This window comes from Lotus japonicus, chromosome 6 (assembly GCF_012489685.1).
Source record: "Lotus japonicus ecotype B-129 chromosome 6, LjGifu_v1.2".
In the NCBI taxonomy this organism is placed as follows: Eukaryota; Viridiplantae; Streptophyta; class Magnoliopsida; order Fabales; family Fabaceae; genus Lotus; species Lotus japonicus.
In genome coordinates this window covers 23,729,332-23,800,318 of record NC_080046.1, presented here as the reverse complement: position 1 = coordinate 23,800,318, position 70,987 = coordinate 23,729,332, and the positions used below count along the sequence as shown (strand labels likewise).

Sequence of the window (70,987 nt, the reverse complement as noted above, 5' to 3'; positions counted from 1 at the left end):
TAGTTACGGCTAATGATAGCATAGGAACCAAGTTTGATCGAAGAAAAATTGAGCCACCTAATTACCTAAAGTGGCCGAGCACCCTAGGGGGGGAGGGGGAAAATTAATTTTTCGAAAACTTGTCCTTTCGCGCTAGATTATCGTACCTCGGAGTATATACTACTTCGTGTAACCTTAGTGAGTACTGATAGCTTAGTTTCCGATAGATTTTGATGGAAATTCTGTGGTTTTACTCTAAAGGTGCTTTTGAGGATTTTCCTGAAGAGCAAGGCTTTGCTTGTGAAGGAGAGTTAGAGGACAATTCTTGAGAACCTACAGGTGAGGGCTTCTCACTGAATCCTTAGTTAATGCTTAGGTGTCGATACTTCGACTTCATTTACTGTTTCCGCACTTGTTTGTGTTTGATTGGAAAAATGTTTTCTGAGGCTTCGGCTGACAATGTAGATGATTCATCTACTGAATGTTTTTTAGATTGAATTACATGGTACGTGTTAAGTGGGTAATCTAGGATGTGTGATGCATGCTTTATATGCTAAGTGCTACGTGATTATTCTAGAATGTGTTGATATATGATATGTCTGTTGATTGTGCTGACTTACTTATGTCCTTGCCCTGATATCTGTGATTCTGAGTAGTGAGAATAGCGGGCAGGTCATGCAGATTTTATTTTGAGAGTTTTGGGGAAAGTTTGATAGGACGAATGAGATTCGGGCCTTGCTATTGTTTTAGTGGATCGAGACATTCTCTGAAAGTCATTTGGGATTAGGAGATCCCGAGAACTTATAAGATTTGCGATAAGAGTAAAAGGATATTATTTTGTAAAGAAAACTCATAAGACATTAAACAACCTCTAAATCTTCAAAATAATGATAATAAACTCGAAAGGAAGCTTAGGATGCAAATCTTAGTTGTGGAAAGCGAGAAGTTTCGTCGGATCCAAGTGTTGAGAATATTAAGAAGTTCTGAGTATGTTGATACTCCTTCGCTCTTTGAGCAGTTTGTATAGCCATCCAAGGGATGAGTCGAGAAGCTTCACTAAGGCGTGGGACCTTGTGAATGCGTGATACTTCACTGAGGCGTGAGACCTCGTGAAAAGCATGGATCTTCACTGAGGCGTGAGACCTCGTGAATAGCATGAAACTTCACTGAAGCGTGAGACTTCGTGCAAGTGTGTAAATTCACTGGGGCGTGAGACCCCGTGAAAGCATAAAACTTCACTGAAGCGTGAGACTTTGTGAATGTGTGAGACTCCACTGAAGCGTGAGACTTCGTGAGAGCTTTGATGACTCGAAGAGTTATCGTGAGTGGTTGCACTCATTTTATGATTAATTGTATTTTGTCGCAGAATCGACTTTTACCTTAGGGTATGCTTTTTAGAGACAATAAGTTAGCTAGAACACGTGGCGACGTGTCGAGTGAGGTCGGAGACGTTGTTTGGCTAATCACATTGCATTCATGCACACATAGGAGGTTAATACACGGCGTGATACCGGACCTCGGTGGATTCCAAAATGGTCATAAGACCCGGATTTCCGCGTAAGAGCGCTGCTAGGTGACTCTTAGTAGCAGACCGAAATGGCAGACCTTCGGGTTTACTGCTGATCTGGCTACCTTTGTGTGGTGTAAGAGGCACGCGGGCAGAAATGGTCCCACCGTTGCTGGTGCTAGGATTGATCCGTTGATGTCCATCTGTTTCCGGAATGCATTTGGTTAACTGGGTTAACCGCCATCTGCATTTTATGCAACATGCATACTGACTTAGTTGCTGAGTGAGATTGATAATTGTTAATTCTATTTGATGCATGCTATTCGTTATTATTGTCGTTACATTCATTGTGGAATATGCAACCCTAGGATGTTATCCCTAGTTATAAGCCTAAGTGGCTATTCTATTATTTGTATCTATCGATGCTATTATTTACGTAATTCTTTGGAGTTGACCCTCGCGTCTTCTGTGTGTGCTTTGGCGGACTACACCCTTTGTCAGATGTCCATGGCGGACTAGATCATGATGGTTCACCCTTCGGGGGGAACTAGGGTTGAGATGCTGAACCAGGAGCGCATCGCGGTTGCGAGAGGAGGACGGATGGTGTACATAGACTTGGTCGTTCTGGATTCAGATTCGGACGACGATCATGCTAGCATGTAGTTTTGAGTGCTGGTGTGAGCTCCTCGAGATAGGATTAGTGTAGGAGTAGAGTCTTAGCTCTGAACATCATTTGTTTCCTTGGGGACAGGGTAGTTTCCCGCCCATAGCGTTTTGTGTGGTTTCTTTACGGGAATCACAGAGAGTTGGTTGGACTTAGGATGTCTTCTTTTAGGCCGTTTGGGCTAACTCATTCTCATTTTTGAGGTTTGTGTTGCGGACACTTAACCTTTACTTTTGGTCTGTACATTTTGCCTACGGGCGTTACTCTCTTTTACTTTCCGTCACTGGAGGTTACTCGTGACGAGGTTGGGTACTTACGGCGGGGGCTGTAATTATTATTGTATATTAGTTCTATTATCTTTTGTCGTCTAGTTTTATTTCTTTCAGTTTTGGTTCTATTATCGACGGAAAAAAAAAATATTCACGTTTTTCCGCTTAAACTTTCTTTTTGGTTACTAAAGTGACGCCACCGAAATCGGGGTGTTACAACTACCAGTAATAACTAGAGGGAGCAGACATTGAGGTGTGGAAGATACTATAAACTCTTCATCATTGTGGAAGCATTGCAAAGTTATGAAATTGTCTAAGAACATTGGGCTAACTGCAGCTAAGACGGTGGATGAAGCAAAAGAAATCAAAGAGTTTGCAGATTGGATTCTTAAAATTGGAAATGGCGATCATCCTGATTTCAGAGAAGGACAGTAACATGTTCAAATCCCGCCAGATCTGCTCATCCCAATTAGTCCTGACTCATTAATGGATCTGATTAAATATACGAATCATGACCTTCCACTCAAAATGAAAGACCCACAATTCTTTCAAGATAGAGCAATATTGGCCCCTACACTAGAGGTTGTTGAAATAATACACACTTACATGCTTGGCATGTTAGCTTCACCAGAACATGAATATCTGAGCTTTGATTCTGCCTTGCGATCCGATGAAGATTCTGAAATCCGAGGTGAGTGGTTTACCACAAAACTTTTGAACGACACTAAAAGTTCAGGAATGTCAAACCACAAACTATTATTGAAAGTCGGTACTCCAATCACGCTTTTGAGAAATATAAACCAAGCAGCATGTTTATCCAACGGAACCATGTTAATTGTGGGCGAACTCGATGAACATGTTATTGGTGCAAATGTTATCACGGGAATGAATGCTAATGAAAAAAAGCCACATTTCAAGAATGAACATGGTTGGTTCCTTCTGATTCTTAATCTCCAATTAAATTAAGAAGAAGACAGTTTCCAATTGCAGTATGCTTTGCGATGACCATAAACAAAAGTCAAGAAAAAACAATATTTCAGGTTGAGCTCTTTCTTCCGAGACCTCTCTTCACTCATGGTCAGTTATATGTAGCTCTCTCTAGAGTACGCTCAAGAAAGGGTCTTAAACATTTTATATTTGATGAGGCGGGCAAACGAAAGACCAATATTCTAAATGCATTGTTTAAGGAAGTTTTGGAAAATGTTTGATGTATACAACATAATTTCATTTATTTATTCCATTTTTCTCTTTATATATTTTTACACGGTTGACTTATACACAAATAACTTATTTATAATTAAGAAATTACAACACAAAATTCCGTGCAACGCACGGGTTATCACACTAGATAACCTAAATCCTAAATCACCTAAACCTTCCATCTTCTAATTGTTATCATCCATTACCCTTACCCTGCAACTACAAAGGAAAACACTTAATGCATAAATTAAAACAAAAATTAACATTTTCATATATTCACCAAAAAATTATAACAATAACCCAAAATAACTCTCATTCCCAACCCAAAGTCAGCTTCAACTTCCTCTCTTCTTACCTTCACACCCACAACTCCAAAAATCACTGCAAAGTGCCACAGTACCCTCCATTCCCCATTCACCAATCTCCGATTCCACCCCATATCCAAACCTTCCCCTCTGCGCTTCTTCCTTCCCCTAACCCCTCAAAACCCTACCATCATCGCCTCAGCGCCGTCATGACAAACACACCAACTGAGGCAAAAATCGAACCAGATCTGGGTCCCTCATCTCCTCACCCTTGAGTCTGTGAGCCACCACACCTCTGATCTCTCGAACTAGTTCTTGCTTCCTCTTTCTCGATCTCTTGTTTGGATTCCTCTTTCTGGATTCCGGGTTTGGTTTTTAGGTTTGGGTTTCTAAGGTTGAGGAACGGTTCAAGGTTCAGGTGGACGTGATGGAGGGGGAGAATGGAGATGAGGTTTTGCGATAAGGAGGGGGTTCTTCACAAAAGAAGAAGAAGGTTTTGAACGTGTTGGGATGATGATGGGGGGTTGGAAAATGGGTGAGGTTGGGAGAATAAAGAATATGAAAACAAATTCTTGATGGTGTGGTGTAAAATGGAAGAGTGGTGAATGTACAAGATGCAAGGTGAAATTGGGGAAGAAGAAATACAGAAGATGAACCCTAATGTGATTGGGAATTGAGTTTAATATCGAGCTACTACCGCTTAGTACGCTAATCGTGGGGCAATAATATAGTCTCAGGCTACTGATTATGGAATATCTTTGTTAAGAAAAAAAAAAGAACTTTAATCGAGAGACGCAGTTCAGTTAGTAATGACGAATTACTTCTCTCAAAAAATTGTTTGTTTGATTTTCACTACCGATGTAAGGACTGTATAGGTGACTACCCATGTAAGCAACTTATGATCTCAAAAGCATGTCAAGCTCCATGGTGGTAATTGAAGCCGAGTACCCCTAAAGTTTTCTTCATTAAAAAAGGCTTAAATGTGTTTGAAGTCCCTATTTTATAGAGATCATTTGGTTTTGGCCCCTTTAAGTTTTTTTTGTTTGATTTTAGCCCTCAAATGCAAAATAATAGTGTGACTTTGGTCCCTATCGTCAAGGTCCATTACAAAAACTTTAACGTGACTAACGAATGGACTAAACCAAAAGACCATTATTTTATAGGGACTGAAAACTTTCAAGTGCCATGTCATATTTATCAATAAATTATAATTAAATATAGTTGCATTAGATTAAATAAATTAGTTAATATAGAAAAGAAAAACTCCTCTCCTTTATCTTCTTCTTCCAATTACACACAGAAAAACCCTTCTCCTTCAACTTCTTCTTCTTTCAATCATCATCACACCAAACCACAACAAAACCCTCATCCATACAACCAACATCAATGCACTATCGTCTGAGTTCGATTCTTTATCTTTATTTTGATTCTTTATCTTTAATTGATACTTTTGAATTCTAGATTTGGTTACGATTTTTGTTGTTTATTTCTGAGTTTTTATCTTATTTTTATAATATTTTAATTATAGAAAAAATCATAAAAAAAGATGCGAAACGAAGAAAACTCGGATTTCTCACCTGAAGGATAGCGCTATCACGCTGTTTTCTAATAAAAGGAGGACACATTGTCCCAATGAAGCATAACAAATATGGAATTGAACAAGTGCAATAAAAGTAAAGAAGGAGAAAGAAAACTCCCTGATTCATGGCGGGCGGAGGGTGGAAACAACCAAGGAAACATCTTCCATGGTAACATCCACAAGAGAAGCCTCCTTGAAGGGCAAATGAAAGTGATCCTTTCTGGTTGCTTGATTGAGCCTCCTATACTCAATGCAGACTCTCCAACTATTTTGCACTCGAGTAGGGATAAGCTCGTTTCTCTCATTCTTCACTACAGTAAGTCCTGTCTTCTTAGGGACCACTTGAACTGGGCTCACCCAAGGGCTGTCAGAGATCGGATATATAATTCCAGCTTGTAGCAGCTTGGTGATCTCCTTCTTCACAACATCAAGTATCACTGGGTTGAGTCTCCTTTGTGGTTGTCTCACTGGCTTCGCTCCTTCTTCTAAGAGTATTCTATGCATGCACATGGATGGACTAATACCAGGAATGTCAGCTAAGGTCCAACCAATAGCTTTCTTGTGCTTCTTCAGTACTTGCAGCAACTTTTCCTCTTGATTTTCATGAGGGTTGAGGAAACAATGACAGGGAGCTTCTTATCATCCTCCAAGTAAGCATACTTGAGGTTATCTGGTAAGGGCTTAAGCTCCAATACGGGTGCCTGCAAAACAGATGGTACCAAACTAGCAGATACAGTTTCTACAGCTTGCACTTCAACAACTGGGTTAGTACAATCAGATTTCTTAACATCTGAGTCAACAACAACAGTGTCCAAAAATTGATCAATGCAAGAATCACACATTTCAGTAGCAGTACATGTATGACAAGTGTATGACTCAGTTAGGGAAGGATAATCAGAATCATGTAGGAAATCAGATTCATGTTCATCAAGCATATCATCAAGCAGTTCATCAAGCAAATCAATATGAAACACAGAATAATCTTCAGGTGGATGTTTCATAGCATCAAAAATGTTTATCCTAACCACAATATCACCGAATTCCATAGTCAGTGTACCAGCATAAACATCTATCTTGGTTCGGGCTGTCTTCAAAAATGGTCTCCCCAAAATGATAGGAACTGTATTACGGGAAGATCCTTTTTCCATTTCAAGCACATAAAAATCAGCAGGGAAAACAAGTTCACCAACCCTAACCAAAACATCCTCTACCCATCCAGCAGGGTGTGTCGTGCTCCTATTTGCTAATTGGATGACAACACCCGTAGGTTTCAAAGGTCCAAGTGAAAGTGATTTAAAAATAGACATAGGCATCACATTAATTGAAGCTCCTAGATCTAGCATGGCATTTTCAAATTTAGTATCACCTATGACACAAGGAACAGAAAACGTACCTGGATCCTCACACTTTTCAGGAACATCAGAAACAGGAGCAGGTTTACCAGCTTTACCTATGATTGCAGAAACGTTTCTCCCCATGCGAACTCTTTCATTTCCTTTCAGCTTCCTTTTCTGAGTGCATAATTCTTTCAGAAACTTTGCATATCTTGGAATTTGCTTGAGTGCATCAAGTAGAGGTATGTTCACCTCCACTTTCTTGAATATCTCCAAGATTCCCTTATCTACCTCTTCCTTCTTCTTGCTTGGCATAGCTTTCGAAGGGAATGGAAGAGGAATGGAAGGTGGTTGTACTTGGAAGGTTCTTGTGGCAGTGGTCTCTGTCTCCTTTTCAAGTTCAGGCTCTGGCTCTGGTCCATGATCTGCATCAATTTGCTTCCCCGACCGTAAGGTGATGGCGCTCACATTTCTTGGATTCACAACCGTCTGAAAGGGCAGCTTATCAGAATTCTGGGACTGTAGCTGGTTTATTGAAGTAGCCATCTGTCCTATCTGGGTGGTCAGATTCTGAATGGAGGATCTGGTGTCTTGTTGGAACTGTATGTTTTGGGCTGTCATCTGCTTCAACATATCCTCCAATGAAGATTCTTTAGATTGCGGTGGTGCAGCAGGGTTGTTAGCCTGTTGTTGCATTGGAGGAGGAACATATGGTCTAGGTTGTGACTGATCAGACCATCTAAGATTTGGATGATTTCTCCAGCCAGGATTATATCTGTTAGATGACAGATCATAATTTTCCTGAGGTCGATTATTGAAAATGTTGGCAGCATATGCTTCAGGATTCTCATCCGCAGGTTCCTGCACAGAAGGACAAACATCAGTATTATGGTCTTTAGTGCAAATGCCACAAACCTTTGCCTGTTGTGAAGGTTTATTCTGGTTCATGGCCAATTGAGTAACCAAGCTGGCAATGGTTTCCATCCTCTTTTCAAGCTTGTCCATCCGTGGATCTGTCCCAATCTCATTAACAGTTTTAACAGCATCATTACTCCTTGTTTGAAACTGCTGAGAATTAGCAGCCATCTTCTCAAACAACTGCCTGGCTTCAGTAGGAGTCATGTCATTCAATGCACCTCCACAAGCAGCATCAATGAGATGTCTCTCCATGTTGAGCAAACCCTCATAGAAATACTGAACTAGGAGCTGCTCGGAAATCTGGTGATGGGGGCAGCTCACACATAGTGTCTTGAATCTTTCCCAGTATTCATGTAGAGTCTCTCCATGTAGTTGCCTGATTCCTGAGATGTCTTTTCTGATTGAAGTTGTCCTAGAGGCAGGGAAGAACTTCTCAAGAAACTTTCTTTTCAGGTCGTCCCAGCTTGCAATGGATGAAGGAGGCAGGTTATACAGCCAAGTCTTTGCAGTTCCCTAAAGAGAATGAGGAAAAGCCTTCAAACAGATATGATCTTTGTCAACTTCAGGAGGCTTCATGGTGGATATGACAGTACGAAACTCCTTGATATGCATATGAGGATCTTCACCTGCAAGACCACCAAACTTAGGCAATAAATGGATTAGTCCAGTTTTGAGTACACATGGTACATCCTCAGGATACTGGATACACAAGCTTTCGTAGGTGAAATCAGGTGCAGCCAGCTCCCTTAATGTTCTTTCTCGCGGTCCTTCTTCAGCCATGTTATCAAAAAATGCAACAAAATCAGAATCAAAATCAAGGTCAGAATCAGAATCACTTGAATGAGGATCAATTACAAAAGCTCTACGTGCTCTAATTAACCTATGAAACTCTCTATCTATTTCAGAAATTAATGGATGCACAAACCCAGGATTTGCCCTAGTCATGCAACACTAAGTATCCCAAATAGAATAAGAATGAAAGTAAATTTTTTTTTTCTTTTTTTTTTCAAAACCCTAAAAAAACTTTTGGCGGAATGCCTATTTTTGCGTTTTTAAGAATCGATCTCACGGCGTAGCCGTCACAGATGGATTGGAATTTTTTTTCTACCCCAAAAGCATATAAATTATGTTGAATTCCGAGTTCTGGAGCAAAAGATATGGCCGTTTGAAGTTACAGCCTAATTATCCTTCAAAAATCACTAATCCTTACCTTCACAGTACCTGCGTCAGAGATCGAACTTGTTAATACTACTAATAATAATACTAATACTACTAATACTAACTCTATTAAACCTTTGGTAAAGACGATACTCCCCGGCAACGGCGCCAAATTTGATCGAGGTCGTACCCGATACAAATAATTAAATTAGAAAACTGTAGTAAACTAGGAAGTGACTCCTAGGTCGTTTCCCAAGGATTATCGTTTCAACAAAGACTCAATATTATTAATACTAACAAACGCACACACACTGGGGGAGGTTTTGTGATTCAGTTTAAAAATACTAACAGAAAGTAAAAGCAGATTAATATGATAAGTAAAGACGGACGAATCCCTTCGTTCAGTATATCGCTGCTCAATCACGGGTATCTAAAGATCAATTATTGTTATTAGTTTCCTAGTTCGTGAGAATTAATTAACTAAGCGATAACTAATTCACAGATTCCTAAACTAAGCGATTAAGAATCCTTTACGCCCTAATATGAACTAAGCGATCATACATCATCTTCTATTTCATGAACATAAGGAATTAAGCAAACCTAAGCCAGAATTAGAGATGAAGAAAACTAATCAGTTGAATTCTATTAAGCACTATACCTCAAGAGCGCGATATACTTTGCAAAGGAATTCGTTCGAAGGAAATTAGCCTTCCATGGATGGGGCGAATTCAACAATTATTTTGGAGAAGAGAATAGGGATTAAAAGCATAAACCCTAGCAGAACTCTAATAATTACTGAAATTCGAAATTGCATAAAATAATAATGTAGAAGGTAAAAGGTTCTTGTTTCTCTCAGCACAAACCCTTAAATAGGAGCTGAGATCACAAATCCTAATCAAAATCAAAATCAAATCCTAAAAGATATCAAAATCAAATCCTAACAAATCCTAAAGATAGAGTTTTAAAATAACAACCTAAATAAGTTTGAATCTGAAAGATATAAAACTTAATTTATTCCGAAATTAAATCCTAATATTTCCTAAAATACAATCTTCACTCCAGCACAATCAAATCTTCATTCCGCAAATCTCCAAAATGCCCTTGATGTCAAATAAAACCTGAAAACAAGAATAAACGTAATTAGACCAACTAATAGAAATCTCTGTCAAGCAAGGTCAATTAATTACGAATAATCATTAATAACGACAAATTAAGGCTATATAAAATGGGTAAAATATTGCTCATCAAGAATTCATGAACCCTAATTCATCTTCTAGTGAACCATCGGAAAAAAAAAAAATTCATCATATTGCTCTCTTCAGCGGCAGCCTCGCCGGTGGTGGCTCGACCGCCGCGATTCCTTCCTTTGCACCACCGTGTTCCAGCTTCATTTTGAGCACGAGCCTCCTCCCTCGTTCCAAATTCCTTCCTTTGAACCGCAAGTCCACCTCCGCCCCAAACACATCATCCGCTGCAAGCCCTCTCCCTCGTCGCCGCAAGCCTCATTTATTGCACCTTCGCCACAAGCTCCTTTTGATCTGACTAAAATCACCTCCTCCGCTGTCGCAAGCACCTCTGTTGCAAGCCGTAAGTGTGTATTTGGAGATGAAGAGACTGCAGGAGTTAGAAGAAGCAAACTTATTTTTTCTTGAAATACCCTATCAATGATTTTTCAGTCGTATGGGCAGACCTTCAATTGTGAGTGTCTTTCTCTTTCGTCTTCTGTATTCTCCTTGTAGAGTCCTAAATCTCAAGTATAGTAGTAGTAGATGTTAAATGGAGTAAGATCTAAAAGCAATTTTTTTATTTTTGCATAGATCAAGAATAACACCAATTGTTGGATGTTCAACTCATTATCATTTGAGACATTTATTTAAGCTGCTAAATATTTAAGAATTAGGACTTGGTTAGGGGAAAACTGGAAAACTGAGTGGGTATTGGGTTTTCAGTTTTGATTTTTACTTGTTCCTTTCCCTAATGTGATATTTTGAACCTTTTCTTGTACTGTTAAGTTAAGTGTGGAGAAAGATGCGACTCCTGTAACTTGAATTTTACTTAGCTATGTCTACAGAAGATGAAGTATGAGAATGTGGGATATATATGCATTATCAGAGAAAGTGAATATATTCTCATAGAAAATCACATGTCTAATTATAGTGTTCTGAACAACTCTAGTTGGTATTTTCATATTATCTTTTGCTTTTGTTTGTGATTCTGTTATTTTAGATTAAGCAAAGCTCATGTCTTGGTCTATGCAATCCAAGGAACTGTAGCTGAGGTAAACATAGAACTTGTCTCTATGGTGCTTAATGTTGTCGTCAAGTTGTTGCTCACTATTAGCCAAAGTACTGTTAGAACTCTATCTAATATATATGTTTGAGGCTTTTTTTGTAGTACGATCACCATGATCTAAATTACTTTCCCCCTTTATGGTATTGTAATTTTTCTTTTAGCTGTCTTGTTTGCATTTATTTTTTTCTGTAAAAGGAAGCTATCCAAGTGTTCAGCCTTTTATACTGTGGACTATAGGATTCTTGTGAAATTTTTGTTGATCTGCAGGACTATAAATATTTCAGTATACTGAGAATTTTCTTGAGCATTTGAGGTTTACATTATTTTTGTTTGTAACAACTAACAAATGAATTTTTTGATTGGAACTTGGAAGTTCTAAACTAATATGCATTAGAGGATTGTTTTACCAACCACCACTAATTTCATTTTAATGCATTTTTCTCCCTTGACAGAGAAAACAGGACGAAGCTATCAAATCAAATGTAAGATATTCATCTTTTGAGGTATATGTTACTCTTTACTATAGTAGTTGCATTTACTATTTAGTTTTGGGTCTTGATTAGTTTGCAATGCTGGATCAATGTGTTCTTCATTGACAGAACAGAAGCAAATAATATAACAATCTAATTGACATAAATATTAGATTATGACCTGAAGCCTTAAGGATGTTTGGTTCGCCTGATAGCCCTGCATTTACTTACATTGCATACATGCGGGCCTTGGGTTGATATCAATTCATAATTTTAATAATCTACAAGTTAGATCCTTTTTTCTTGTCATATTCTTGGTGGTGTGTACTGTTGCACATATGATTTTCAGGCAGGATTCAGAATTACATAATTGTGTATGTTTTGCAAAAAGAAAATGAACTTTCTTAAAGCTCATACTAGATGTTACTTTAATGCATTTATTGAATATTATGATCAGTGTTTATTGGTGTCAATTGTATGACTGTGAAGATTTATCTTGCTAATAGGAAACATGGGGTGCCGATAAAGAAATCAGACATCATCAAATGGCATAAATTGCAGGTATCAACAAATATACTTTATCTATGGAACATTTGTGCACATAACCAAAGTAGTAAATCCGCATTGAGTGTTTTGAATTTTCTGATCTATCAAGGTGTGTAGTTTGGTTGAAGGGAGTGTGGTATCTGCTCTATTATTTTGATGGGTCTTGTTGTACTTTTTTCTTCTCATTTCTTTTAGTTTTGCTCTTGCTGTTAATGGGATTCCATGTTGCAGCAATTGTCTTTTCTTTTATTGATGATTCTGAACTCTTTATTTGTATTCCATATTGCAGCAATTGTCCTTTCTGAAATCACAGTGTGAGTATCACTATATGTGATGCGGTAGGGGATGGGATCAACACAAAAGCATTTCAGAATGTCATCTTCTACCTCAACTCATGCAAAAGATATTCACTTTTACGAGTCATATAATGCCATCAGATTAAAGAGACTTCTCCTGGAAGGGGTGGTTATGTTATAAACATCTTGATTTAAGTTTTTCATCTTGATTGAAGTTTCAAGATTGAAAGTGCAAAGCTAATGCGTGAAGATTATTATGTAGAATAGGTTGAATATGAATTATCAATTATGTACTCTTACTGAATATGTACTATTGAACTTCAGTAGTTGAACGATGATGTAACAAGTTTTGATTGCAATAAAACGAGACTTGAAATCTAATTCTTTGTCAACTTTAGTACTCCAAACTATGAACTTTTAAAGAAGCTTCACTGTTGCATGAAAACAGTTTTTCAGTTATACCTTATGCCACAAGAATGATTGATTTGTATGACAGCTTTATTTTCTAAGAAGAAAACGTGTGGGCAACATCTCACGCCCAAGCAGCTTCATCAGTTGTTTTAAGAGTGTGATGTGATATAAGTTTTCTTTCTTTTTTAGTGATTGTAGGCATATTTAGTAGGGACTGTTGAAGCTATTTTTCAAGGTTAGATTGAGACGGAAAAACATTAAATACTTCTAACAATATAGAACTATCAAATAGCTCATCAACCACTCATTTTAATGGAGAACAACTCTGCTTTTCTATACAGTAGAAACTATCACAATTTCTACTTGCTCCTCTAAAATTTATTGGCATTTTATCCAAGGCTTAGTAGCATTTACAAATTAAAGAATCTGGTTTAACAGAAGTTCCTACTGTTATAAAAAATGCTTAGCCTGAATAAAAAAATGCTTAGCCACAAATAGAGGGCGGGGACTTTAAGGAATCGCCTTGTATTGTCTCATTACAACATTCTTTCGTTCATCTCTCCGGACTTCATCTTTCCTCACCACGAACCCATAAGATTTGGCATAGCTGGAGTAAAATTTGAGAGCATCCAACGAAGAACAAAACTTTAGGCCTCGTATTTGATCAGCTGTTAGGTCAGGAATCACCTTGTATTTTTCATTGGCAGAATCTGAGTCTGTTGTAAGATCAAGTTTTGATCTAGTAGTACAACTCTATGTTTTGATGATTACAAGTTAACCTTTTGATATGAACAATTGTGGTACTCTAACGTGTTTTTCTGAGTGTGCTATTTACAGGCTCTGACCTCAACTCAATCTCACACAAATCAGAAGCACTGTGTATAAAGAGTGACCCAAGCAACGCTTTCGCATTCACCATGTTCAGTATGAACAGTGGAAAAGCTTCAGAAGTTCTGAAGCTATACAAACTCTGATGTGGACTCAGTCGCTAGAAGCTCTGAAGATCCAGAAGTTCTGATAACCAAGAAACACTGAAGGTTCAGATGTTCTGATGGTGTAGAAGACTCTGAAGATCCAGAAGCTGAATAGTGGAAACTCTGAAGTCCAGAAGCAAGAAACTCTGAAGGCCATGTTCTTCCCTCTGAGTTCAGAATCAGAAGATACAATGGTCAGAGGATCTGTGCTTTCCCTCTGACTCTGATCAACCGGCTTCACAAGTTCCAATATGAAGTATTCCCCTGATCAGAAGTCTCCTAGGTTAAAAGGTCAAGTCGCTATCCAAGTACAAAAGCAAGTGTACCTTCCTGACGACCTACCTAACGTTCTCAGCCACAGCAGAAGCTGGATTTTCCAGAACTGCCCTCCAACGGTAGCATTTCCCATGCAACGCTCAACCCTAATCCTTGGAGTATATATAGAGGCTGAAGATTGAAAGAAGCTGCGAAGAAACTAACTAGAAGCAATACACATGCGCAAGATATTCAAAATATTCTAAGCTTTCTTTCATCTGAAATTCATTGTGTTTACTATTAGCTTTTTAGAAGCAAATCTCGTGTAAACAATTCTTTGATAAACAGTTTGTTTAGTTCCTTTAGGAGATCAAGGTTGATCGGATCCTAGAGAAGACTAAGAGAGTGAATCTTAGTGTGAGCTAAGTCAGTGTAATTGTTAGTCACTTGTAGGTTTCAAGTGCAGTTGTAACTCTTACCTGATTAGTGGATTGCCTTCATTCTAAGAAGGAAGAAATCACCTTAACGGGTGGACTGGAGTAGCTTGAGTGATTTATCAAGTGAACCAGGATAAAATCCTTGTGTGCTTTTCTATCTCTTATCTTTAGCACTTAAGTTCTCAAAAGATTTGTCAAAATCTTTAAGGTGGTAGTTTTGTACTGAAAACGTTATTCAAACCCCCCCTTTCTACCGTTTTTCATACCTTCAATTGGTATCAGAGCGCAAGTTCTGATTACCACACCTAACAGTGTTCAGTGATCCGGGCCGGTGTGAAAAACAATGGCTGCCACCACCAGTGAAACTCAAAGAGATGGTTACAACGCAAAGCCTCCTATGTTCGATGGTCAAAGGTTCGAATATTGGAAAGATAGACTGGAAAGTTTCTTTCTGGGTTTCGATGCAGATCTCTGGGATATTATTGTGGATGGCTATGAGCGTCCAGTTGATGCAGATGGCAAGAAGATCCCAAGGTCAGAGATGACTGCAGATCAAAAGAAGCTGTACTCACATCATCACAAAGCAAGAGCAATTCTTCTAAGTGCTATTTCCTATGAGGAGTACCAGAAGATTACAGATCGTGAGTTTGCTAAAGGCATTTTTGATTCTCTGAAGATGTCTCATGAAGGAAACAAGAAAGTCAAAGAATCAAAGGCATTGTCTTTGATCCAAAAGTATGAATCCTTCATCATGGAGCCAAATGAGTCCATTGAAGAAATGTTCTCCAGATTTCAATTGCTTGTAGCTGGCATACGACCTCTCAACAAGAGCTACACAACAAAAGATCATGTCATAAGGGTCATCAGGTGTCTTCCTGAAAGTTGGATGCCTTTGGTGACTTCAATAGAGCTCACGAGAGACGTTGAGAATATGAGTTTAGAAGAACTCATCAGCATTTTGAAATGCCATGAGCTGAAGCGCTCAGAGATGCAAGATCTGAGGAAAAAGTCCATAGCCTTGAAATCCAAATCTGAAAAGGCTAAGGTTGAGAAGTCAAAGGCTCTTCAAGCTGAAGAAGAAGAATCTGAAGAAGCATCAGAAGACTCTGATGAAGATGAGCTGACTCTGATCTCCAAGAGACTCAACCGCATCTGGAAGCACAGGCAGAGCAAGTTCAAAGGCTCTGGAAAGGCAAAAGGAAAGTATGAGTCCTCAGGCCAGAAGAAGTCTTCAATCAAGGAAGTCACATGTTTTGAGTGCAAAGAATCTGGGCACTACAAAAGTGATTGTCCAAAGTTGAAGAAAGACAAGAAGCCAAAGAAGCACTTCAAGACGAAGAAGAGTCTGATGGTGACATTTGATGAATCAGAGTCAGAGGATGTTGACTCTGATGGTGAAGTCCAAGGACTCATGGCCATTGTCAAAGACAAAGGATCAGAGTCAAAGGAAGTTGTTGACTCTGACTCAGAATCAGAAGGAGATCCTAACTCAGACGATGAAAATGAGGTATTTGCTTCTTTCTCTACCTCTGAACTGAAACATGCTTTGTCTGATATCATGGATAAGTATAACTCTTTATTGTCTAAGCATAAAAAGTTGAAAAAGAACTTATCTGCTGTCTCCAAGACTCCTTCTGAACATGAGAAAATTATTTCTGATTTGAAAAATGAAAATCATGCTTTGGTAAATTCTAACTCTGTGCTTAAGAACCAGATTGCTAAGTTAGAAGAAATTGTTGCCTGTGATGCCTCTGATTGTAGGAATGAATCTAAGTATGAAAAGTCTTTTCAAAGATTCCTAGCTAAAAGCGTGGATAGAAGCCTAATGGCTTCAATGATCTATGGCGTAAGCAGAAATGGAATGCATGGCATTGGCTATTCTAAACCAATTAGAAATGAGCCTTCTGTGTCTAAAGCTAAATCCTTGTATGAATGCTTTGTTCCCTCTGGTACCATATTGCCTGATTCTGTACCTGCTAAAGTTGCTATACATCCTCTTAAAAAGGGATCTTTCTCTATGACTAAATATCATGCAAGTATTCCTTTAAAATATTATGTTGAGACACCCAAGGTGATCAGAACCTCTGGGGTAACTAACAAAAGAGGACCCAGAAAGTGGGTACCTAAGGACAAGATTATCTATGTTGCAGATATCCTTGATAGCTCCACTGAAACACCAATCATGGTATCTGGACAGTGGATGCTCGCGTCACATGACGGGAGAAAAGCGTATGTTCCGAGAGCTGAAACTTAAGCCTGGAGGCGAAGTTGGCTTCGGAGGAAATGAAAAGGGTAAAATTATTGGTACTGGTACTATTTGTGTAGATAGTAGTCCATGCATTGATAATGTTTTATTGGTAGACGGCTTAACACATAACTTATTGTCTATAAGTCAATTAGCTGACAAGGGTTATGATGTTATATTCAATCAAAAGTCCTGCCGGGCTGTAAGTCAGATCGATGGCTCTGTTCTGTTTAACAGCAAGAGGAAGAACAACATTTATAAGATCAGATTATCTGAGTTGGAGGCTCAGAATGTGAAGTGCCTTCTGTCTGTTAATGAAGAGCAGTGGGTATGGCATAGACGGTTAGGGCATGCCAGTATGAGAAAGCTTTCTCAGCTGAGCAAGCTAAACCTTGTCAGGGGCTTACCCAATCTGAAGTTCGCTTCAGACGCTCTTTGTGAAGCATGTCAGAAAGGCAAATTCACAAAAGTCCCTTTCAAGGCAAAGAATGTTGTCTCAACCTCAAGGCCGTTGGAACTTCTGCATATCGACCTTTTTGGACCAGTGAAAACTGAGTCTATAGGTGGCAAGAGATATGGGATGGTTATCGTTGATGACTATAGCCGCTGGACATGGGTAAAGTTTCTAACCCGCAAGGATGAGTCTCATGCTGTGTTCTCTACCTTCATTGCTCAAGTGCAAAACGAGAAGGCTTGTAGGATTGTGCGTGTCAGAAGTGACCATGGTGGAGAGTTTGAGAATGACAAGTTTGAGAGTCTGTTTGATTCCTATGCAATTGCACACGATTTCTCTTGTCCCAGAACTCCTCAACAAAATGGTGTTGTTGAGAGGAAGAACAGAACTCTTCAGGAGATGGCTAGAACCATGCTCCAAGAAACTGGCATGGCTAAGCACTTTTGGGCAGAGGCAGTAAATACAGCATGTTACATTCAGAACAGAATCTCTGTGAGACCAATTCTGAATAAGACTCCTTATGAATTGTGGAAGAACATAAAACCCAACATTTCTTATTTTCATCCTTTTGGCTGTGTTTGTTATGTTCTCAATACTAAGGATAGATTGCATAAATTTGATGCTAAGTCTTCTAAGTGTCTATTACTTGGTTATTCTTATAGATCTAAAGGTTTTAGATTTTATAATACTGATGCTAAGACTATTGAAGAATCTATTCATGTTAGATTTGATGATAAGCTTGACTCTGACCAGTCAGAGCTAGTTGAAAAGTTTGCAGATTTAAGCATTAATGTTTCTGACAAAGGCAAAGCTCCAGAGGAAGCTGAGCCAGAGGAAGATGAACCAGAGGAAGAAGCTGGTCCCTCTAACTCACAAACTCTGAAGAAGAGCAGAATCACTGCAGCTCACCCTAAGGAATTGATTCTGGGCAACAAAGATGAACCAGTCAGAACCAGATCTGCCTTTAGACCCTCTGAAGAGACCTTGCTGAGTCTGAAAGGATTGGTGTCCTTAATTGAACCCAAGTCAATAGATGAAGCTCTTCAGGACAAGGATTGGATTCTGGCCATGGAAGAAGAATTGAATCAATTTTCCAAGAACGATGTTTGGAGCTTAGTGAAGAAGCCTGAGAGTGTCCATGTTATTGGAACGAAATGGGTATTCAGAAACAAGCTAAATGAGAAAGGAGATGTAGTCAGAAACAAGGCAAGGCTAGTTGCTCAAGGCTACAGCCAGCAGGAAGGAATAGACTACACTGAAACATTTGCTCCGGTAGCAAGACTGGAGGCAATCAGACTGTTGATCTCCTTCTCAGTAAATCACAACAGAGTTCTACATCAGATGGACGTAAAGAGTGCCTTCCTAAATGGTTATATCTCAGAGGAAGTCTATGTTCATCAACCCCCAGGTTTTGAAGATGAAAAGAAACCAGACCATGTGTTCAAATTGAAGAAATCACTCTACGGTCTGAAGCAAGCTCCCAGAGCATGGTATGAGAGACTTAGCTCATTCCTTCTGGAGAATGAGTTTGTAAGGGGTAAAGTAGATACAACTCTTTTTTGCAAGACTTATAAAAATGATATCTTAATTGTGCAAATTTATGTTGATGATATTATATTTGGTTCTGCTAATCAATCTCTATGCAAAGAATTTTCTGAATTGATGCAGGCTGAATTTGAGATGAGTATGATGGGAGAATTAAAGTACTTTCTGGGAATACAAGTTGATCAAACACCAGAAGGAACATATATCCATCAGAGCAAGTACACTAAAGAACTTCTGAAGAAGTTCAATATGCTGGAATCTACAGTGGCCAAGACTCCAATGCATCCAACATGCATTCTGGAGAAAGAAGATAAAAGTGGTAAAGTATGTCAGAAGCTCTATCGTGGAATGATAGGTTCACTTCTATACTTAACTGCATCTAGGCCAGACATATTATTTAGTGTTCACTTATGTGCTCGTTTCCAATCAGATCCAAGGGAAACCCACTTAACTGCTGTTAAGAGGATCCTAAGGTATCTGAAAGGCACCACTAACCTTGGCTTGATGTATAAGAAAACATCAGAGTATAAGCTTTCAGGTTATTGTGATGCTGATTATGCTGGAGATAGAACAGAGAGAAAAAGTACTTCCGGAAATTGTCAATTTCTGGGAGACAATCTAGTCTCATGGGCAAGCAAGAGGCAATCAACCATTGCACTATCAACTGCAGAGGCAGAATATATCTCAGCAGCAATATGCAGTGTTGGGTCCAGGTGGGCCAGCATCCTGCCTGCAGGTAGCATTCGAAACGGGGCGCTGTCTGCTACGCTATAAGAAATAACGTTGCGCCCTCACTAACACCAATTGGTTTTGGCGTAGTGGTAAGCGCGTGATCCAACAAGTGGTATCAGAGCCAGGTCCCGTGTTCGAATCCCACGGAAGGCATGCTGTGCAGCTAGTTTGGCTGGCAGGTGCTGGGGGGGGGATTGTTGGGTCCAGGTGGGCCAGCATCCTGCCTGCAGGTAGCATTCGAAACGGGGCGCTGTCTGCTACGCTATAAGAAATAACGTTGCGCCCTCACTAACACCAATTGGTTTTGGCGTAGTGGTAAGCGCGTGATCCTACATGCAGCACTCAGATGCTCTGGATGAAACATCAGCTAGAGGATTATCAGATCCTTGAGAGCAATATCCCAATTTATTGTGATAACACTGCTGCAATCTCGTTGAGCAAGAATCCTATCTTGCATTCAAGGGCAAAGCACATTGAGGTAAAGTATCACTTCATTAGAGATTATGTGCAGAAGGGCGTACTTCTTCTGAAGTTTGTTGATACTGACCATCAATGGGCAGATATCTTTACAAAGCCCTTAGCTGAAGATAGATTTAATTTTATTCTGAAAAATCTAAACATGGACTTTTGTCCAGAGTAAAGATGGATCAGAACCTCTGACTATGATACTTCTTGATCAGAAGATGTCTAGTCCAGAAGGTAACTCAATCAGAGTGTGTGTGCCCACTGGTACTGACTCTGAAGCTGAGACAACAACACGTGTGTCAGAATTTCTGGTGCATAATTCCTTGTGCCCGTGTGACAGTCTGTTATGATTGCGTGTAGATATGCTTATCTCCTGTGTGTGATTGTGTATTTTACTATCTATCTTTAATTTTCAACCGTTGATCTTAAAGTGCTTTTTGAATCAACAACGGTTATTTGATAAAACCCACTATACACACACGTTCTCGTTCACTTCCGGTTTTCACTCTCGCACTCTCTGCTTTTCAAAACCGCCTCCTTCTTGATTTCTCTCTCGATCTCTCTTCATCCTTCAAACTTCATCCTCTACCTCAAACCTTCAACCTCTTCAAAATGGTGAGACAAACCAGAAGATCTGCTGCAGATGCACCTCAGTTCCCTCACATGGTAGTCGGTTTGGCAATGGGTCAAAGGGGCTCTGAGAACCCGGCACAAGAACAAGTTCAAGCTCAAGAGCAGATTGTTCCTATTGCAGAACGGGGCTGTGCCGTTCACTGCGTATTTGCTCCTGAGGAACTCCAAGTCCTAGCAGAATGGAGATTCGACCTCGATAACTTGGCTGCAAATGGGTTTGATCTTCGTCCTGAAGTCCAAGCTCAAGGTTGGGGAAATTATTTCAACCGACTTCAAGGACCGGTATATGAGAAATTGGTAAAGGAATTCTGGAAGCACGCAGACTGGGATGATACTCAAGTGGTCTCTCACATTCTTGGCAGGAAGATCATCATCACTGAGAAGTCATTCGTGAATCTGCTAGGAGCAGAAACTGCTTATGGCTATCGGTTCCAACTGACGGAATCCAAGCTGAAACCCAGCACCAAAGACAAAGTCAACAAGGCCCTGTACACCACCTTCAAACCGGGCAAGACGAGTTACAAGGTGATGGACCTTCACCCCAAACTCAGGATCTGGCACAAGATCCTGCTCAACTGCATCAATCAGAGACCGAAGGGCAGTTCTCCAGACTACATCAACTTCAACCAGAAGGCGATGTTGTTCTTCATCCAAGATCAGGAGAAGATCTGTCTTCCCTACTTCCTGTTCTCTTACTTGAAGGAATGCATCAGGAAGTCTCGCACCACCGCCTCCATCAAGTCTGCAATCAAATATATCCCTTTTGGGAGGCTGCTCTCAGACTTTCTCATTGAAAGCAACTTGGTGCAAGATTTGATCAATGCTGGTTGCACAGAGGATTTGAGCACAATTGTCAGTGATGTCTTCACTGCAAACTCCTTGAAGAAGATGGGCTTAATCCAGAAGAAGATTGCTCCTGCTCGTGAAGACACATCCTCTGAGATCAGAAGCAGAAGGATGCCTCTGAATGACTACCCTCTGTGGACACAAGCAGACCATCCTGAAGCCATCAGATGCTATGTTGAAGACCTCAGGGCTCAAGGTTTCGAAATTGACCTTGATGATTTCGTCAGCAGACTACCGCCAGCTCCAGAGTTTCCTTCTCCTCCAAAGAAGAAAGCTCAGAGGAAGATGGTTATGGAAGAATCCTCTGAAGAATCTGATGTCCCTCTGGTCAAGACGACAAAGAGAAAGCCTGATGATGGTGATGATGATGATAGTGAGGATGGTCCTCCCCAGAAGAAGAAGAAGAAAGTCAGAATCGTGGTGAAGCCTACTCGGGTGGAACCAGCTGCTGCAGTGGTCAGAAGGACTGCACCTCCTGCCAGAGTGACTCGATCATCAGCACATTCAAGTAAGCCTGCACTTGCTTCTGATGATGATTTGAATTTATTTGATGCACTTCCTATTTCTGCCTTGCTCCAACACTCCTCAAATCCCCTCACTCCTATTCCTGAATCCCAGCCAGCCGCACAAACCACCTCTCCATCACATTCCCCAAGATCCTCCTTCTTTCAACCTTCTCCTACTGAAGCACCACTCTGGAATTTGCTTCAGAGTCAACCCTCTAGGTCAGAAGAACCAACATCTCTCCTTACCATTCCATACGACCCATTATCTTCTGAACCAATCGTCCAAGACCAACCTGAGCCCAACCAACCAGAACCACAACCCAGAACGTCTGATCACTCTGCTCCCAGAGCATCAGAACGTCCTGCTGTCAGAACCACAGATACAGACTCTTCAACAGCCTTCACACCTGTATCCTTCCCAATCAATGTTATTGACTCTCCTCCCTCCAATACCTCTGAATCAATTAGAAAATTCATGGAGGTTAGAAAAGAAAAGGTATCTGCCTTGGAAGAATATTACCTTACCTGTCCAAGCCCTAGGAGATATCCTGGCCCTAGACCTGAACGTCTAGTTGACCCAGATGAACCTATCTTGGCCGATCCTATCCAAGAGGCAGACCCCTTAGTTCAACAAGCTCACCCTGTCCCTGACCAACAAGAGCCCATTCAACCAGACCCTGAACCTGAACAATCAGTGTCTAACCAATCCTCGGTTAGATCACCTCACCCTCTGGTTGAAACTTCAGACCCTCACCTTGGAACCTCTGAACCCAATGCTCCCATGATTAACATTGGTTCTCCACAAGGTGCCTCTGAAGCTCATAGCAGCAATCACCCAGCCTCTCCTGAACCCAACCTCTCCATAATTCCCTATACTCACCTTCAACCCACATCTCTCTCTGAGTGCATCAATATTTTCTATCATGAAGCCTCCTTGAGGCTCCGCAATGTGCACGGTCAGACTGATCTTAGTGAGAATGCTGAAAATGTGGCTGATGAGTGGAACAATCTGAGCACTTGGCTAGTGGCTCAAGTTCCGATTATGATGCAGCTCCTGCATGCAGAGGGCAGTCAGAGCATTGAAACTGCAAAGCAAAGGCTTGCTAGAAGGGTGGCTCTTCATGAACTAGAACAGAGAAATAAGCTTCTTGAAGCTATTGAAGAAGCCCAGAGAAAGAAAGACCAAGCAGAAGAAGCTGCACGTCAAGCAGCAGCTCAGGCTGAACAAGCCAGACTTGAGGCAGAGCGTCTTGAAGCTGAGGCTGAGGCAGAGCGACTTGCACCAGTTATATTTACTCCTGCTGCTTCTGCTTCCATTCCAGATCCTCAAGCTGCTCAGAATGTTCCTTCCAGCTCTACTCAGACAAGCTCATCCAGACTCGACATCATGGAACAACGTCTTGATACTCATGAATCCATGCTGATTGAGATGAAGCAAATGATGATGGAACTTCTGCGACGCACTGACAAACCTTAGTTTAGGATTTCTTCTTTTTCTTTCTTTTTATTTAACGTTATTTTATTCAAACTCTGTTTCTTTTTATTTACTTATTCTATTCTATTCGTTTGTGATTATATATGCATATCCTTATATATATTTGTGTCACATATGTTCGCGAAAATCTCGTTTTATTCATAATTGTTTTGTGTTTACATCATATTTCTTTACATCATATAAATCTAGAATGGAGGATCCCTCCTCATTCTTCTGCACTCCTGGCGCTGCTCTGACCTATCCTTCTCCAGACGATCCAGTACATGCTGGATGTTGCTGAGCCTGTTCTTTAGCTCATCCTTCTCCAGAATCTCTTCTGAAGTCCTGAGCTTCTCTTCCAAACTCTCTTTCTCTTCCAGCAGCTTGAGTTCAAGCCGGCTGAGTTCTTGCACCTCCTCCACGAAGGCAAGAAATTCCTTCAGGTCTCTCTCCAACTCTGGACGCAGGTCCTCTTCCAGCAGTGTCCGTGTCAGCTCCGCGATGGTCGTTGTACCCTCTGGATGCCTGATGTTCAGGAACAAGTCCTCTTCAAAGGCCTTCTTCCTCAGCTCTTCTAGTGCTACGTTGTATGATGCCATTTTTTTCTGCAAATTATTCGAGGTGTGAAGCTTACCTTTCTCTCCAACGCTTTTTATAGGCTTCACTTTCTCTCTGAAAGTTAATGCTATTACAGTTTCTCGAGGTTAAGTTCTTGGTAACTGACCCTTCTATTTACTCACTTGACCGGTGGTAAACGTTCATCCCTTGCATTAACTCTTCTATTTATTGTCGCCTAACTCTGATTCTTACATCGTTTTCATTTTCTTTTAAACTTAGACCTTCTCTAAGGGGGAGTACCTTGTACTTCAAGCTAAGTTTTTCACACCCCAAGCTTTTTGCTTATGACAAAAAGGGGGAGTAAACCCAGTTTTTGATGTGTAAGATGTGTTAGTGTGATTTATTTTTCTTTTGGAGATTTTAAGAGTTCCACCTTCATGACCATAGATGTGTCACTGGGCAAATACAAGGAATACATTTCACTTCTTCTGAAGTGATTCTAAGTTGACTCTGATACCCAAGACTCTGATACCTTGTCCATGACTCTGATCACTTATGCGCTCTGATTATTCGTTTTTCATCTATGTCATAAGTTTTTCACTCTGAACTCTTACATCATTTAGCTCAGAATCTAGACTTTACTAACGTTTTCATCAAGTATTAGATTCAGGGGGAGCTAAACTCAGAATCAAGCAGTGACTTGAATTCAGAATGAGCAAGATAAACTATTCACATCAGGATAAGTCTTATTCTATATCTCTAAACTCTGAGTGAATTCAGTTTAATGTTTAAGAATTGTTCATCAAAAATCTTAGTTTTGTCATCATCAAAAAGGGGGAGATTGTAAGATCAAGTTTTGATCTAGTAGTACAACTCTATGTTTTGATGATTACAAGTTAACCTTTTGATATGAACAATTGTGGTACTCTAACGTGTTTTTCTGAGTGTGCTATTTACAGGCTCTGACCTCAACTCAATCTCACACAAATCAGAAGCACTGTGTATAAAGAGTGACCCAAGCAACGCTTTCGCATTCACCATGTTCAGTATGAACAGTGGAAAAGCTTCAGAAGTTCTGAAGCTATACAAACTCTGATGTGGACTCAGTCGCTAGAAGCTCTGAAGATCCAGAAGTTCTGATAACCAAGAAACACTGAAGGTTCAGATGTTCTGATGGTGTAGAAGACACTGAAGATCCAGAAGCTGAATAGTGGAAACTCTGAAGTCCAGAAGCAAGAAACTCTGAAGGCCATGTTCTTCCCTCTGAGTTCAGAATCAGAAGATACAATGGTCAGAGGATCTGTGCTTTCCCTCTGACTCTGATCAACCGGCTTCACAAGTTCCAATATGAAGTATTCCCCTGATCAAAAGTCTCCTAGGTTAAAAGGTCAAGTCGCTATCCAAGTACAAAAGCAAGTGTACCTTCCTGACGACCTACCTAACGTTCTCAGCCACAGCAAAAGCTGGATTTTCCAGAACTGCCCTCCAACGGTAGCATTTCCCATGCAACGCTCAACCCTAATCCTTGGAGTATATATAGAGGCTGAAGATTGAAAGAAGCTGCGAAGAAACTAACTAGAAGCAATACACACGCGCAAGATATTCAAAATATTCTAAGCTTTCTTTCATCTGAAATTCATTGTGTTTACTATTAGCTTTTTAGAAGCAAATCTCGTGTAAACAATTCTTTGATAAACAGTTTGTTTAGTTCCTTTAGGAGATCAAGGTTGATCGGATCCTAGAGAAGACTAAGAGATTGAATCTTAGTGTGAGCTAAGTCAGTGTAATTGTTAGTCACTTGTAGGTTTCAAGTGCAGTTGTAACTCTTACCTGATTAGTGGATTGCCTTCATTCTAAGAAGGAAGAAATCACCTTAACGGGTGGACTGGAGTAGCTTGAGTGATTTATCAAGTGAACCTGGATAAAATCCTTGTGTGCTTTTCTATCTCTTATCTTTAGCACTTAAGTTCTCAAAAGATTTGTCAAAATCTTTAAGGTGGTAGTTTTGTACTGAAAACGTTATTCAAACCCCCCCTTTCTACCGTTTTTCATACCTTCATCTGTATCAGAAACATCCTCAGCCGATTTACCGTCGTCATCATCGCCATCACCATCAATTTTCTCAGGGACTCCTTCATAAACATTTTTAAAATGTTTTTCATTCTCGGACAAGTCAGAGTTAGACATCTAATTTCAATGAAAATACACAAAATCAGGTTTGGAGCACATAAAGTTGACATAACAATTACACAAAATCAGACAACATAACAAATATCACACAAGATAAAATGTCAAGGTTTGTACAAAATGTGGGGTTTTTTTTTTGAAAGGGAAAGAAGATGTATTAAAGAGAAGCACTAGGAGTGCATAAACCCAATACAATAGCAGACAAGGACAAATAACTTAATAACACCTACGACTAAAGCAAAGCATTAGTCAAATCCAACCCAAAACATGCTAGCTTAACAGTATGTGTTTGCTTTATAGGCTCTCTAATATATACTCCCTAAAGAAGACATTTTCCAGGTCTGCCATTGATAGTTCAGTAAAATCAATTAGTCAAATCCAACCCAAAACATGCTAGCTTAACAGTATGTGTTTGCTTTATAGGCTCTCTAATATATACTCCATACAGAAGACATTTTCCAGGGCTGCCATTGATAGTTTAGTAAAATCAGCAAAATATCTCCAGTAGTTGTTGATCTCTAGATTGGATTATGTTGTACTATCCTTAATTGGTTTATGCTGCCAGTAGTTGTTAATATCTCTATATTAGATGTGGCAAAGGCACTCCTTGAACCTGCAAAATCAATTGCAACTAACGCTGGAGTTGATGGAGATGTTGTTGTCCAGAAGATTAGAATATTTGATTGGAGAATTGGATATAATGCAATGACTGGCACATATGAAGATCTTTTGAATGCTGGAGTAGCTGATCCTAGTCGAGTTGCAAGATGTGCTCTTCAAAGTGCGGTATCTGTTGCCGGCGTGGTTCTAACAACTCAAGCTATATTGGTGGAAAAAATAAAGACACCCAAGCCACCTGTGCCCATGCTCCCTGGTATAAATCTCTAAAATAGGGAGAGCAATTACAATTTTGAACACGGAGTTGAAGTCTTCTCTGATGTGTACGCCGTTGGTCGAGTCAAATATTGTGAATGTCCCTCGGGTTGATTAATACTCGTGCTGCAATTAGAATGTTCCTTCAAGGATGGAAAAATGAGGGTTACTGCTTCTTACTCTTGGGTTATGATTTGATGAAACCCACGTATCATGAAGCAAAAGGAACAATTAGCAACAACCAACAGGTGAAGTTCAATTTTGATTGAAGGAAGTTGTGTAGTGTTAGGTTTCTTTCCCCATTTTATTGATTCATTTTACAGTGACACTTAGCTGACAATAGTTTTGTTCCGTAAGAGCTTTAATATGATATTGTCAAGGGAATGTTTATAAACTCTGATTTAACCGTATCATGGAATCTGCTTGAACAGGTACTTTCCTCTCCAAAAAAAAAAAAAAATATCTCTATATTAGATTTGTTCCAAATTGAAGAAGTACATGGGTTTCTAAGCACCACTTAGAATTTCACCTAAATATTCATCCACCACAATATCAACACACACCAGAATTCACCTTAAAAAACAACAAACAACCACCAACAGACCTCCATCATCACAAAAACCCACCACTTTAGTCACCACAAGGGGTTCTCAATTCTCAATTCCTATGGACCTTTCTGGCTTTGAGACATTTTCTGTACATGATTTGGGCATGGCAGATGAAGTGGGTAGACCCAAATAACTCATAAAAGTAACTACAGACCCAAATCATTATCAAGAAAACTACAGACCCAAATAACTCATAAAAGTAAAGAAACGAAATAGAAGCAGGAGGAGGTCAGGAAATACCGTGCACACAACGAATTAGATCGAGTTAGATGATCTTCAGACAAAAAAGGGCTTGTGGGGATGAGGATCTTCACGGTAGAGGAGGGCTTGCGGTAGAGGAGGGCTTGCAGCAGCAGCAGTGCTTCTGGGCTTGAGAAGAAGTTGCAACAGAGAAGGGCTTGCACCGGCAGCGGCAGCGGTGCTTTTCGGCTTGACCGGAAGATGAGACACGGCGGCGGAGGAGGAGGAGTGGAGGAAGGAGTAGGTTTTCAAACTTGAAATGTTTAAATTAATGGTAAATGAGATTTCTAAACCAGAAAATAAACATTTCATGAAAAAATAAATCTATTTTTATTATATTGTCAAATTTATAATACAAATAATTGAAGGACCAATTTAAAAATTTATAAGTTTAAATGATATGACATAAGTATTCACTTGGCATCCACTTGTCATTCATTTATTGGTTGTGAGAAAAACAGCATTATAACTGTCTCTCAGCAAACAACATGCAAAAGTTTGCCAAGTTTAAAATGCAGAGCTGGTGGTTTCAAAAAATAAAATAAAAATGGAGAGGTGGTATGTATGAGATGAAGATGAAGAAGGTTAGAGTGAGAGAGAGATACAAACAATTTTCTTTATGTTGGCCAATTTAACCAAACCCCTTCTTCGACTAAGGAGACACATTTCAGATCCTCAACCTTCAACACCGCCACTATTTGCTTCCCTCCCACTGCGACCATCACTGCTACAAATCAAGCAAACGCCGTCGTTTCGGGCAATGCCCGGTTCATCCTTCACATTCTCTCTCTACTCTCTCTCTCTTCCTTCACTCCCTTCCCACTCGAGTATTGCATCTCCATCTTCAGCTCAATCGAGTTCCCCACCGTCTTCGCCTTCAACAACATGATCCGCTGCCACGCCAAGGCAAACTCGCCGCCGTCAGAGTCGATTGCCATTTACTCCGCCATGCTGCGGCGGCGGCGTTTCGTCAAGCCCAACCAGCATACCTTCACCTTCGCTCTCCACGCGTGTACTAAACGCGCCGCCTCGGGATTGGGCTCAGGGGTTCAGGTTCACGCCCATGTGGTCAAGCTTGGTTTCGCGCGCGATGTTTTCGTTCGGAACGCGTTGATTCACTTGTACTGTGAGTGTGGTTCTAGCGTCGAGAGTTTCAAAAGGGTTTTCGAGGAAGAGGAAGATACCCTTTGCAGTGATGTGGTCACGTGGAACTCCGTGTTGGCTGGGTTGGTGAGGAACGGGGAGATTCGTGATGCGGAGAAAGTGTTTGATGAAATGCCTGAGAGAGATGTTGTCTCGTGGAGCACTATGATAATGGGGTATGTCCAAAATGGACTCTTGGAGGATGGGTTGGAGTGTTTTAGTGTGATGAGGGAGAAAGGGATTAGACCCAATGAGGCAGCATTGGTTAGTGTTCTTTCAGCTTCGGCTCAGTTGGGTTTGTTAGAGTCTGGGAGGTTTGTTCATTCCACCATTGAGTCCTTGAAGTTTCGGATAACTGTTCCCGTAGGAACTGCTCTGGTTGACATGTATGCGAAGTGTGGTTGCATTGAGAAGTCGAGGGCGTTGTTTGAATCGATTTCAGGAAAGGATATATGGACATGGAATGTCATGATTTGTGGGTTGGCTTCGCATGGTCTTGCGAAGGATGCGCTTGCGCTCTTTCACAAGTTCTTAAGTGAGGGTTTTATTCCGGTGAATGTGACTTTTGTTGGAGTCCTAAATGCTTGTAGCATGGGTGGTCTTGTTAGTGAAGGCAAGCGTTACTTTAACTTAATGGTGGATTGTTACGGCATTCAACCTGAGATGGAGCACTACGGGTGCATGGTTGATCTCCTGGCTCGTGCTGGTTTAGTGGATGAAGCCGTTCACTTGATTGAAACGATGACAGTAGAACCGGACCCTGTACTGTGGGCAACACTGCTTGATGCGTGTAAGGTTCATGGGTTTGTGGATATGGGTGAGAAGATTGGAAATAAGTTGATACAGTTGGATCCAATGCATGATGGGCATTATGTACAGTTAGCTGGAATCTACGCGAAAGCAAGAAAATGGGAAGATGTAGTTAGAGTTCGTAAATTAATGATTGAGAAAGTCAGCAAGAAAGTTGCAGGTTGGAGTTTGGTTGAACTGGAGGGTGGAATTCATCACTTTGTTGCAGGGGACAAAGACCATGACTGTTCTTCAGACATATACAGAATGCTTGAAACAATAGGACAGGGGATAACTGCAGCTGGTTACCCATCAGTACATCTTACCTGTGTTGCATGATACAGGAGAAGAAAAATGTGATTGTTCACTATCAGTGTACTAGAATGTATGTTATGACAGACACTAAAAAATTAAAATAAATTTGCAAAATAAAAAGGACGGTACAACTCTCTAAATTAGAAAAGACTCACTTGGTCTAGGTATGGCAACAGATTTGACAATGAATAGTTTTGTTTTGCATGATTTCCTCCATTCTCATATAGCTCTTACCCTTCAATTACAAACCCCAGCACCCAACACAACTTCGTCCCCTCTCTTTCATCACCATTCACCTACCATATTACTCCACACCGTTCCTTCTCCCCTACTCTACACACTTGACACCAAAACTAACTCCTTCACTTAACGCACTCAATGCACCTCATCTTCCTGCGCTACCCGCCATCTTCAGCTCTTCACACACACACACACACTACCCGCCATCTTCAGCTCTTCACACACACACACACACGCCAAAGATTCGCCCACTCACAACTTGCATGCATGTAACCAGAATTCAAACACTCAGGAAAGGGATTATTAGCCAAAATCTTTAGTCAAAGCATTTGAGATTTCACTTCAGCTAGTAGTCATTAACACAGGTGTCAGTAGGCTTTTGACCTGAATATCCAATATTTATGTCCAATGAAATATAGTAAGTCATAGCTTGGGGCTTCCCATGTTCATGATAATCAGAGTCTGCATAATTGTTTATCAACAATAGAAATATCTGTTCTAGAGGATTGAATCGCGCTTCTTGAACTTCTTGTGGCATGGTATTTGGTCTGGTATGGGCGGATCAATGTAACTAATAATTGGGCTGACCAAACTTATGTATCAAATGGGCCGGGTAACCCATGATCCAACCGGATTGAAACCCAAGCTATAAATAACAGGCACCGCCCAAGCGGCGAGGGGACCTATCATTTCACGCAATTTTTTTAGTTTTCATTTACTTCGCTTGCTCTCAGTTTGATTAGCCCACGTCTAAGGTTCTATACCGGAACATTGGCGCCCACCGTGGGGCCGAAGGATACTTTCCTAGGCTTCGTTTTTCACCGCGATGGTGACTCGATTCGGGGCGAACGGAGAGAGGAATCACGTTCAACAAAATGATGTTCCTCCTGATGTTCTTCAGCGGATCATGGATGATCTCAATGAACTTCGTCAACACAATCAACAGTTACAAAATCAACTTACTGATCTCAATCAGACTCAGGGGTTACGAGAGGGCGATCGAAGAATGGCTGAGACGGTGGTGGACTTTCAACCTTTCACAGAGGAAATAGCGAACACTGCCGTCCCAGATAATTTGAAGACGTTAAAGCTTGATTCTTATTATGGCGACTCAGATCCAAATGACCATTTAGTGTATTTTAACACAAAAATGGTTATTGTAGGCGCATCAGATGCGTTGAAGTGCAAAATGCTGCCATCAACTTTCAAGAAGTCAGCGATGATTTGGTTTACAACTTTGCCTTCAAGGTCAATTGTCAATTTCACGGAGTTATCTACAAAGTTCTTGTCTCAATTTTCTACCAATCGTGCACAAAAGGTGACTCCGGCGACATTATTCAATGTTCGTCAAGGACCAAATGAGACTTTGCAGTCTTACATGGGGCGTTTCAATCAATTATCTGTTCATTTGGAGGATAAAATGCCGGAATCTGTATTGCAGCTTTTGAATTGGGTTTGAAGCCGGGTGGCTTAAACAACAATTTAAGTAGAAAACCTGTGGAGACAATGGCACATTTACGCGAAAGGGTGCAAGGATACATCAGGGAGGAGCAGAGCGATTAGATAAAAAACAACCGCCCAAATGCAGCGGTTACAGGGCAGAAACAGCAGTTGGAGGCGAAGAAGGGAGCGGTTGCGGATCAATATTCGAAGGGATGGACTGAACGTGGCAACGCGGGGTATAACAATCGCAACCGTTATGACGACCGATTTGATAACCGTTCTAATTTCAAAAATCGTGCTCAACCGTATGGAGTGCGTGGGCCTGGACATTCAATGACGTGGACCCGGAAACAAAATGATCGTGCAGTACCTTTGGCGGTTAATTTGACTGAAGCTTTACACACATGTCTGGAGGCGAACGTTATCCGTTTTCCGCGGCAGCCAAAGCCGTCAACAGGTTATGTGGATAAGAAGAAGTGGTGTGAGTATCATAGGATCTCGAGACATAATACTGATGATTGTTTCACTCTGAAGAAGGTGATAGATAAATTGGTAAAGGCTGGGTGTATGAAACAGCTTGAAGGACAAAGCAATTCAGACGAAGCAGGAACTTCAACAAGGCGAACTGAAGATGGAAAAGAGGTTGATAGTGATGGCCAAAACAGACAATCAGAAGGGAAAGCGAAGGGGTGGATTCATTCTATTTTTGGTGGATTTCGCAGTGGAGGAATGACTAATTCAGCTCGTAAGAGGTACGTCCATTCCATTAATGCTGTTTATTCTAACGATTGGGGAAGTTGGGCAACCAATCAACCCGATATAACTTTTACTGTGCGAGATTTTGAGGGAGTTCAACCTCATGAAGACGATCCAATTGTTGTAATGCTGAGAATTGCTGATTACAAAATTGAGAGGGTACTTCTAGATCAAGGAAGCTCGGCGGATTTGATTTATGGTGATGCTTTTGAAAAATTGGGGCTAACTGAATCTGACTTGTTGTCTTATGATGGCTCTTTAGTGGGTTTTTCTGGAGAAAAAGTATTTGTTCGAGGTTATGTGGAGCTGAAGACTGTCTTTGGAGAAGGGAAAAATGCGGAGACATTTGCTATTAAGTTTTTGGTAGTAAAATGTACTTCGTCGTATAATGTACTCATTGGGAGGCCATCACTAAACAGATTGGGGGCGATCATTTCTACACGACACTTAACAGCTAAGTATCCGTTGAGCAAAGGAGGAGTTGGAGTTTTAAAGGCTGACCAAATGGTTGCCAGAAAGTGTTATTCAGAAAGTTTCAAGCAGTATGGACATATGGGAAAGAAGGCAGTGAAAGAGGGGCTTCGAGTATATGAGGTGAATGTAGATCAGACAGACATTAGTTTGGATCCCCGTGATGGATTCATTGAGCACAAGATGACATCAGAGGAGGAAACTAAGGCGATCCAGATTGGTGAGCGAAATTTGAAAGTTGGTGTCAATTTAACTACAGGTCAAGAGAACAGGTTGGTAAAGTTGTTATCTGAGAATATGGATTTATTTGCATGGAGTGCAAAAGGATCTACCAGGAATCGATCCGGAATTTATTTGTCACAAATTGGCTTTAAATCCCGGGGCGAAACCTATTGTTCAATTCAAAAGAAAGATGGGCGAAGAGAAGGCAGAGGCAGTGAAGGTGGAAACCAACAAGTTACTGGAAGCTGGATTCATTAGGAAGGTTAAGTATCCAACATGGTTGGCGAATGTAGTAATGGTGAAGAAGGCTAATGGAAAATGGCGAATGTGCACAGATTATACAAATTTAAACAAGCATTGTCCTAAGGATTCATATCCTTTACCGAATATTGATAAGCTTGTGGACAGGGCGTCTGGATTTGGAATGCTTAGCCTCATGGATGCATATTCAGGGTATCATCAGATAAGAATGTATCAGCTAGACGAAGAGAAGACAACTTTTATGACAAATCAAGCGAACTATTGCTATCAAACTATGTCGTTTGGGCTAAAGAATGCGGGAGCAACATACCAGAGGTTGATGGATAAGGTGTTTGACAAGCAGGTGGGGCGGAACATGGAGATTTATGTAGATGACATGGTGGTCAAGTCAGAGGAAATGATGGCACACTGTTCTGATCTTGAAGAGGCGTTTGGCGAGCTAAGAAAGCATAACATGAGACTTAACCCAGAAAAATGTTCATTTGGAATTCAAAGTGGAAAGTTTTTGGGCTTCATGATCACAAAGAGAGGAATTGAGGAAAATCCTGATAAGTGTAAGGCGATACTTGATATGCAGAGTCCAACCTCAGTTAAAGATGTGCAAAAATTAACAGGAAGGATAGCAGCTTTGTCCAAGTTTCTTCCGTGTTCTGGGGAAAAATCAGCACCATTCTTTCAATGTTTAAGGAAGAACAAAACTTTTCAGTGGACTGAAGAATGTGAAAGGGCGTTCAAAAGTTTGAAGGATCATTTGTCCAGCCCGCCAATTTTAGCCAAACCAATTCCAGGTATTTCATTGTCAATGTTTATTTCCATATCTGATAATGCAGTTAGTTCAGTTTTGTTGCAAGAGAATAAAAATGATATGAGGATCATATATTTTGTGAGTCATGCTCTTCAAGGAGCTGAGGTTAGATACCAAAAAATTGAAAAGGCTGCATTAGCTTTAATCATATCCGCCAGGAAATTAAGACCTTATTTTCAAGGCTTTCCAATTGTGGTAAAAATTGACTTGCCACTTCGCCAAGTTTTGCAAAAGCCTGATCTGGCTGGAAGAATGGTTTCCTGGGCTGTTGAGTTGTCAGAATTTGAAATCACTTTTGAAAGGAAAGGTCTGGTTAAAGCACAGGTGTTGGTGGATTTTGTCAATGAAATGTCTTCTAGTGAGAAAACTATGGAAGTTGGAGAATGAAGTTTGTCTGTGGATGGTTCATCCAATGTCAAGGGAAGCGGAGCCGGAATAATTCTAGAAGGACCAGGAGGCGTGACAGTTGAGCAGTCACTCAAGTTTGACTTCAAAGCAAGTAATAATCAGGCAGAGTACGAAGCTATAATTGCAGGTTTGAAGTTGGCGATCGAGATGGGAGTCAAGAGCATAATGATTAAAACAGATTCTCAAATAGTTTCCAGGCAAATTCAGGGTGAATATCAGGCGAGGGATGCACAGCTGGCTAAGTATTTACTGAAAGCTCAAGGATTGATAAAGCAGATAGGCACGGTGCAGGTCAATTATGTTCCGAGGGAGGAAAATACAAGGCGGATATTCTGTCAAAGTTAGCAAGCACCAAGAAGCCGGGGAACAATAAGTCAGTCATCCAGGAGGTTTTAAACAGCCCAAGTATCGAAGAGGATGAGACAATGATGGTGTTGACTGTAGCGGATTCAGATTGGATGGGGTGTATCAAAAAGTGTTTGGAAGCAGAAGGCTCTAATGTGCTGACATTTTCTAAGGATCAAGTTCGCGAGGCAAGTCGTTACACATTGCTGGGCGATCAATTGTACAGAAGAGGGATTGGAGTGCCTTTATTGAGATGTGTTTCTAAAGATGAGGCGGAAAGAATCATGTTTGAAGTTCATGAAGGTGTGTGTGCAAGTCATGTGGGAGCAGATCTTTGGCGGCGAAAGTGCTCAGAGCAGGGTTCTATTGGCCAACTTTAAGAGGGGACTGTATGGAATATGTGAAGAAGTGTGAAAAATGTCAAATTTATGCAGATTTACATAGGGCGCCACCTGAAACTCTTAGTTCAATGAGTTCATCGTGGCCATTTGCAATGTGGGGAGTGGATATTCTGGGACCGTTTACTCCAGCAGGTTCTCAGATTAGATTTATTTTGGTTGCGGTAGACTACTTCACTAAGTGGATTGAGGCGGAATCAATGGAGAAGATAACAGCAGAAAAAGTCAGAAAGTTTTATTGGAGAAAATTGATTTGCAGGTTTGGTGTTCCAGCAACTATCGTCTCAAATAATGGAATAGTTTACTAGCAGGAGCGTGAAGAATTTTTGCGCAGAAATGGGAATTGAAATGCGCTTCGCCTCAGTTGAGCACCCTCAGACAAATGGTCAAGTAGAGTCAGCGAATAAAGTCATTCTCAATGGAATTAGAAAGCGACTAGGCGAAGCTAAAGGATTGTGGGCTGAAGAGTTGATCACGGTAATTTGGGCTTACAATACTACTCCTCAATCAACTACTGGCGAATCACCTTTCAAGTTGACTTACGGGGTAGATGCTATGATCCCAGCAGAGTTGCAAGATGTAACTTTCAGGGTGGCGACTTATAATGAAGACCAGAATGACATGAATAGACTGGTTGATCTCAATTTGGCAGAGGAAACGCAAGCAGAAGTTCCCCTAAGGCAAGCAATGGTAAAACAGAGGTCGGAAAGGCGATACAATTCTAGAGTGGTCCCGAGGCAAATGAAAGTTGGTGATTTGGTGCTGCGTAGAAAGGCAAAGGGACCTGATGATTCGAAGTTATCACCTAATTGGGAAGGACCTTACAGGATTCTGCGAGAGCTTGGTCAAGGGGCTTATCATTTGGAGGAATTATCTGGGCGAAGGGTTCCAAGGGCTTGGAACGCACAGCATCTCCGTTACTATTACAGTTGAAGTGCAGGGTGGTCGTCCAGTTTGCTTTGTGTTGTACAGTTTGGTTCAGTTTATGTGTGTCTAAGACTATGTTTCGTTGTTTCAGTTTGAGTGTGTTAAAGACTACGTTTGTTCTTTGTATCGTTTAAGACTATGTTTGTTGTGTAAGACTAAATTTGATGCACTCTTATCTCTACCCCAGGCGAGAGAGTTTTGAACGAGGCATCAACTATTAATGAATAACAGGTATGCACTCTTTTCTCTACCCCAGGCGGGAGAGTTTTTAACGAGGCATAACCTTTTTAAAGTGATCAAGGGCGTATCATTTTATTTATTTCCTTTACCCATAGCGGAAACTTATCAACTAAGGTCTATCAATTGGGCGACGTCAGACAATTGAGAAAAGAGTAAGTCTCTTAAAACAAGAGCATTTGACAACAAATTCATAAGCACAGCCTTAAATTGGATTTAAGCTTGTCCAAACTAAGCACAAGTCTCCACGCGAGCACATTACTGAAATCAAATATTATGACTTTGATTTCCATGATTAACTATGTCAAAAATGAAAATTTGACTAAGTTATACACACAAAGGCCTTATGATTCCAAAGTAGTTGATTAAGTTTAAACTTTACAACATTTAAGAGATTCACTCAAGAGTATTTACTATGTACAGTAAAATGTGAAGGCAATGTGCTCGACTAAATGATGAAGGTGGATCGATTTTGGTGAAAAGGTTAGTAAATGACATTGAAGTTAAGTTACGTTTTGAAGTTATATGATAACTTGGATGACTAAGTAAAGTTATGCTTATGTTTTGAGGTTATATGATAACTTGGATGACTAAGTAAATTAAAGTTATGCTTATGTTTTGAAGTTATATGATAACTTGGATGACTAAGTAAAGTTATGCTTAGTCATAGAATTAGTTATTGTGATAATTGTTTGGGGTGAATAAGGGATAATGTTATTACTGAAGTTATGAAAGTTTTAAGTTTTAGGCGAAACAATTATAATATACGTGGGTTTTTAGGCGAAACAATTAGAATGTGAGGCACTCAGGTGATGCTGAAAGGAAATTCATTACGTTAAGGGAAAAGTTCAGTACATGAAAGCAAAGAAAATAAAGGGACGAAAATTAAAGAGACCGGAGGTCTTTTACATAATTTGCTAAAAGGAAAAGGAACAAGACTTGCAGCTAGTGGTTTTCTCCTTCTCCTTCTTTGGTGTTGACATTTTCCTCTTCTTCTTCTTCTTCTTCTTCTTCTTCTTCTTCTTCTTCCCCATCCGCGTTATCCGGGCTGATTAGTTTACCGTCCACGATACGAGCATAAGGGTTTGAACCCTCCAAGTTAATCGCAAGGTCAGGATTGAGGAAGGAGATTTGATTCAGTGCTTTGGCGAAGCCAACTTCGAATTGGTCCAAGACGGAGCATTTTAGTTCAGCAATCTCCGTTGTCATCTTAAAATTCTCATTCAGAGTTTGGTTGTGCACTGTAGTCAGTTGCGTGAGATCAACCCTTATTTTTTCATTCTCCCCGCTTAACGCTTGAGCGGAAGCTTTGTTCTCTTCAGCGGTCTTCTTCCAATGCCAAATCAGCGGCTTTTTTCTCATTTGCCTTGCTGGATTTGTCCAACAACTTCATTGTAGCCTTCATCTTTTCAATCTCTTTCTCCTTTTCTTCAATGAGTTTGGCGTTGGCAAGACCGTCAAACCCAGCAGATTCTAAGTCGATCATTTTAGAGATGGCAGCAATCTCTAAACCTTCAGTCATCATGGCCTGACAAGCTTCTTTCAGACCAATCTTTCTCATCTTTTCTCGGTCCGACTCAAACACTAAGTTTGTTTCCACAAGATAGTTGAAGTCAATCTTCGAGTCCCACAGTAAAGTTACTTCAGTTGAGGATAATACTTCAAATTCCTTCAATAAATTCTTCCAGCAAGGGGGCGGACCGCTTGATGGACATCCTTTGTTCGCCTCAAGAGCACCGCTTTTGCCCATGAATTGTTCCAGAGAAGTTTGGTTGATGATTTTGCTTTTGGTAGAAGCCGGATCTTCGTTCTTCTTCTTCTTCTTAGTAGGGCGACCCGTTTCGGTGCCGGAATGGCTAGTGTCTTGATCAGCAAGTGACTTGGAGGGATTCCTCTTTTCTCGAGCGGCTTGTTGTTCACGACGGAAACGAAGGATGTCTTCCTCTGATAGGCGAGCCATTTTGCCTGCAACAAGTTAGGAATATTAAAATACCAACAAACATAAGGTGAGGCAGGAAAGGAAAATGTAAGTTAGGATTCCTTACCAATGTAGACACTCACTTGATTTTTAGAAAGGGCGGTCATAAAATCGTTAAGGTTTAATCCTAGGTTTGACAGGAATCGGCAGTCAACTAGTTCCTCGGGCGTCAATGCATCATCAGGAATTTTGATGATTACCTCATATTGGTTCGTCCAATAAAAAGGGAATCGAGGGCTTCCATCATCGAAGTAGAATATATCCTTACACCGATCAGACTCACGGAGTTTGAAAAACTTTCCTTTGAAATGTTTGTAATGACTTTTGAAAAGGGTAAACAGCCCCAAGCCTCTAACAGTAGCGAGCGAAACATATTCGCCCCTAACGTTGCGCCCACAGGTTTCAAAAAAATAAAAGAATTTGTTGCTAGTGGGTTCGATGCCTAAGGTTAGGCAGAGGATTTCAAAGGCTTTCAGGTAAGCCCATGCATTACCATGAAGTTGGGTAGGGGCTACGTTTAGCAGGGTTAGAATAGAACAGGTGAAATCAGAAAATGGGATTTCGTACTTCAAATCGGAAAAGAGGCTTTCAAAGAGGTAAGTGAAGTTTCGCCCTTGGTTGTCTGGTTGTCCAAAGCAACATGGTTCGTCAGGGGAACAGGGAAGTATATCCAGGTGGGCATCTAGGCCATCTTTTCTAAAGTTATATTTGGTAATTAAATCTTTGACAGCTTTTGGGGTATTGATTTTAGAAAACTGTTTTTTGATTTTACTAGAAACCCATAAAGAGTCTGCAGTGGTTTGAACATTAAGTGCAGAAGTTTCCCTACGTGTTCTTTTGGCAGCCATTTTTTCAGAAGGAATCCTGAAAGTAAAATTTTAGAAAAGTAAGATGAAGGTAGGAGTTGGGTTTAAGTTGTAGGACCGAGCATGCAAGAGATTTATAATGAGTTTCTGGGTTGAAGAAAGTTCAAGTTTCTGGGTTTGAAAATGCAAAATGTTCATGTAAAATGGTAAATATGCATAAGGAAAAGGGAAGGAAGATTTACCTGGGAAAGGTGAAGACTTGAATGGTTTCTGGAGATGTTGCCACTAAATGTGGGTGGAAAATGGTAAACGTCGAGGGAACTTAGTAGGAAGGACTAAAAGTTTGAATCTTTGTTAGCTATGGTAAGAGGGAGAATAGGAATATGGAAGAATGAAGTGTGGAAGAGGGGTAGAAACTTTGAGCTTTATATAGACAAAGGAATGAAGATGAAAGGGTGAGGTAAATGGTGAGTGAATGGACGCGTGCCTTCATACGTGGGCCCGAGGCACGGGTTCTGACGATTGGATCAAAAGGACACGTTGGCATGAGAAATTTGAATATTGAAGGGATGAGATTTGTTGAAAGGGTAGACTGAGGGGGTATTTTGGTCCGGGGGATGTGACGTTTCAAAATTGTTGACATTTCGAGAAAGGATACGACTTTTCGCTTATAAATTCAATAGCAGCTTTATTACATTTACTTCCATTTTGATGATTGTATTAGTGGAGTTTTAAAATACATGATAATGTTGTAGCACCAAGTTCCCAAAAATATGCAGGATATCTACTTGATGTACTTATGGCAGGTAAGGCAATAATGACTTTGAAATCTGCCACGGTAAAGGCATACGAAGTGACAGTTGAGGAAAGCTGCCAAGTCTGATTCAACACGCAAAGATGATTATCATTATCTGTTTTATCAAAATTTGCAGGAATCAAAATTTACACGCCTTTGTTGGCTTTTATGTGATGTAACGTTTGAGGGCTTATTAAAGACACATTCGCCTTATACTAAGTCTTAGTGTCTTGAGGGCTTGTGGTCTGGTATGGGCGGATCAATGTAACTAATAATTGGGCTGACCAAACTTATGTATCAAATGGGCCGGGTAACTCATGATCCAACCGGATTGAAACCCAAGCTATAAATAACAGGCACCGCCCAAGCGGCGAGGGGACCTATCATTTCACGCAATTTTCTTAGTTTTCATTTACTTCGCTTGCTCTCAGTTTGATTAGCCCACGTCTAAGGTTCTATACCGGAACAGTATTTGTGTCTTTTTTTTCTTCTTAGTTAAGGTGTACCGACAAGCGCTAGTCGTGAAACTAAGCGGTAGGGACTCAGTACATGATGATGAAAGTACTAATTGATAGAGTATAATTTTCTATCAAAGGAAAAATCCTAAAATTTATTATAGAAGACTATGCTAAAAGGAAAGACATTTCATCAAATTTTTTTGTTATTATATTCATAACATGAGCTAATAACAAGCTGTTGAGTCCGGTTGGAAATAAATCAATAATAGAAGCCCATTAGAGATGAAGTCTTCTATCAATATAGTTCAATGTTTGCTCTTATTCTATTATTCAATATAGGAAATGTGGCAGCTTATTTTTTTAGCTAAGCTTCGCTCCTCTGAGTTCCAAAATTTTTAGGAGGCACCTATTGGTATTTCGCATATTTTGCTAGCGAATTATTTGGGGTGTTGTAACTCTTACGCGTTAGTCTTTGTTTTCATTTTTACCTTGCTAAAAAAATACATGGTTATTACTTAAATAATTAGTAAGTAGTAAGATTACGAGACTATTGTATAAAAAATTGAGACATCATTAAAGTTTAAATCAAGAAAGAACTAACAATGAAATTTTAGCCAATATGCGCTCGTACACCTGGTCATTAGAACAAGAGTTTGAATCTCATCCCCAATGCCCAATGATGTGTGCTCAAATCTCTGTGTGGATAGTATGTCATTGACACTTTATTTGGTTTTTCTTTTTTTTTTGATAGGCGCAACTTTGTTTGGTAGGTTTGTGATCCTCAACGAGCCGTACCATTTATGGTGAATGAAACTTTTAATATATATATATATTAAGTATCTTAAATTAAATCTATACATTAGAAGAGAATCAAATGAATTTTTTTCTATATTAATATCATATTTAATAATAACTAACTTTAGGAAGAAAAAAAAAACAAAGAGAGCAAATTAGGAGAGTATCAATCAATAGAATAATTTCCATCGATAATGATAAATAGAAATAATAACTTGGTTAAAATTAAATAAAGGTAAACAAAGATTTTTTTTAAAATAAAAGATTGTTATATATAGATATTAATTTCTTTAAATTAAGAAAGAATCAATCATAATATTTTTATCCATATATTTAAAATATGCACAAAATGACCAATTGATAAGGGTGGTATGATTGTTCGAAACGCCGATGTTTGAGTTTGATTTATGATGACCTTATATTTGAAAGGGTTGTTTAAATGACTCAAGAAAAAGCTTGGGTTAAATAACTCATCATTCAATCACATTGGAGATAAGTGAGTTGAAAATAAATTAATAAATAAATTATAAAAATTCCACCTCACTTATCTTCAATGTGATTGGATAATGGATTATTTAACCCAAATTTTCTCATAAGTCATTTAAACAACCCCTATTTGAAAATCAATGCACCGTATTTAATCAAATTCGTTTCAATTTATGGTGAATGTGTACTAGTGGAAGTATGATCTTTAATTACCGAATAGAGTTTATATATTACACTGACTTAATATCTATTATTTTTTTATGATCAAGTTAGACCTATTCCCATTTTGCTGCAATAATCAAATTTTTCGGTTGCAATCAACCAACATGATTCGTCTCTTCCTCCTATGAGATAATTTTTTCTCCAAGTTTCTAGTCACCACTGATTGGATGACCAAACTTGTGATTCTGCTATACAGTTGCTTATGTAAAACCACATGCATCGACTCATCAGTGATAGAGGCAAAATCATATCACAGAAGTTAATCACTTGTATTTTGTTTGTTATGTCAAATCAAGTTTATTAGGTTGTAGAGCACAGATTATTCAGGGTGATATTTTCATATTTTCACACAATTTGATGGATAAGTTCATATATGATTACATCAACAAATACTATACGCTTACGGTAAGTGTTTGAGTTAATTCAGATACATGGTAAAGTAAACAATGACATGATTCCAAATTCAAAGGAGTCCATGATTATTGGCCCATATCAATCTCATGCATGAATTGCATCATATTGACGAAAACAACATACTATCTCACAACTCACCTTGCCGACTATCCAAATGAGAATCAAGATATTATGTGATCCAATTTCGTGTTCTACCAATGAAATTAAATCTCATAATATGTTAATTAAAAAGGCACGAGTGTGGTACTATCAAACTTATAATATGACTTTTAACTAGTATGTGTTTATTAGTCAGACAGAGAATGAGACACAACAATTTCAAAATATTTCAATTCAAAATAATGATATTACAATGTAAAACAATTTTTTTATTAAATAAAATTGGAAATTCAAATTCACAATAAATGTAAAATGATACAAAATATTACTTGACAGATTAAGGCAGATTAAGGCCCGGAATAAAAGTTAGCATGCCTTAATCCGTCTAGTAACATTTGAGAGACAAATCAGAGATATATTCCAATATCTAGGCAGATTTCTAAGATGCAAGAAAAAAAAGAACAGATTAAAGCAGCATCACACTCCTTAATTCTAAAAGATAAATCACAGATTTGTTCCAATTATTAAGTTTCCCTCACACACACACACACACATACCTGATACGTAGTTTATAACAAGGACTTACACACAATATGGGATCGTTCTGTTCTATGTGAAAATGTGATGCACCTTTTTCACCGAAAGCCACAAGTTTCTGTGCAAGTTCCCTCCTGCATGGTTTAACTTGTGGCCTTCTCCTTGAAGCTTATTCCACCAATCACCATGCCTTCTACTACTCTTAAATGGCTAAGCCTTGTGGCCATTATTTGGTTCCAAGCCATAAATGGGACAAACACCGATTTCCCTGCTTACTCTTCCCAGTTGAAGGAGCTTCTTTCTATTTCCCAAGTGCATCTCAATAACCTTTCTTTTGCCTCTGATGCAGGGAAACTTTTTGGCTGGTTTTCTGGCCTTGCTTCTCTTTACCTACCTCTCTGGCTTGTCCTCGTAATCGGTTCGATTCTCGGATTAATCGGCTATGGAGTGCAATATCTCTTCATAACAAACCACATTGCCTCTCTATCATATTGGCATGTTTTCTTGCTAACTTTTCTGGCTGGAAATAGCATTTGTTGGATCAACACAGTTTGCTTTGTTGTTGCCATAAGAAACTTTCAATCTGATAGTCAAGTTGCTGTGGGGTTAACAAGCAGTTACCAAGGACTAAGTGCAAAGATTTATACCAATATTGTTGAAGCTGTTTCTCCACACAAAAAAGCTAGAACCTTTCTCTTCCTGAACTCTCTCATACCAGTGGTATTTAGCTTAATAGCAGCTCCTTTTGTCAGAGAAATTGAATCCACAAGTTCCAAGAACACAAGTGTTGGGTTTGCTGTTATGTTTGTTATCACAATTGGCACTGGAATATATGCTGTGATGAGCAGCTTGCAATTTGTCACAAGCAAAACTTCCTCACTTGGAATCCTGATTGGTCTTGTAGTGTCCCTTCTCTTGCTTCTACTAGTCCCAGTTTCTGTGAAGATGAAGGAACTAGCAGGGTCATGTCACAAAAATTGGGAAAGACTTGGAGTCTACTATTTTACTATGGAGGAGGGTACTAATGGAGAGAGGGTGAAAGAGGGTGAACATAGAATAGAAGTTTCAGAGGTTGGTGTTATGGAGGAAATTGGAGTGAAATTAATGCTCAGAAGAGTAAATTTCTGGTTATATTTCTTTGTCTATCTTTTTGGAGCAACAATTGGTTTAGTTTTTCTTAATAACTTGGGACAAATAGCTGAATCCAGGGGTTGCTCTGCCACTTCATCTTTGGTGTCTCTATCTTCATCTTTTGGGTTCTTCGGCCGTCTCATACCGTCTCTCATGGATTACTTCTATAGGTATCGTGTTAAACTCTAAACCCTAAACATTTCGTATCTATATTTGTCAACATAAATTTTCATTGATTTCACCTATTAAATATATATATTTCAGTCACAAATAGCGACCGATTTTGCGATGGAATCCATGATAATTTGTTCATCCTCCATGTTTGACTTATTAGCTTGATATAAAGACCCTATAGAGACGGACACAATTTTGATGTCGATCATCTTAATAGGAAGGATTTGATCAGTACATTTACATTTTTCATTTAATGCAAATAATGACTATGAATTTTTTGGTTGCTTTAGTTGATGCACATTGATGAAGACAAACAAGCTGGAACATTAAAACCACTCCTTTTATTGATATGGCTTTGTTTTATTAATTTTTTCAGGGGGAAACATAAAATTTCAAGACCTGCCTCAATGGTGGTAGCGATGGCTCCAATATCAATTGCATTCTTCTTACTACTCAACAAAACAGACATTTCTCTATACACCAGCACTGCAGTGATTGGCGTGTGCACTGGAGCAATTACTTCCATAGCTGTTTCCACAACAACTGAGTTATTTGGAACCAAACATTTCTCAGTGAACCATAATGTGGTCGTGGCCAACATCCCCATTGGTTCTTTTCTATTTGGCTACTCAGCTGCACTTCTTTACCATAAGGAAGGGCATGAACATGTGAAATGCCTAGGCATGAAGTGCTACAATCACACTTTTCTCATCTGGGGCTCCGTTAGCTTGCTTGGAACTGTCTTGGCTTTGATTCTTCATGCGAGGACTCGCAAATTTTATTCACAGAAATAATAGGATTCAAAATTTAGTGAAGACTGTAACTTTATTAAATAAGTGTACTATTATTATTCAGTCATTACTATTTTGATATGAGCACAGGATGGAAAGTTTATCTTTTCATTGTTTTGGTAAATTAACCTTAATCATTGCAATTGGTTGTTTTGATATTGTTCTTTTCATATCTTCTGTTTCAGGATGAAATTCCCCACTCCTATTACTTGTTTTTGTAACTTCTTGATCTCGGGATACATTTCTAAAACAATGCTATGAAACTCTTCTTATATCATTAATACCAATCTACATCAGGACAACGGACAACCATTCACCTTGCTGATGAGATCCTTGGTCCTTAAATGTTTCTGTTTTTTGAAGGTGGATGGGTGTTGGAGAGCCTTATTTTAAACAGAAACATATAAGGACCAAGGATCTCATCAGCAAGGTGGATGGGTGTTGGAGAGCCTTATTTAATTACAATACAATCTCAATTTTGGGATCAAAGAGGACCAAGATAAGCATCAAGACAAGGAGTTGTATAACTTCCTAAACAAAGAGTGATACAATGTCTTGAACAGTCTTGTTAATTGTGAATGGCGGGTCATGTGGGAGAGCCAAAATTCTGCCATACATAATAAATAATGGCGAAGAACCAACCAAGAAACCGCGGCCGCCATAGCTCCATATTTGATAACAGTGGTCTTGAAGTTCAATTGAGAGAAGATTTTTTGAGTTGTGCTATGCTGGTCCAACAACTAACGTACATCACATCTCTTTGAATCAAAAGAGAACTTTGATTCAGAAGTTCCCTGTAAAATATCGAGGGAAGACAACAATATCCACTCAAATAAACCTTATTTAACTACACTATATATACATAGCTTAAACAACATTCATTCCTCCAGTAATCACATAGTTAAATTGTCTAAATAACCCAAATGGAATGTTAATCTTTCTATTCACTAAGCCAACAAATCACTAACAAAGAGCTCTACCAACAACATAGAAAACATTACCCACTTATTAAGACATTTCATCAAAAATTTCTTCTCTTTTAAATTTTTTTTCTTACGAGTATCCTTCACGGGATGCAATCATGTTCAAGCTAGAAACATCCGCATCATGGTAAGATTAACTCTCCAAGAGAGGGTTTTTCTATCCACAAGACCGTAGGGATCCCTCCCGGGCACGACGAACAACGGAGCACCGTCAAGGCCATCATCTCGCCACCCCCTTACCGGAATTTCGTTGTTCCTCTCTCTCCCTACTCATTCCCGGGTAGTGTTGGTCGATTTCCCCCGATCAGTCATGTAGAATTTTCCAAGACATATGCCAAATTATTATGGACCCAAATAAGCTAAGAATGGTATTACCCTAGATACTCCTTGAGTGATTTAGACAATCTCATTTAAATGTATTTACTTCTAAACATCTTGCACATTTACATCTGAACTATAAAATATGATTCATTTACTCTTTCAATTCACTTATATTTTTATATTTTATTTATCTCTTTTTTCATTTAATCATATTATTAATCACATGAAAAATATTTTGTTCACACTCTTTCACCTACATTTAATAGAGAGAAAAGAAGAAAATTGAGAAAATTGAGAGAATGGTAGATAATATGAAAAAAAGAAAAAGAAAAGAGGTAGATTCACTCCACTCTATTTTCACTCTTTACATCCACCTTGCCATCTATAAAGAGAAGGCTTAATTGCAACTTTGGTCCCCGACGTTTACCAATGCCACGATTTTGGTCCCCCACCTAATTTAATTACATGGATAGTCCCCGACGTTGTAGGCCGTGTGCAACGTTAGTCCTACCGTTTATTTCTTAATGGAGGAAGTTTACGTGGACGTCCAGTTGGAGAGAGAAAGGAGGTATGAGGAGAGAGGGAAGCACGTGAGTATCACGTGACCCTTATCTGAACCCATTATACCCAAACCCCTGACCTCCTTGGAACGAAGAAGGTAACGCGATTTAGATCCCTAGGGTTTCAGATTTGGGTATAATGAGTTCATATAAGGTTCACGTGAGTTCACGTGATACTTACGTGCTTCCATCTCTCCTCAGATCTCCTTTTTCTCTCCAACTAGACGTCCACGTAAGTCTCCTCCATTAAGAAATAAACGGTAGGACTAACGTTGCACACGACCTACAACGTCGGTGACCATCCATGTAATTAAATTAGGTGGGAGACCAAAATCGTGGCATTGGTAAACGTCGGGGACCAAAGTTGTAATTAAGTCTAAAAAGAACCATTGAGTAATGATTCATTCACACTCCACTCTCTTTACAATGTTATTATCTGTATTTTCATCTCATTTCTCTAACATTACCTGTGATATATATATTTTTCTCTCATTTTTTCATAATTGGTTAACATCTCTCCCTCTTTACTATCTATTTTAGTTTTGACATCAATAGTATGAGGAAAATGTTATTTTCCTAATGCTAAATATGGATCCTTTGTACACACACTGAAACTCTTCATTTATGGTAAAGGGTGATGCTGTCATTGGCTATTTGTTGTGCTCTGAAGAAAGAGCCACGAGACACTCACGGTCACACACAATAGCAAAGGATGCTGCCACAACATCTCTGTAAGCGTTCTGTGTGGAACCAAATTTGTGGGTGGCAGCGCCGTGTGTTCTCCGCCATAGCTCCAAGCAATGAAGATGGTGGCAGCCACTTTCTTCCTCAAATGCCACATTTCAGTCACACTCCAGCTCCCTACAACGGGCCTTCAGGATCTGATCTCTTGAAGAAGAGAAAACAGTACCTGCCCACAAGTGCTGGTCCTTATTACACTCACCCTGTAAGCACTTTTTTGATTTTTCTGTGCTCTGTTCTATCTGATATTATGAAGTGCTTTTGCAGAAGAATTGATTCTTTTTTGAATGGTGTTGCAGTTAAATCTGGTGGAGGGTAAAATGCAATATGTGTTTGATGAAAGTGGACGGAGATACCTTGATGCCTATGGTGGCATTGCCACTGTTTCATGTGGGCATTGCCACCCTGATATTGTTGATGCAATTGTCAATCAGACTAAGCTTTTGCAGCATACCACTGTCCTCTATTTGAACCATACTGTTATTGATTTTGCTGAAGCTCTTGCTGCTAAGTTTCCGGGTGAACTCAAGGTTTTTATTCATTTTGCTTTTATTTATTTTTTTCTACTTTTTTGTTGTTAATAACTTTTTGTTTTTGAGCTCGGTTAAGGCACACATTACGAGAGATATGACTAAATAAGTTCGTATATAAGGCAGAACAATCCTCGCCTTTGAACTAGTTTTTTGGGTAAAGTTAAGCCTAATCCAAATTTTAAGATGATAGCAGTGTCTATCTTAAATCTGTTTATTGGAGATTACTCATATATGACTAAATATATTAAAGTCGTATATATATCATGAGGAGTGTGCTAAGGTCCCAACTAGAGATATTACCAAATGAGTCTTTATACAGGGTAGAACAATCACTACTTCTAATCTAGCATTTTAGGAAGAGTTATACCTAATCCGAATTCTAAGAAGCTTTGTGTTTTACTATATTGGTGAAGAAATTTTGAATTTTTCAGGCTGTTTTCTTCACAAATTCTGGGACAGAGGCCAATGAGCTGGCTATGATGATTGCTCGTCTGTACACAGGCTTCCATGATATAATTTCCATTAGAAATGGCTACCATGGCAATGCAACCTCAACAATGGGTGCCACTGCTCAATTTTATCACAAGTTTAATGTTGTACAGGTGCCATTTTTCCTGCTGAATAATAGTTGTCTCTTTTGAATCAGTGATTGTTTCAATCTAATAGCAAGCATAGCCTAAAGCTACAACTCCATAATAACAATAATAGCAAAAAATGTCCAACTTGTGTCCGCTCTACTCTTATACTTGTCACGGTGTCTGTGCCAGTAGACTGGAACTCACCATGCCCTTAACCCAGACCCCTACAGAGGTGTCTTTGGTTCTGATGGAGCAAAATATGCCAATGATGTTCAAGACATAATTGATTATGGAACTTTTGGTCATGTTGCTGGGTTTATTGCTGAGGCCATTCAGGTAATATATAGTGTTATTTTGTGTCTCACAATGGCTTTCATATTTTTAATAGCATCTTTCGATCTGCTTCTCCGTATCCATAATTAATTCTGAAACTCATAAGCTACTCATGTAAGGTTTTCAAAATTTGATTTCAGCTTTAGAATCAATTGTAAAATGATTTCCAAACATGCACTGAGTATAAGGTTCATGTTTGACAGGGAGTAGGTGGAGTAATGGAATTGGCTCCAGGTTACTTGCCAGCCGTTTATAGCATCATAAAAAAAGCAGGAGGTCTCTTCATAGCTGATGAGGTTCAGTCAGGGTTTGGTCGTACTGGTAGTCACTTTTGGGGTTTTGAGGCACATGGAGTTATCCCGGATATTGTAACACTAGCAAAGGTAACACTTATGAAGCAGCATTGGTGATTTTTTTTATTTACTGTCTTTCAGGGAAAATGACTTTGCATTTGCATTCTGCATTCATATGTATCATGCATGAATAATACGATTTCTTAGATTATGTGAACACAGTCTTTGGTGATTTTTTTTATTTACTGTCTTTCAGGGAAAATGACTTTGCATTTGCATTCTGCATTCATATGTATCATGCATGAATAATACGATTTCTTAGATTATGTGAACACAGTCTTTGTATAATAAATGTATCTACTAGTACAAAGGAAATGTGCCATGGTACAAATAATCAAATAATATCATGATACTCAGCTTCTCATGTCTCAGTGTTGGTTAATGACAGAAATTTATGGATCAATTTGCTGTGATGTTCAAATAATTGTCAATTTCATATGGGGATAGAGGAAATCTTGAACTTTGTTATTATGAGATTCAAAAATAAGATTTTAACTGGCTGAATGTTTGAATTTTCCACTACTTATTATCACCTTAAATGTAATTGTAACACTACATTAGCCCTGCAGTTTTATTTATTTAGTGAACAATTACTAAGGCATGCATATGTAAACCATTGCTTACCAAAAAAAAAAATCATATGTAAACCACTGACCCTGTTTGGAGAACAAGCATTACTTTGTAGCAGTGGTCCTCTCAGGGTATTTGTTGATTGATTACGGCTAGGTTAATTTGGACATCCATTGGCACTACTGTAAATGGACTTGAGCCTTACTTTAAGACAAAACGTGAACGAAACTCTTCTAATGGATGAAAGTCTGTACACATTGCACTCAATTAATATTCAAAAAGCTACAACATCTTTGAGTATTTTGTTTCATTTTCTGTGGTCCTCTCAGGGAATTGGTAATGGTGCACCCATTGGTGCAGTGGTCACCACTCCTGAGATTGCGAAGGTCTTGACTTACGGCTACTATTTTAGCACGTTTGGGGGAAATCTTGTTAGCTCTGCTGCTGGGTTAGCTGTTCTGAATGTAATTGAGAAGGATAAACTTCAGCAAAATGCGCTAAATGTTGGATCATATTTAAAAGAGCGTCTTAACTCACTGATGGAAAAGCATGAGAGTAAGCTTCTTTTCTCTTTCAACTTTTGGTTTGTTGCATGAGAATGGAGGAGATTAGTGTAGTGAGGATAGATATTTGGATTATGATGACTAACATGTTTTTTTATGTCAGTAATTGGGGATGTGAGGGGAAGAGGACTGATGCTTGGAGTTGAACTTGTGAAAGATAGGCAGTTGAAAACTCCTGCAAAAGATGAAACACTACAGATTCTTGAACAGATGAAAGGTTTAATCTCTAGCTCCTATCTGGTTTAGTGCATATTTAGAAATATTTCTACAATTGACTCCAAAGTAAGAACTAATTTTGGATAGATGCTTCTGTGAGTAGCTTCTTGATTCCAAATTTGATTCTAAGAACGGAGAAACTGATCCAAACATGCTGTCAAACATTGTGTATACGGTATACCATGATACCCACAAATGAGTTGATATGAATTTTTTTTTCATTGCTTTTACCATTATTTTTCAGATATGGGAGTGTTAGTTGGGAAAGGTGGCTTTCGTGGAAATGTTTTGAGGGTTGCACCCCCACTTTGCTTCACTAAGGAAGATGCAGGTTGATTGTCATCATTAATATGAACCTTTTTGTTTCTCTTACTAGTAGACATATATTCCCTTTGCTAATTCAGGGTATTTTCTCCATAATTGTAGATTTTCTTGTAGATGTGATGGATTACACAATGTCAAAGATGTGACTGACGCCTAAGCAGTACTTTTGGATGAAGGACGTGTTTCAAGTTTCAATTCTGATATTGGAGGACCCCAATGAAACCTAATGTTGTGCAAAGCTAATGTAAAAGCAAAATCAATGATTGTACTTTTGGGGCAGCCCCAGAAAGAATTAGGCATGAGAATGGCTGTGCCAATCGAATGTAAAACATAATTGGTGATTGCACATTTTGGGTGTAGGACTGTGACTTGTAAGCCCAGAAAATGAGACAAATAAAGCGTACATGTTGATGTAGTGAACCTTGTATGTTTGTTTTGAATAAAATTTAATTTTCATAGAATATAATTTAAATGAATTGATTTGCTTTTGAAAACTGTTCTTCTAGAATATGAGCGACAAGATGCTCTGAATTTTTCATTGTGGTGCATGGTTTGAAGGATCTTGCGACACAGTGATGATGCGTTGACATGATGGGGAAGGTACCTGCAAAGACATTTTGACGCTCAATATAAGAGCTTAGAGAGAATCTCAAAGTCATAGAAGAAAAATAATAATGCTTAGTGCTTACACAAATGAACAATTAAACATGTATTTATATACATGGTAATCATTATTTACTTGTGAAATTAGGTCTTCATGAAGTCTTAGTGAAAGACATACAAGATGGTGATTATCTCCGGATAATCTCGTGATGTATTTATCAAGTCGGGTGCGTTTTGGATGGTATGATCTTTGTCTTAGTTTTCTCAGCCAGCCAACATGATATTTACTTAGTTGTGAAATTTTTATGGTGATTGAAATGTTATTGAGCATTGTGACCATTTGGGTCAGTTGAATGAGGAACCAACATTGTGTAAAAGTAAGTTTAGAAAAATAAATATTTGATTTCGCATACTAAAGTGAAATCATATTTATATAGAGATAAAATTACAAAATGAAAAATAAGATAAGAAATAAAATATAAAAGTGGAGTCTCTAAATGAGTAATCATAAACCAACCCCAACCATTAAGTAAATAAATGAAGACAAGTAAATAAGTTAAATCTCCACAAGACTCATTTTATATTTTATGCTTCTAAAACATTAGATGCAAAAAAATTAATCGTTTAATAGCGGGTTAGACGACGAGGCAAGTGAAAACAGGTTGAAGGGTCAAAAACCTCAACCTAGCCCATTTAGGTGGGTTATGAATGTTGACCTAACATGTCTGATAGTTGTTCCACCACTAAATGTGTACACACACAATGTATTGCTAGCATTTCTCAACATGCATATATAAATTTTGTGAGCAGATTTATGAAGTTGATCAGAGTAGCACAAGAAAGCGGGTTTGAATTGTGTCATCCAAAAACTTGGATTTTCAAACAATTAAGAGATTCGTCATCTTTGTTGAAATCGTTTGGTGCAGCGGAAATGTATAGCTAGGGAAGTAGACAATGAACATCATCATTTTTATCCTGGTTCACCCCCAAACGATAGGGCTACATCTAGTCTTTGGCATCACCAAGATTTCACTAAGCTCAAGTATCAAGGACTTCTCCTTACAAGTATTATTTGGAACCTACCTCTTTACACAAAACGAGTATTCTTTGAACCATGCCTCTCTAGGAAAAACGGGAATTCTTTGGACCCTGCCTCTCTAGGCAATACAAGTATTAGTAGAACTCTTCCTTACTAAGTATGATTAGGACTCCTCCTTACAACAAGTTTTATACAAGACTTCTCCCAAAACAATCTTTCTCAAGATTGCTATCTTCTACATAGATCTCTTCTACAAAGAGCGATTAATGTAGATCAATTGAGCTTATAAACTATAAATTATTTTGTGAGGTTTGACTCTAGGCACCTACTTTATGTTATATTACATGATAGATGTAGAGAGGATTTGACTCGTAAGGAAATATACTCTTCATGTTGAAGATGACGATGATATATGTTTGTTCAGTGAAGTGCATCATCAGGATCTCCCATGATGAGCCGCATGAGCTTGTGGGCTCGATCGCTTGTGAGCATCCAAGCTTGTTCTTAAAGTCTTCACTTCTTCCCTTTATACTTCTAAATCTTATGTGTGGTATATTATAGCCTTTGAGGCTTGTTGATCACAAATATTCTAGCCGTTGTATCAAACTGTACATTGTGTACTTGTGTCAGAGTGTAGTACTGTTTGATTGAGACCTATTGCCGAAAATATGCATTATGTCATGTAGCAGGTAGCATAAGCCTGAGCTTCTATTTGTTGGTGTACAAATATGACAATTTGAAAGTGACCCCACGTTCCTTTATCTTCATCATAGCATTGTGTCAAATCTTGAGATTTCATCTTTGAAACTTCTGCACAAAGCTTTCTTGGCTTCTTCTTCAACGGGAAGTGTACTTGAGTTGACTTTGTAGCTTTCTTTGAATGTAAGCTTCAATTTCTTCTTCATATTATCTTTCTGCTTCTGTCGTCTTCTTTCTGCTTCAGACCACCTTTCCCCATCATTCTTTTATTCTTCATACGATGATTCATGCTTCAGTCATTCTGCTTTCCTTCAGATGATCTATCCTTTTAGCTCATTCTTCATTCTTTCCTTCTGACATTGCAATCTTCATTTCATGAAAGACGTTGAATCTTTTAGAAGTTCTGCTTCCATCGTTCTTCTCTTCTTTAGACGATGCTTCTTCTTCAATCATTTTCCTCTCATGAGATATATCAATTAAGCACATGCTTCATTCCTTTCTTCAATTGGTCATACAGAATGTGACTGACAGCTTTTGACTGAATCTTCTTCTTCTTCAGAAATGGATTGTCTTACGTTGCTTGTATAAGATATAGGCGTAGACAATAAGCTTTGCCTCATTTCTTCATTTCTTGCATGAGAGAGAAAGAGGAAACTTTGATGTTGATATCCTATTACTTTTTTCTTTGGTCAACGTGCTTTGTAGAGAGTATCACGTGATTTCTCAGCACTTGACTTTCTCCTCAAGAATGTCAGAGATATTTCCATTTGAATATGACGCTCTTTTCTGTAGTGGATGTTTGAGTGTGGTCTTCTCAAACGATCTGACAGCTTTACTTGATCTTGCATGTGTAGTTCTGAAGCTTTGATTCTCGTTGTGTAGAGGAGCTTGATGTTTTGGTTTTTCCTTATGAAGATGATCTTAATGATTTGATTCTTCTTGTGACTTGATCTCTTCTTCTTCTTTCTTGCTTTGGATTGGATAGATGATCTAGCAGATATAAAGTTCCTTTGCTTAGCAGCTCTGGCGAATGTAGCATTCATTTGCTTGTCCTTGATGTCTTGATGCTTTGATTTTTCTTCTTCTTCTTCTTGTCGGTCCATTCAGCATATTCACCATTTCTCTGATTGTCCAATTTGTCTGGCAGCTTAAATCAATCTCTTCTATGTTGATGTTGTCTACTTGTCATCATCTTGCTCTGCTTCTTAGACGATAGAGCGTGAGGGTTATAAGTGTGATATCCTGAAATATAATTCACATGATATATTTAATCAGTTCACTTGTACTCTTGAAAATTGTTATCATTCAAAATGTGATAAACGATACATATAGCGTTTGAACTTAACAATTTATTCGATTTTACGAACCTTAGGCCATGGTTTTCTGCTTTCTTTTCTTACTAGCGTTTTTACACTTGTGTTGCACGGCGAGTTGATTTATCGTATACATACATCAGTGAGAACAACTGGTAGAACAGGAAATATGTTCCAAACATGTATATATCGTCAATAGTCTACAATAATCAATTTAAATAAAACAAGATATATAAACTTGCCAATGTCAACATTTGAACAGTAAAAAGACCAAGTTTTTAAAGAATGCATTACAAAAGCCAATAAAATAAGATAAATATAACAATTACAACAGTATGAACGCTTAATAAAACTTGTAATCGATGATGAATGATAATAACATCAAAATCCAACTTGAAGTTTACTATCTAAACATATTTTAGCAACAGAACCTACAAAGGAAAAAATATATATATTAGATTAATAATTAGTAAGCAACACAAAGATAAACTTGTTGTCACTTGAAAATGATAAACAAATCTTATAGCAACGCCAATAACACTTACAATTAGATGATCAGTAAACTGCCTAACATCTCTTTATGTTGTCACCAATTAACAGAAAAAAAAAATAAGTTTTTGTATTAAAAAAATATAAATCCAAAATAATTTTATGAAATAACAACACTTACATATCAAGTATTATCGAAGACTTCTTGATACACAAAGTTGTGTGTAATAAAGAATTTAAAAAATTGCCAATGCATGGAAGCATTAATTTTTTATTTAAAAAAATGTACTGAGTGCTAAATTACTTTTTTTTCAATAATTAAAACACTAAATAAACGAAAAATATGGAGGAAATTTTGGTATAATTATTCTCACCATTATTTAAGAATTTCGAAATTTGTTAATGTTTGGAAACATTAATTTTTTTAAAAAAATAGCATTGAGAGCTCCATAACTTTTTTTTAATAATTAAAAGAACAAATAAATAGAAATTATGTAGGAAAATTTGGTGCCACCATTCTCACCATTATTCAAGAATTTAAAAAATTGTCAATGAAAGCAATAATTTCTCAACCATAACATTCAAAAAAATTCTCAACCATAAATGTTCTTTTTTTTTACATAGTAAAAAGACTTGATAAAGAAAAATTATGAAGATAAAATTTGTATACTTATTCGCACCAATATTAATGAATTTCGAAAATAGTCAATTAATGCTTGCATTAATTTCTCGACCATAAATGCTCTCCTTTTTTCCGTAAATTAAAGACGTTATAAACGGCAATTATAGATGAAAATTTGGTAGTATAATTTTTCTAACCATTACTAAAGAATTTATGTCATTAATTTCAATTAATATAAGCATTAATTTCTCAACCATAAATGTTATTCTTCTTTTTTTCCATAATTTAAAGACTAAATATACGACATGAGTAAAATTTGGTATAATTATTTTCACTATTATTAAATAATTTCAAAATATATCAATTAATAATATCTTTAATTTAAGCATACATAAATATAGGAAAAACAAATTGAATAAGTAAAGAACACTATGTACCCATTTTGATCAAGTTCAATAGTTATCCTTTTTAGCCTGGTACCATATTTCTCAAATTTTCATTCACCACTTGCTCCACTAAGAATTACAATAACAACAACTCAAACAACAACACACAATTAAAAAATTAAAGAACTATATTTTCGTAATCCAAGAGCTAGAAAGGGGAATATACCTATAACGAAAGACACATCAGGGTCCTTACACATTATATCACACAGAGGCATGAAAGAGTAAGGGATTAAATTGATAAGCTTGTTAGAAAGCACACGTACAAAAGTATGGATATCAAAGTTGATCTTGAATGGATGAGAGGTTGGGCGGAAATCACGGCCGTTTTCACCAACACCAAATAATGAAATATGATATACGCGTCCTTTAGTTAGCAAAGACTGGAATCGGTAAATACGAGTCTTTCTAATTGAAGCATGGATCTTACAACCCTGTAATTAGATCAGTAAAGAGCATCAGAGACAACTAAATCGGTAACAACACGAAATTAGGAATTGGTTGGTTAGGGGAAAAAGGCTATATCTTGTCATCCTTAAGAACCATGTCCATCGAAGAGGGAAGCTTGGAACCACATAAGTTAGGACTTAGCCATAAACGAATCACTTTGACAACAATGGTACATGTCAACTTAGAGGGATCTATCGTTGCGAGATTGTCAATTTTGCCATCCATCACAAGAACGGTTATTTCAAAGCTCGTAAACAAAGATTAAGGGATGGAACGATGAAGGTAAACAATCACAGAAGGAGAGTTTATATAGATGAAGGCAATTAGGGTTCCTACTTTTTGCAAGTGAAAAAGGAAGGAGAAAAGTCAGCATCTGTTTAAATGTGCAACATTTGATTTAGGATGAAAATAATTAAAATATAAATTAAGCATCAATTATGAGAAAAAAAAGGATAGTTATTGATGCAATTATAGAATGAAACTGTAAAAAATTATTGCTTCCATTCATTGATTCCAAATTCAAAATTATTTAATAATTGTGGGAATGGTGACACCAAATTTTCGTTCATAATTGTTGTTTATTTAGAATTTAAATTATGGAAAAAATTATGAATCTTTCAGTATGAATATCTTTTATAAAAAAATTAAAGATTCCATGAATTGATATATTTCGGAATTCTTTAATAATAGTGAGAATAATTTTTTTTTTAGAAAAACTAAATATATATATTAATAAGAGGGACTAAAGCCTCCAATATCTAGTACCAGAGATAGAAAATGCAAAAAGAGCAGAAAGAAAAAACAACAATACACAGTAAGATAAATAAAAACCATAACAATCAAAACTAAATTAAGCTAGTACAAGAACACGCAGCTTGACAGCAAGGGAAAAGGAATACAAGATAGCATCCGACTCTGTCACAGTAACCCGACACACACAACTTCAATACCAATGGAGCTAAATTCACCAATTCAAGCCAGTCCACAACCTTGCAACTTATCTCTGCGAACCAGAACTGCACCAGCAGAGGAGGCAAGCAAAACCGAGAACAACACCTCATCACAAAGGTTAAATTCCAAGCATTACAGATCTCTATTTGAGTCCATCTCTAATTCAAAAACCACTTGAAAGCTTCCTGGAGCCACTCCAAGATCTTTGCAGCCAAAGTGCTAGCCTACTGCAGCTCTAAAAACCAACAGCACCCCGCTAGAAGCTCAAAGGGATAATTATACAAAATATTCCTCCAAAATAGAAATTAAGAGCAATTATGGAGAAAACAAGGAGATAGTTATTGTCATTAACAAAAGTAACAAATTATGATTGATTCAAAATTCGAATTCGTGATGGTTTTGTCTTATATTTCCTTTAAAAAAAGTCAGCATCTATTTAAATGTGTAACATTTGATTTAGGAAGAAATCATAAGGGTAGTTAGTTGTAATAGGCGGTTTTAAAAAAACATAGGAAAAAAAATTAACATGTTTAAAAAAGTTAAACAGTTATTATGGGCGGTTTAAAAAATTTAAATAGTTATTATGGGCGGTTTTTTTTATAAAATTAAACAGCCATGATGTGAGGTTTTAAGGAAATATTAAATAGCTAGAGAATGGTGTGCTCGCCGCTACTACGGGAATCACTTTTGCTTTCTTTTCCTCTGGCTACTAAGATGCTTCAGTTCGCCAAGTTGTCTCTTGCCTGCCCATGGATTCAGCAGTAGTTCGAAAGGTTGACCTATTCGGGAATCTCCGGATCTATGCTTATTTTCAACTCCCCAAGAGAATGACATGTCTTTGAATAGCTCAGATTGAAGGAGGCGTTGACACGTAAGAGAGAATGAGTGGGGGCGCCACATCATCCAATTAAGACTCATAGTGATCCTCTTTTTTTTTGGTACAAAGCTGCTTAAAGAAACGAAAGAACAGACTAACGCCTCAAGAAGTGAGTGTCACGGTAGTCTTCCAACAACATAGGGATGGCAGCCAACAGGGGATTCTCCAAGACGCTAAGGCGGCTGTCACCAGTAGCTCCCTGCTTCTCAAGCAAATCAACTACATCATTCCCCTCCCGAAGAATATGCTCAAAACGGACATGCCAAACTCTACCAAGAAGCTCTCGGAGCATATCAAACACTGCTGCATAAGCATGATAACACCTACAACCGTGCTGGAGAAGGGTGATAGCCAACTGAGAATCCGAGAGAACAATCACCTGCCGCATACCACGCTCCCAACAGAGACGCAACCCAAAGAGGATAGCAAGAAGCTCAGCCTTGAGAATTTCAGAGACACCAACGAAGGCGGAAAAACCAAACAGCCATGTTCCAGTAGCGTCTCGCACCATGCCACCCGCTCCTGACCGCTCTGGGTTACCAAGGGAAGATCCATCAGTATTCAAAGCCACCCAACCATCTGGCGGCGCACGCCACTTGACCCAGCGAGGCTCACAGTGAGGGGGCATCACTACCAAGCTCTTGCGCAACACACGGTCTATCGCAGCAGCGTGGTGGAGAACTAGCTGCCAAGGCTCAAGGATGTTCTCAAAAACAAACTTGCATCGTCTTCTCCAAATGAACCACGCATGAAGCAATAAAGATGCAGCGGAAGCTCGCGGAACCGAGGCCACCCAATCCGCCATCTACCCGCAGAATAGAAATCAGAAGCTAAAGACATGGCCAAATTACTCCACACCCATATATTGATAAATATTATATATATAGATTGTAAAAAGAAAGCAGTATCTTAACTGCTTAATGATCGGTCTAATTTTAAAATGGTACCAAAGAAATTGTCATTTTAAAAATGTTATGGTCTGACTTGGTTTTTACTTTTTATCTATTAAATAAAAAAAATGTACAAAGCGCGCCGTTTTGTTCAGTTAATTAGAGCATCTCCAATGGAGTCCTTATTTTGGGACCTTAAAATAAGATTCGGATCTTATTAGATCTCACCATTAGAGATATCCTACATGGCATGAGATCTTAGCAAAAGCTAAGATCCGTGCCTTAGCTCGGGTACTCTCAAATGTGAGATCTTAAATAAAATAATATTTTTTCTCTCTCCTTCAATACCATAACCAAAGTAAAAATTAGGGAGAGAAATAAATATATTGGGTATTGTGGGTCCAGTCAAAAAGTAAAATAAGATCCCAACCACTAGAGTGAAATGTGTATGAAGACCTTATGAGTGTCTTAAATCCTATGTGGCAATTTGGGCCCACAAAAATTGAGTTAAGTCCCAAAATAAGTTCCTACCATTGGAGATGCTCTTAGTCAGTAGTACCGTTACCCTAGTTCAGACACTTGCTTGGGTCCCCTATCCGCCAATTTCTTACGAATTTCAACCTAAATTGGAATCTAGGTTTCCTACTTTTTCGGGCCTCAGGCTGCTCGCCTCCGCCGTTTGCCTGTGAAACCGCCGCTCCGGCCACCGCGCGCGACGTTTCTGTCCTGTCAGTGTCTTGTTCAGGTAAACCGTGACGCTGTGAAACCCATGTTGTAATCGTCGAACTAACCTTTTTCTATGTTGTATTAGCACCAATTGCCTTTAATACCACTTTTTCTATGTTGTTTTAATCCTCCTGTGCTATAATTTAACTAAAGCAGAGAGATAGGTATGTGATTTTAGAAATGATTTTTGGTTTTGAATTAGAATCCAGCATGACTCTCAAATGCAATCATTTGCTTCCTATGTTTAACTGTTATATTTTTGTTTAATAATTTTAAGTTAAGTGTATGGTAGCTTGCATTGCATTATTAGCCTGCAATCACAAAACTTATGTTCTGTCCTTGCACTTATTTTTTTCTACTCAGGTTTTAGGTTGATGGGATGGGTTTGCTGTAAATTGTTTTGCGGGTATTTATTGAATGGCACGTGATTTTGCTTCATGTTCCTCGCTGACTTGTTTTATGTGTGTGATTAAGGTCCTCTCTTTAGTTGGAACTTTGGAACCAATGTGGGTTAGTATTAGAACCTGCTAAAATATTGGCTTCTGTTTCCGAAACACTAAAGTTTTGGGTCTGCTTTGTTTTGAGAAAAAAAAATGCATCCTTGACTATTTAATTGGGTGAGAATAATCAAATTGTGTAAAACTATTTAAGTTCATCCTCCTCTTGACTGTTTTTCAGTGGACTGTTTCTCAAAACGGTTGTCTCTTGCTAGTTGGTACGGTGACAAGTAATGTGATTTGAGTTCATCCTCCTCTTGAGTTCACTTAAGTTTCTACTCTATACATACTTGGTGATGTTCAACTGAGATTGTTTTTTTTGCTGTTCCGTTTGTTTTCATCCGGTTCCTTCTTTTCACTCAGAATTGTAGATTTCATCTGTGTTTTTATAAATGTAAATTCCTGGCACTTTTTTCCTTGAATGCTTCTTTGGATCTTTTTTAATATAAAAAAATAGCGGGGAATTAGGCTTTTTTTTGCTGTCTGTTAAGATGAGATTTGTGGAGTTTTAATGTTTTATTTAGTTTCGATAATGGGTGTCAACTGGGTGATGATGGGGTTTATTCAAATGGCGTTTTAGGATTACTCTGTTTGGTAGGGGAAACTAGTGTTGATTTTACTGTGTTTATGAACTTATAGCTTAATGGAATTGGTGATACCATATGATATCCATTACAATTGATGTCAGCTCTTTGGAATTTGGATAATTCTTGTTTGGATTAACTGTAAAGAAATGTAATTTTCTCTGTTTAATATCTTCTAGAATTAGCACCAGGGTTTTTTGTATAAACCTTTTGTTTTTGTGCTGATAATTGCAGCTGTAGGGTTAATTACAATAAAACTTCACTGTGAAAACCTGCAATACTATGGAGCCTGAAGCTGACTATAAAGATAGCTCTCTTGTTCTGATTAAGCAAGGAGCTGAAGCTGTAAGTATCAACCTCTCCCTGGATTTGTAGAAGCAATTAGCACCTACACTTATATGTAAAAACTCAATCTTTTCTTTTTTTTACTGGTGCACCCACCTTGTAAGTGCAATCATTCCTCGTTTTCTATAAGCAATTGATTTCTACACATTGGATATGGTTCAAACATAAGTTTGGGAAATTTTCCATTCACCAAAGTCAAGTAGTTATAAAGTAGAAAGATTATTTGGGTGGAGTTTTCCTTTCACCAAAATTTAAGTTTGTGGTGACGCTAGTTAGTTGATTTAATTTTGAGAGAAGTGAAAGTTGTTTTACTTTTTCACTAAGAATAATTCATTTTAGGTGTGGAATCCACACAATATATTTATATTTACACTTCAAAAGTACTTCTATCTTTCCATCCAAAACTTACTTTTTTAATATCAATTCTAAGGACTGATCGATTCTCCCAAAATTAATTTTTGCTAAACAAATTTTCCAAAAAGTATTTCTACAATTCTATTATACTCTGAAACAAACGTTTCTTTGTCTTTTCTTGTTTTGCATACTTCTATATTGGACCTGCAATAGATGCAAATTCATATGGCTTTTTTATGTTCTTTTTCAGAGGGTTTTTGAGTCTTCTTTTGTGGGAAGGAGGTCTGTTATCAAGGAACGTTTCTCAAAGAAATACAGACATCCAATTTTGGATTCTAAGTTGACACTCAAGCGCTTAAATGCGGTCAGAGTTAGATAAAATTGCATTAATTTTAGTTCTGATGAAGTTCTTTATATTTGTCCGTGTCCAGTGCATGTCTTGAATACTTTGTTCCATTAATTAATTGTTGGAGCAGGAGGCTAGGTGCATGACCAAAGCAAGGCGCCTTGGGGTTCGTACTCCCGTGCTTTATGCTGTGGATCCTGTTGTGCACACATTAACATTTGAATATGTTGACGGCCCTTCAGTCAAAGATGTGTTTCTTGAATTTGGGTCTCTTGGTGTCAACGAAGAACGTATGGGCAACATTGCGTCCCAAATTGGTGATGCAATTGGAAAGTTGCATGATGGAGGTCTTGTTCATGATGATTTAACTACATCAAACATGTTATTGAAGAATGATACCAATCAGTTGGTGAGTTCATTCATATCTTCATAGCTCCAGATATCCAGTAATATCCATTACACTTACTCAGGTTATGCAATATGAGAAGTATAATCAACTTGTGTTACAAAAGTTGAGTGTATTTTATCTAGGTTCTTATTGACTTTGGTTTGAGCTTCACTTCAACTCTACCGGAAGATAAGGCTGTTGATTTGTATGTCCTGGAAAGAGCTATTCTTTCAATGCATTCTTCATGTGGCAATGTGGTAAGCCAACTTCTCATTTTCCCCTTAGTCCTAACTGTTATGCTGTAAAATTTAAGGAGATGAAAACATGAATATGCTTGGCTTGCATGTATTGAGAATTTGAATTGGAATGCATTCCATATGAGGTGAGCTCTTTATCTCACAAATAAACTTATCCTTGACCAACAATTATGCTTTCATTTGTACCAAGTGAACTTACTTGCCTTTTGGTCTAACAAGGTTGAGACTAACTTAACAAGCCCCAAAGGTTTGTTCTGCTATGATATGGTTTCTGCATGGACACACGGAAGTTATGAACAAGTTATCAATTATCAATTGACTTACATGTTTTAATATCATAATTTGGTCTGGACAGATGGATCAGATACTTGCAGCATACCGCAAGTCATCAAAGCAGTGGTCATCCACATTGAACAAGCTGGCGCAAGGTGCTGCTTTACTCTTGTTTAAAATTAAGACATTTTCTTCAAGAACTAGTGCTTACTTGCTTGCCTTTTCTAACTTGTAGTGCGACAAAGAGGACGAAAGAGGACCATGGTTGGGTGATTCTTTCTCAAACTTCATTTCCATATTTGAGTAAACATGAGGATGACAATCAGTGAATGTTAGTAATGTAATCTATGTTTAACTTCTCTGTTTTTGCATATTTGTAATATGCACATCTATTACAGTTCTGGAGAAATGCAGCGACATTTGAACTTCTTATTGGCGTCTATTTTGACTTTTCTATCTGTGCAACTCCTAATAAGAATGGGTTAAATTTGTTGCTGGTTATCGTAAAATAGGCGAGTTTTAATTTTAGTCCCTAAGGAGTACGAAAAATATAACATTCCTCCGACGAGTTTCTTCATGTGGGAATGTAGTAAGCCAACTTCCCATTTTCTCCTTTCCTAACTTTTTATTGGTCAAGGATGCAAATGTCATTGATTGGCAGAACACTGCCATCAGAAAACAAAGAACATGTTGCTCGTGAAAGAACCCTGCAATCTAGACTAGATTCTCACTCAGCGAAAGAAGTAAAATATATCCTGACACCCTTTGAGGTGCATCAAGAAGATGAAAACACAAGTATACTCGTTGTCTTTTTTTTTTTGAAATTATACTCGTTGTTTTCCTTACACGTATACATATACTTATCATAAATTTAACCCATTAACTTTTGTTATAAGGGTTATCCTTTTACTTTATTTTCTTAAAATACAAATCCCTCTACCAAAATCTTAAAATGCAAATTACTAAAAGGCCCTTTTAATTTATTTCAAGCCAGGTAGGACCCTTACGGATGATAAAACACTCTATTAATTATTTAAGGTTGCATTCACAGAGACTCAAACTCGAGACATCTGCTTAAGCTAGAACAACTCAGTACAAGTTGACCTACGTTTTCTGCTTGGTGGCGCGTAAAATGCATCTTGAGTGAGAGGCACTTGCTAATGTTAATTATCCAATAATGAGAGCCATATTGACACACTAATCTCCATTTCTTTGCCACTTTACCTTTACAAATAACATCTTTAAAGACAAATTTGTCTGACAAAAAAGATAGATTTGTTCAATCTGGAAATCATAATGCCAACACTATTTACTGAGCAAGATATTGGATACTAGTAATGTGATGTTATATTTGACCATCAATGATAGGGACAATAATTTTTTTTTAAATCGACAAAAAAAGTTATTAAATTTGTATGACTCATAATTCCAAAAATACAAAGTATAAATTAATATAACTAATCTTTACACTGTAGATTTCGAGGTTAAAATGACCAAAATTAGTTACAAATTAATAGTTTAATAAACCTTAATCGAAACAATTTGCAAGGTTATTGCCTATATATACAGTACATGAAATGCAAGTGTCAATTCAACATCAAAATTTCCTACATTTCTGTGTGTGAAACTGAAACCTGCACCACAATTGCTTTATTTAGTGCGATCCAGGAATTATCATCTCATATTCACGTGTCCTCCTTCATGTCCATTTACCTTTAGAATTTCTCATCTTAAAAAATACATCATCTACTAGTGCTGCTATCCTGAAGCGTCCCCAGCATTGACTCTTTGTTTCTGAAACTTATCCAACATGTATGTACGTGTCTAGTTAACAATTGATAATGTATGTTCAATGGTCTAATAATTTCATACTTGTTTTACTCAATTGACAATGTAGCTTGCAAGCCACATGCTACCCTGAAGATTTAATTTTATTGGTAAGTTCCACATAATCTTCCATAGCTTTATCCCATTCCCACCAAATTCTTATGAAGTTGTATGTATCAAAAGAGCACTAAAGTTAGTAGCTTGATAAAACGCGTTACTCAATTCCATTTTTCTGTCAGTGTCAACTTCTTCAATCTATTCCACTTCCTATGTTGGGATTGTAATGATTCCAATTTCACAATGGATGGATAAGGCTAAATTGTTGAGGTTGCCTGTAATAATGGAACAAGTCGACATAATATGGTAAATGAAGAAAGTGATCAAAATAGCTTTTCAAGAAGTCTTGCACAGCATATTTGTGGTTGTTTGGGTCGATCCTTAAGACTTAAGGCCCAACAATGTCGTAGATGACCCAAGGATTAGCTCTTAAGCATACACCATAAGAGTGACCTGCATTACGTGGTTCAGGAACAGACCACCCCACTCTAACTGGAAAAGTGTCTGAGCGGCCACACGAAGGGCCAAAATGAAATATTTAAATTGTGGCGACACCGCGCCAACCATGCGCTTGATAGCTCCATTTAAGGACTTTCATATACTTGTAGGGTCTATTGTTCATTTACATAACATGCTATTCATTCTTAGCATTACTTAAATTTTTTTAAGACTCATGGATTCTCTCCTTGCTCACACTGACTTGAGCATGGAGCCTCTTTTGTAGGTACTCTCTACGGTCAAGGCCAACACCTCCATGCTCTCAGGCGAGTCACGGTCGAGCATTGCAAAGTCTAAGGAGAACGACAATCCTATGTCTTGGAAGAACAGTGGTGAAGGAAGAGGGAGGCCAAGAGTACATATTGACTCAATTTCTTTCTTTATTTATTTTTTGTTCAAAAATATGGTAGATCGGAGAGAAAGCACCTTCAAACTATTGGGCAGGGGAGTGGCATGTTGAGGAGGCCAGCAGAGGCCCACTCTTGGGTAGGAGTGTCGGGGGATCTCCTCGAGAAAGATTGCCCGCCAACTGAGATTATACTGGATGCAGGGGATTCAAACCTTGACCTATGGGGAGGTGAGAGTAGAACCCGGAATTTGTAGCCAGTTGTGCTAAGTTGACGCTCAATTTCTTTATTTCAATATGCACTAGCATCGGGTAACACTTTAAGCTTATATTTGTGTTTCATTTGTCGCTTATGCTCTTGTTTTAGAGTATTGTGAGATGTAGTTTAAATATATCTGATTGTCGGTTTTGACAACGGTTGTGGTTTTTCTTTAATTTTGTAGTTTTTCACGTTATATTCTTGTTTTGTGATTGTGTTTTATTGTTCCTAATTTCTCAATGGGGTTTCCCGGAGAGTTACACAACCAGTTCTATAAATAGAGTTACATTTATGAAACATACCCATATCTCATCTCATCGAATAGATATTATCATAACCTCTTCTCTACACATCTTTTCCCATGGAAAATAAGAAGATGCCTCTCTCCCTTGATGTTAAGGATGTTGTGATTGTTAAACCATCCAATCCTACACCTTGTCATATTCTCCCACTTTCCTCCATTGACAGCAACCCTGATCTCAACATTCTCTGCCACACCATTTATGTGTACCAGGCAAATCCTGATTCCCCAAATGGCCAACTAGACCCTGCTCATGTGATCAAAGAAGCCCTCTCAAAGGCTTTGGTTCACTATTATCCCCTTGCAGGGAAGATAACAGCACTTGATGATGGAAAACTTGGAATAACATGCAATGCCGATGATGATGGAGTACCATTCTTGGAAGCAACTGCTAACTGTAACCTCTCTTCTCTTCACTATCTTGAAGGGATTGATGTTCCAACAGCACAGAAATTTGTGTATGATAACCCTTCAAAAGACCAAACTAGTGAACATCTCTTGGTTTTCAAGGTGACCAAGTTCCAATGTGGGGGTTTCACAGTTGGAATGGGCTTGTCCCACACCGTTTGTGATGGGTTTGGTGCATCTCAGTTCTACAGAGCCCTGTCTGAACTTGCAAGTGGAAAAAAATGTGAGCCTTCACTGAAACCTGTGTGGGAGAGAGAGAGACTAATTGGGACAGTTTTTAAGGAACCTCTCCAATTTCCCATTGATAAAGCTTCAATGGCAGCTTCACCATTTTGGCCAACTACTGAGATTTCTCATGAATGCTTCAACCTGAATGGTGAGAGCATTCAAAGACTCAAATTGGAACTGATGAAGGAAAGTGAGAGTGAAAGTGTGAAGGAAAGCTTCACAACTCTTGAAACACTTGGTGCCTATGTTTGGAGGTCAAGGGCTAGAGCTTTGAAACTGAACACTGATGGGGAAACTCTGTTTTGTTTAGCAGTGGGGGTGAGACACCTATTGGATCCACCTTTGCCTGAAGGGTATTATGGGAATGCTTTTGTGGCTTCAAATGTGGTGCTAACAGTGAAAGAACTTGATGAAAAGCCACTGTCAGAGGTCCTGAAGCTCATCAAAGAGAGTAAGAAGCTTCCTTCTAATAAGGAATACATAAAAAACTCAGTCAACATGTTGGAGACAATGAGGAAATTGGGGATTAGGGTTCAAGCAACAGGTGCATCAGTGGTATTGACAGATTGGAGGCAACTGGGTTTGTTGGAAGAAGTGGATTTTGGATGGAAGGGTTCAGTGAATATAGTGCCAGTTCCGTGGAACATGTTTGGATTTGTGGATTTGTGCCTTTTCTTGCCTCCTAGTAAGTTGGATCATTCAATGAAAGGAGGGGTTAGGGTCTTTGTGTCCCTCCCCAAAGCATCCATGCCCAAGTTTAAGGAGGAAATGGAGGCCCTCAAGGCAAGTGATGAGGGTACCATCTAGCTATGAAAATTGAAAACTCAGATTATTTCTTCTTTTTAAGTTCTGTAAGTGTGCTAATTTTCGTTTTGCTTTTTACTAAGCAATGTCACCCTACTTGTAATAATCTTTTCACATTTTTGTTCCTGGACTATGCTAATTTCCATTAAGAAATGTTTGATTGACTAAACAGTCTGGACGACCATTTATTATTAATTGAATAATTGATCTGATATTCAGTAGTTTAACTGAACTTCTAACTGGCAAAGCAAAAGTTAGGATACTTTAGTTTTCATTATTAGACATTTTATTTCAGAGATATAATTGTTAGAATAAAATTGTGAATTCACGATTATATTACATTTATACTCAGGACTGACAAAACTCATCTTGGTCCATAGAACCTCGTTTAACTGTGCTATACAATTAGAGAAAAATGCAAAATACCTGGATATATGAGCTTCTACGACTACGAATGTCACTAGTTTTACGCATAATGTTATCAAGAAATTAATATAATAGTAACAAATAAAACTCCAGAAAATTATCACTGATTTTAAAAACAGAAGATGCATGTTAATATACATAGTAGTACATCGCCTTTGAGAACATTTCTTAATGCTAATTAAACAAATAAAGTGGATTATGGAAGTGGCAAATCCAACTGTATCCTAAGATGAATGTAGCTCAAGAATTTGGGAAACTTCAATATTATTATCGATAACAGTCAGAACACATCACATTGGTTAAAATCAAAAAAGGTATCTGTTGTCTGTCATCGCATGAAAGGAACTAACCCCCTCATCTCTGTTCCATTTCCATTGCACAGAAAGTAAATTTTCTTCCAGTTTTCTTCTGAGAATCCTTCGCGACGAATAAGCCTTTGCCTGCCAAAAATGAAAACTCATGAAACTGAAGGATCTGAAAGGTAAAAGCAGTCCGAACAGGTAGATTATTTCTCTAGCAGCAACCAATGGATGATAGATTCAGGTTCACATGATCAGATATAGAAGGTACTAGAAAAAGCATTACTATACAAGAAAATAATCCATTCAACATTTGCTGAAGAACCAGTTTTATATCTATAATGTGTTTTGACAAAATTATTGATGTAAACTGGATATGGGAAGTGTCCAACCATTATACATTTCAAATAGGAAAACTGAACAAAATTTGAATGGAGGATTTTAACGGGAAATAAAAAAAGACATTATTTTGGACCTTCCTATCCGGCTATAAATTAGAAACTGTTATCTGGGGGCCATAAGTAATGTTATCAACCTGGCTAGCATGGAGACTGTGTAAGCATACCTTAAATAATAATGGCAAACAGTCTCGGCTTCATCTAAACTGTATCGAGGAAACATAACACGAGCATCTACCGGAACATCCGGCAAATGTTGCCGAAGCTTTCCTACTGCTGTGGAATGAGAAAAAGCGCCTACCATCATCTCATTGTGCATCATTGACCTAAAAGCATTCACCTGCGAAAAGAAGGAAGCATTTAATAATTTGATCAAAAGCCATGCCTAAGTATTATTAAGAAAGCTCAATATAAATGCAAGAAATTCAATATAAATGCAAGAAATTTAAATTCACTTTCCTACCCTGGCATAAAAAGATTATCAACATACCCACAGAAGTTTACAAAAACGAGATAAGAATGAATGAAAATGCAGTGTATTTGCAGAAGCATAGATTTAATCCATAAAGGGGCATATAACTGAAATTGTTCTAAAATATAAAGAAGCAAACACCAACCATTGTAAGTTCTCTAGCATGTATTGGCCGACATGAACGAATTGTGACTGGCTCCTCATACTCGCTGAATGTGAACCAGTTATTATACTGAAGACAGCCGAATACAGCAAATATGATCATTAAAATATAGCATAACCCAACTTTGAGAAAAAAACAATTTCAAGGAACGAGAATCATTTGAACATCAAGAATATGTTTCTCACTTGATCAATAGCAATAAGTACAGGCATATCTTTAACAAGGGATAACTCTTTCCTCAAACGAACTACCACTCCAACAGCTGCATGGGTTTGTTCAATGCCAGTCTTCACCAGCTCATATAACATTGTACCCTCAGAAATTGCCAAGGAATCAACATCTTTTAACCATCCAACACCAGCACCCTCACCTAATGGGATTGGATCAAATATTTGGCATGGCAATCGCTTTAGGTAGGACTCGTTGTACTTCAAAAAATCCTGGAAACAAATGACTCGTAAGATTCAAAATAACTCTGAAAATGAGCGTAGAAAGCCAACAACAAAACATTAACTGTTAATAATCATCTTTGAAATGCAAGACAACCAAAATCAAAATAAACAAATAAGACGGAGGAACAACTTTTCCAATTCCCTTCCTCTTTCTCAAATTTTAAAATTCTGTTTATTAGAATCTACCCGTGTGGCTATCTAAAGGCATAGGGATTGAGCACTATACTAAGCTAGTTCATAACAATTTTACATGACATGTACTGTGATAGCAGAGAGAGTAACACCCAAAACTATCATGATGGGATAATGTGGATAATCATGACTACAATACAAAGATACATACAAAACCATAGGAGAGGACAAAATAAATATTCTCTAGAAGTACGCAGGAAAAGATGGAGTGTCAGAAAGCAGTAGA

At 38.4% G+C, this 70,987-nt stretch overlaps 6 protein-coding genes, 2 long non-coding RNA genes and 1 pseudogene across 8 annotated transcripts in view; 6 read left to right on the top strand and 3 right to left on the bottom strand.

Annotated features, from left to right (window-relative positions):
* Positions 1–6,072: 6,072 nt before the first annotated feature.
* LOC130725132 (uncharacterized) lies at positions 6,073–8,700 on the bottom strand (annotated as a pseudogene).
* Positions 8,701–11,360: 2,660 nt separating this feature from the next.
* Positions 11,361–12,948, top strand: LOC130724609 (uncharacterized). The gene is made up of 4 exons (XR_009014580.1): positions 11,361–11,518; positions 11,658–11,708; positions 12,182–12,236; positions 12,511–12,948. It is a non-coding gene; the product is annotated as an uncharacterized LOC130724609 (long non-coding RNA).
* Positions 12,949–26,297: 13,349 nt separating this feature from the next.
* LOC130724608 (uncharacterized) lies at positions 26,298–28,251 on the bottom strand. Its single transcript, XR_009014579.1, has 2 exons — positions 27,961–28,251; positions 26,298–27,255 (listed from the first exon to the last, which is right to left on the bottom strand). It is a non-coding gene; the product is annotated as an uncharacterized LOC130724608 (long non-coding RNA).
* A 303-nt stretch (positions 28,252–28,554) lies between these two features.
* LOC130725131 (pentatricopeptide repeat-containing protein At5g48910-like) lies at positions 28,555–31,161 on the top strand (the record flags this gene model as incomplete). Its single annotated transcript, XM_057576385.1, has 1 exon — positions 28,555–31,161. A coding segment is annotated over one exon (1,677 nt), but the record flags the coding sequence as incomplete, so codon positions are not given.
* A 12,336-nt stretch (positions 31,162–43,497) lies between these two features.
* LOC130722363 (protein NUCLEAR FUSION DEFECTIVE 4-like) lies at positions 43,498–45,410 on the top strand. Its single transcript, XM_057573065.1, has 2 exons — positions 43,498–44,606; positions 45,005–45,410. The coding sequence occupies exons 1-2, from the start codon at positions 43,498–43,500 to the stop codon at positions 45,408–45,410; spliced, it is 1,515 nt and encodes a 504-aa protein (XP_057429048.1).
* A 2,889-nt stretch (positions 45,411–48,299) lies between these two features.
* On the top strand, positions 48,300–51,887 carry LOC130725130 (alanine--glyoxylate aminotransferase 2 homolog 2, mitochondrial-like). The gene is made up of 8 exons (XM_057576384.1): positions 48,300–48,542; positions 48,977–49,147; positions 49,316–49,459; positions 49,660–49,839; positions 50,709–50,934; positions 51,046–51,159; positions 51,403–51,489; positions 51,585–51,887. Exons 1-8 carry the CDS (start codon positions 48,300–48,302, stop codon positions 51,626–51,628), a joined length of 1,209 nt encoding a protein of 402 aa, XP_057432367.1. The 3' UTR covers positions 51,629–51,887.
* Positions 51,888–61,896: 10,009 nt separating this feature from the next.
* On the top strand, positions 61,897–64,060 carry LOC130723507 (uncharacterized). Its single transcript, XM_057574580.1, has 6 exons — positions 61,897–62,013; positions 62,618–62,731; positions 62,844–63,122; positions 63,245–63,358; positions 63,714–63,786; positions 63,867–64,060. The coding sequence occupies exons 1-6, from the start codon at positions 61,951–61,953 to the stop codon at positions 63,902–63,904; spliced, it is 681 nt and encodes a 226-aa protein (XP_057430563.1). The 5' UTR covers positions 61,897–61,950; the 3' UTR covers positions 63,905–64,060.
* Positions 64,061–66,887: 2,827 nt separating this feature from the next.
* On the top strand, positions 66,888–68,487 carry LOC130721864 (spermidine coumaroyl-CoA acyltransferase-like). Its single transcript, XM_057572448.1, has one exon. It carries the CDS (start codon positions 66,980–66,982, stop codon positions 68,360–68,362), a length of 1,383 nt encoding a protein of 460 aa, XP_057428431.1. The 5' UTR covers positions 66,888–66,979; the 3' UTR covers positions 68,363–68,487.
* A 386-nt stretch (positions 68,488–68,873) lies between these two features.
* The window catches only part of LOC130724699 (uncharacterized), a 3,609-nt gene continuing 1,495 nt past the window's right edge, over positions 68,874–70,987 (bottom strand). The window contains exons 4-7 of the mRNA XM_057575983.1: positions 70,303–70,557; positions 70,100–70,186; positions 69,650–69,822; positions 68,874–69,225 (exon numbers count right to left, since the gene is read on the bottom strand). Of these exons, the coding sequence (XP_057431966.1) occupies positions 69,114–69,225; positions 69,650–69,822; positions 70,100–70,186; positions 70,303–70,557 (627 nt within the window). The 3' untranslated portion in view covers positions 68,874–69,113. The remainder of the gene's footprint in view (positions 69,226–69,649; positions 69,823–70,099; positions 70,187–70,302; positions 70,558–70,987) is intronic.

What these genes read in the sequence shown, in the direction of transcription:
- LOC130722363 (XM_057573065.1), top strand. Translation starts at nt 43,498, where the DNA reads ATGCCTTCTACTACTCTTAAATGGCTAAGCCTTGTGGCCATTATTTGG. An exon ending in CCGTCTCTCATGGATTACTT is followed by an intron (nt 44,607 to 45,004) that starts CTATAGGTATCG and finishes GGGGAAACATAA; the next exon opens with AATTTCAAGACCTGCCTCAA.
- LOC130725130 (XM_057576384.1), top strand. Translation starts at nt 48,300, where the DNA reads ATGGTGTTGCAGTTAAATCTGGTGGAGGGTAAAATGCAATATGTGTTT. An exon ending in ACAAGTTTAATGTTGTACAG is followed by an intron (nt 49,148 to 49,315) that starts GTGCCATTTTTC and finishes CTGTGCCAGTAG; the next exon opens with ACTGGAACTCACCATGCCCT. An exon ending in TTATTGCTGAGGCCATTCAG is followed by an intron (nt 49,460 to 49,659) that starts GTAATATATAGT and finishes CATGTTTGACAG; the next exon opens with GGAGTAGGTGGAGTAATGGA.
- LOC130723507 (XM_057574580.1), top strand. Translation starts at nt 61,951, where the DNA reads ATGGAGCCTGAAGCTGACTATAAAGATAGCTCTCTTGTTCTGATTAAG. An exon ending in TTAAGCAAGGAGCTGAAGCT is followed by an intron (nt 62,014 to 62,617) that starts GTAAGTATCAAC and finishes GTTCTTTTTCAG; the next exon opens with AGGGTTTTTGAGTCTTCTTT. An exon ending in AGAATGATACCAATCAGTTG is followed by an intron (nt 63,123 to 63,244) that starts GTGAGTTCATTC and finishes TATTTTATCTAG; the next exon opens with GTTCTTATTGACTTTGGTTT.
- LOC130721864 (XM_057572448.1), top strand. Translation starts at nt 66,980, where the DNA reads ATGGAAAATAAGAAGATGCCTCTCTCCCTTGATGTTAAGGATGTTGTG.